Source organism: Photinus pyralis, unplaced genomic scaffold, assembly GCF_008802855.1.
Source record: "Photinus pyralis isolate 1611_PpyrPB1 unplaced genomic scaffold, Ppyr1.3 Ppyr1.4_unclustered_Scaffold4423, whole genome shotgun sequence".
Lineage (NCBI taxonomy): Eukaryota > Metazoa > Arthropoda > Insecta > Coleoptera > Lampyridae > Photinus > Photinus pyralis.
This window is the reverse complement of record NW_022171579.1, coordinates 17,662-89,750: the sequence shown is the minus strand read 5'-3', so window position 1 is coordinate 89,750 and position 72,089 is coordinate 17,662. Positions and strand designations below refer to the sequence as shown.

General features: G+C 36.8%; 4 protein-coding genes and 2 long non-coding RNA genes across 6 annotated transcripts in view; 3 read left to right on the top strand and 3 right to left on the bottom strand.

Annotated features, from left to right (window-relative positions):
- Nucleotides 1–7,773: 7,773 nt before the first annotated feature.
- Nucleotides 7,774–8,039, bottom strand: LOC116182244. Its single transcript, XR_004147464.1, has 2 exons — nt 7,899–8,039; nt 7,774–7,846 (listed from the first exon to the last, which is right to left on the bottom strand). It is a non-coding gene; the product is annotated as an uncharacterized LOC116182244 (long non-coding RNA).
- Nucleotides 8,040–15,021: 6,982 nt separating this feature from the next.
- LOC116182241 lies at nt 15,022–15,850 on the top strand. Its single transcript, XM_031502761.1, has 2 exons — nt 15,022–15,196; nt 15,250–15,850. Exons 1-2 carry the CDS (start codon nt 15,146–15,148, stop codon nt 15,661–15,663), a joined length of 465 nt encoding a protein of 154 aa, XP_031358621.1. The 5' UTR covers nt 15,022–15,145; the 3' UTR covers nt 15,664–15,850.
- Nucleotides 15,851–25,207: 9,357 nt separating this feature from the next.
- Nucleotides 25,208–26,033, bottom strand: LOC116182242. Its single transcript, XM_031502762.1, has 2 exons — nt 25,799–26,033; nt 25,208–25,748 (listed from the first exon to the last, which is right to left on the bottom strand). The coding sequence occupies exons 1-2, from the start codon at nt 25,844–25,846 to the stop codon at nt 25,350–25,352; spliced, it is 447 nt and encodes a 148-aa protein (XP_031358622.1). The 5' UTR covers nt 25,847–26,033; the 3' UTR covers nt 25,208–25,349.
- Nucleotides 26,034–30,797: 4,764 nt separating this feature from the next.
- LOC116182239 lies at nt 30,798–31,445 on the bottom strand. Its single transcript, XM_031502758.1, has 2 exons — nt 31,342–31,445; nt 30,798–31,296 (listed from the first exon to the last, which is right to left on the bottom strand). Exons 1-2 carry the CDS (start codon nt 31,387–31,389, stop codon nt 30,916–30,918), a joined length of 429 nt encoding a protein of 142 aa, XP_031358618.1. The 5' UTR covers nt 31,390–31,445; the 3' UTR covers nt 30,798–30,915.
- Nucleotides 31,446–43,438: 11,993 nt separating this feature from the next.
- On the top strand, nt 43,439–44,070 carry LOC116182243. Its single transcript, XR_004147463.1, has 2 exons — nt 43,439–43,544; nt 43,592–44,070. It is a non-coding gene; the product is annotated as an uncharacterized LOC116182243 (long non-coding RNA).
- A 26,582-nt stretch (nt 44,071–70,652) lies between these two features.
- Nucleotides 70,653–72,089, top strand: part of LOC116182240 — a 1,872-nt gene continuing 435 nt past the window's right edge. Inside the window, exons 1-2 of the mRNA XM_031502759.1 lie at nt 70,653–70,877; nt 70,927–72,089. The exon at nt 70,927–72,089 is cut by the window's right edge and continues 435 nt beyond it. Coding sequence (XP_031358619.1) covers nt 71,058–72,089 — 1,032 coding nt within the window. The 5' untranslated portion in view covers nt 70,653–70,877; nt 70,927–71,057. The remainder of the gene's footprint in view (nt 70,878–70,926) is intronic.

The window sequence follows — 72,089 nt, the reverse complement described above, 5'->3', positions numbered from 1 at the left end:
TGTGAAAAGTTTAATGTTGAAAAGAGTATAGCTCTTTCCAGGCAGGTACCTATTGAGCTTTGTTCATTGTTTTGTTATGATTGCAACTTATTTGTTGGCTGATGCCGCTTTCTCGGCCGGCTTTCGAAATCCTGCGGATGGTCTATGTTTTTGCGGTGGATAAAAACTTTGCAGTTCTCAGCAATTCTTCTCGAATGGACGGTTTGGGTTTCGTCGGAGTGTAGGACCAATATGTCCTTTAGAGTTGGGCCCTTGGGTAGTTGTATTCGAAGGTGGAGTGATTTTTGACTCTGTTTTTTTTAAACTGTAACATTTTGTTTGATTCTCGACTATCGATGTCTAGTACCACAATACTTCCTCGAGCGAATCTCTAGGGTAACAGTTGATGAATTTATTAGATATAGTATCACGCCAAGCGCAGCAAAAAAACAAAATGAATTTTTTTTTTTTTTGTTATTTAATAACCAACCAAGTATCGAGTAACCCGTTTACAATTTATAGATGTTTTTTTGTTTTTTATGAAAGGAAACACAAGAATATAAGATTAAACGGAAAAAAAAAGTAAATAAAGACGAATAGCGCTATCGCAGAACAAAATATAAAATAAAGTAATTACATTGGATTATTAAAAAAACAGGTGGTACTATCAACTAAATACGTATCATTTTATTAATTTGGTATGGAAGATTTTAAATGAAAATAAAGTAAATGATGATATAGAAAATGTGAAAATGTTTAAGCTAACGTCGCGTTTGATTCTGGTCTCTTGCCGTCGTCTGAGATGCCAAATTAAATTTTTGAGCAGCAGATAGTGACTTGATTATCGACGAACACTCCTGAAAGGAAGTTTCTAGAAGTTGGGTAAGTTGTTTTTATATTTAGTGCAAACTACGTACGAATTTGTTTTTTTTGTAAATAGGAGCTGCAGAAAACTAAGCTCCCTTCTTCTGTTCCAGGGCCAAATCCGGTATGTAGCAAAAAACAAAATGTGGTAAATGTTTACAAGATTTGAATAAATAAATTGAAACTTAGGTGTTCTAGACCCTTTTTTTTTTAAAAAATCCTCCAAGAGGAATATTCAATGCAAATTGATTGTAAATGAAATTTTCTTAACGCACACTCAATAAATTGCAAATTTTATCCCGCACCAAACGAGGTACGAAGACAAGTGCGTTTTTCCCAATTCCTGTAGCAAGACAATATTCAAGTATAGTTTAAACGCCAACGACATCTTACGACAACTTCATAAACGTTACACACCCCCAACCAACGTTTGAAACCACAGTTTTCAATAATACAGAATCTGAATTTACTAAAGTAATGAAACGAATATGAAATAAGTTATGTGTCTTATTACCGAAAATTTAAACTCATTACATACGAACAATATAACAAAAAACACACTCATCCATGCAAACTTCGTATCACACAATACCCATTGTTTTTTTCTTCCAATTTCCTCTACGTAAAAGTTTGAGGTCTTTTACTGATTAAACCCTAAGTTCCTTGCCCTTCTTGCTGATATTAATTCATTATGTAAGTTGGACCAGCAATGTTTTACTTTACACCTTCTGATATTTTAGTGCTAGTTTTTTGCTGTAATATTTGGACGCATCGAAAAGAGTATGTCTTTTTCCAAACAGGTGTCCCCGACTTAAATTTAATGCGTCGTTTCTTAAATTATAAAAATTTTGTATTTTTTCATGGCTCCGGTGCATAACGCTGATGTACGTCTTTGTAAATATTCTGACAAATTATGTATATCATTCACGCAAAATTTCGTCTATCGCCAATTTTTTAGAGATCGTCTTCCTCCCCGCCCCCTTCATTAATCCTAAGCTGTTGTAATAATCCCCTGAAATAGGAAACAATGCGCGCCAAAATTAAGAAAGAAGGACTATAACTGTAACTCGTGCCACGGGAATTCCGAATAGCATGAAGCCACCTTGAATGATTTCTAAATCCAATTACGATGGTTTGTCCGTAACATATATCGTAATGGCGGTGCAATAACCCGATTGACCCTCTCTAACAAAATTTACTTGCGTGGTATATTAGCATTATATCCACACTTGAGGAATGTTATATATTTTTTATTAAATGTTTAAATGTGCAACTATAAATTGTGGTCCATTATCTACCATGCAATTTGAGGTACTCCAAAAATTAGGAAAAACATATTTTTCCTAAAAAATCTACAACTGCTTTGGCATGGCGCTGCGAACTGGTTTAAGTAATACAAATTGTAAACCAATCTGGCCTACCACAAGATACTCGTGTTCCCCTTAATGAACGAGTAATGGCCCTATGATGTCAACTGATGGCATTGAAATGGATAGCAAACTTTTTTTTCCTGTCCATTAAACGCGCGGCCTACTGAGCTGAGAAGATTTATTCGCCAGCACATATCTTCACAACGCCTAACATACCCCGCGGAAAACGTCCCGCCTCATCTTAGGCCCAATAATTATGTTCGGATAAATTTTTGTACGCTTTTAGAGCTTCCTAAGTGCGAAGAGGTGGAATGGTCGTGCATTTTTATTTATAATTGGTTTCGTTTGGATTTGGGAACAATGTTTCCACTCAGTTAAATTTGAAACTACATTTGCTGATTTGGAGAAATATTTAAAGATAGTTCATTTTCAACCGCCCAATCTGGAAATTTTTCTGGGAATTTTTTAATTCGTTTAACCATCTTTGGTAAAATTCCAATCAAAATCGTTAGTGTAATTTTAAGTGCACAACTTCTACCGGCGACCTAGATAGGGCATCTGCGGACAAGTATTATTTTTTCCTTGCGATGTATAACCGTAAAAGAATATTGGGAAGTCTTCATACCCACCTAAGCTTAATCTAACCTTGAAGGATTGCGCATTTGCCATTAGCCAAAAAGGGAGTGTGATCGGTGATAACATGGAAATGGGTACCTTCTATGTATCCCCTGAACTTTCGATACCAAACAAACGCTAAAACACTCTCTTTCTGTTACCGAGTAATATCGCTTCTGTATTTGTTTAGCGTTCGCGACAGCATCAAGCAATAACACGATCGTCATCTGTGGTCCCCACAACACCAAACCAGAGGCATCACATTGCAGACTAAACATTTATTTAAAATCCAGGACTAGCAAGTATCTGGAAGCTGAACATTAAAATAGTTTTAAAGAGTTAAAATGATTTATTCAGCTTCGTGTCCAATTAATCTTTTGCCCTTTGAATTTCCCTTTATGAGATCCGAAATGGGTGCAAATAATGGTAGAAAAGTCCTTTAACTAAACCGCCGGTACATCCGCCATACCTAAGAATCTTTTAATTTCCCTTGGTAGTGTAGGTTTTGGAATTCGCGAATTGCCTTGAACCTTTACTAGGGTCAGTATTTAATAGTTATATTTACCTAACAAGTTCGGTAAGTTAATTTTCCGCTGCAATAGCACTTTGTTTGCAGCACGACCGTAGGGAGTGCTGCATTTAGTGCGAATGCGGGAAAATTTCTTTCCGAAAGACGTTAGGTAACAATATCTTTTTGTAACGAATTACGTAAAAAAAGGTCCAAAATTAATAAGTTTTAAATTAAAGGTTTTTTTTAATCATGAGTTGGTAACACAAATCATATGTTTGGTTGGTAACAAATTTTTGAACTACATTGCATGGTCACATTAAACTTCTCACATCTTTGGTTAATACATATTTTGCCTTTGCCAATGAGTGTACTACTGTCCACGGCGATTGCATCGTTTGCACTGAATTATCCTGGAAAGTCGTCAAATGTTAACAAATATGGCTTTGAAAAGAGTGCTCTTAATTGGTCGCGTAAGTGTACTGATCGTATTAATATTCCCAGAAGACATGTGTGAAGAAATGTGTTTCTCAAATTGATTATCTTGAGTTTGCGTAAATACACTCGTTACATTAAAATCTTGGAAGCTTTGTTGTGTGTTAATATGTGCTTTCTAAACTGCATATGCGAATAGTTGCAGAATATCACTTGGGTCACTTTAAGACGTTTTAACAATAAATTTTACTTTTCTTTGAGTTCCAATTCTGAAAAAATAATTTGATTGCTTATAAGTTCCTTGTTTATATATTTACGTAAAACTTAGTGTACGTCTGTTTCCGATTATCGCACTAAAACCCTCAAACCACGTTTACTTGATTTTACAGGCAGGATGACAGTTAACCATACATGAACGTCGTTGACTTCAATAAGTACACCAACCGAAGAGACGCGCATAACCCCTTCTCTCCAGCGGAAACTAAAAAACACCGCGTGCGGGACAGTCGTTTTCCCGTGCATCTGAGGATGCTTGGAAACATTATTTTCGATTCAATGAGTACAAAAACCATTTTTATCTACCAAGTACCCTAAATAATTAAGACTCGACCTGCAGAACTGACATTTCTCGATATTAATAGTGAGGTTGGCTTCTTGCAGTTTAAGAAAAACTTCCTTTAATAGAGTAATGTGTTCCCCGAAAGTGGATGAAATGATAATAATGTCATCTAAATAACAAAAAATTTTCTCCCCCAATAGAGGCCCAAACAAAGTGTCCATAAGACGCTGCTGTGTAGCAGGCGCGTTAGCGATGCCGAAAGGTAGCACTGTGTATTCGTACAGCCCTCGACGAGGAACCACAAAAGCTGTTTTCTCACATGAATCTGGGTGTAACGGTATTTGGTAAAACGCTTGTTTTAAATCAATAGAGGTTAGATACCGCGCGTCTCGCAAACCGTCCAAAATACTGTTTAGATAGGGCAAAGGGTAAGCATCCCTTTTTGTAACGCTGTTCAATTTGCGACCGTCGAAACATAAACGATATTGTTCAGGATTACTGCCTTTCTTGCGAACAAGTACCATAGGCGAGCTCCAAGGTGATTTGGATGGTCTCACAATACCTTCTTTTAACATTCGATCTAATTCAGCATCGGCATGTTTTTGCATGGCTGGTGAAAGAGGATAAAACCGCTGTTTGATCGGTTGCGCATCACCTACATCAATAAAATGTGACACTAAATTTGTCCTACTTAAGCATGGTCCCGAAATATTTTTAAAATTATCGATGACTGTGTCTAATTCCAACTTTTGTTGTTCATCCAAATCATCGATTCCGTGAAGAGCACGCAATGCCGAAACGTTTGTTACTTTAAAGCTATCGGTACTAAAATCAGTTTTGAATCCAAAAGCATAGCACGCGTCCATCCCCAAAATTAGTGGATTTAAAATACTTGAACATGCTATAGCATTAATAGATTTACAAACGCCATCAATAATAATAGGAAGTTCAACAGTTCCCAAAACTTTTTGATCTTTACCGTCAGCTGTCGAAAGGTAATATTCATGACCATTACTTTTCAGAATAAGATTGAATTTTTTAATTAAATACAAACCATTACTTCCAAGAATAGTCTGGTTTGCACCCGAGTCGAACAGAGCACGAATTCGTTCGCCGCAAATAGAAAGTGATATGTAAGGACGGCTGTCATGTTTGTTATGTACAAAATTGGAACAAACTTTTGGAAATGGTTTGTAAAATGTATTGACAGTATGCAGCCAATTTTTCCACGATTTAGTTTCAGCCATAAGATCATTACATGACAAGGAGTGGCTGCTAATATCCTTGTCCGTAATTAGTTTTTTGGATTACAACGAGGACAGCTACTATAATAAACATTTTTATGACCGCAGACGTAACAAAAAACTTTTCGTTCTTCCAAGCAAGTGTGAAATGTATGCCCTTTATTCCCGCAATTGTAACAAGAAGTCGTAGGTTTGGCTGTATTAGGTTTAGAATTAATAGTAATTTGCTTTTTTGAACTTTGAGCACCGAGGGTATTGACTTGTGTTTTTTTCAATGCAGGCTTATACATTAAATCGGGTTCCAATTTAAATGACGGTCCCGCTGAAGGATTACGATACCGTGAATTTTGTAATCTAGTCTCTTCAAGACGTTTACAACACTTATGAAGTTGTTCTAAGGAATTTATGTCAACTAGACTAAGTTGAGTTGCATAGTAGGGTTGTAAATTTCGCAAAATGTATTTTAACTGACAATTTTCAGAAGGTCTTTCTACTAATCGGTCAAACATGTTTAGCATTGACGCTATGTAAATACTTGGTTTTTCATCCTGCCCCTGCTTACGGCGCTTTATTTCTTCCCATAACTCATCGTCGAAATTTGTTGGTAGGAAATCATATCTTAATTTATTTACTAATTCTTCCCAAGTGGACACTCGGGTTCTGATAGCACGAAACCAAACTAAACCATCCCCCTTGAAAAGATCAACAGCACTATCAAACAACTGTTCGGTAGAAATGTGCCGAGCAATTCTCAATTCATTTACACGTTGCAAAAATGAGTTTACACCTAATTCATTTACGTCCCCTGTGAATGCCAATCCCCATTTATACACTGGCACAGATTTTGACCCGGTTACATATGACGCATTAGCATAATTTCGGTTGGAAGGGAGCTCTGTAAATTGAAGACGATCTAGCTCTCGTCTTAAATGATCCAATCTTTGCGAGATATTAACGTCATTATTATTATTAGCTAGCGCACCAACCTGGGTTATTGGTTCAATTTCTTCATTAGGGCGTTCTGCGCTAAAAGATACACGGGGAATGAATCGAGAAGAATGAGCAATAGGTTGATAATCGCGAGGCAAGCTATTTTGTTGTAATTCACCTTGATCGCTTTCATTATCAGCGTCCTGAATTTGAAGTGAATCATGTGCATTACCAATTCTATCAATACATTCCAGACAACGTGAAGTTATATTATCATACGCAACTTTAAGAGCTTCATCTGGTCTTAAACGATTAATTCTAGCAAGAATATGCGATAAACGTGTATGTATTCGAGTATAGAATTGTGGTGATGGGTTTGAAAGAAATTCTTGAACTAACATCTCTAACTCAGACACTTTCAATTCACAATCATTCAACTCAACACCCACATCATACTCAACAGGAGCATAAGAAATTAATACTGATGGATTTAAAGCTTCCATCGCTAACTTTGAACGTAACAGCTTCCGTTTTTGATCCACATTAAAATCAGTAGCATCAATATTTCTGAAGCGCAATTCTTCAGTCAATTCGTCAGATTTTAAAGCATTGACATTCATTGTAAAATTTGTTGATATGACAGGTAAATGTTGATATAAATTGACCTTAAGGTTAAAATGGCGAATGCGATTAGAAGTATGCAAACACAAGAGATAGCAACAATCACAGTTTCTATTATTTAACGTTGGGCGCCAAATTTTATCACGCCTAGCGCGATCAAAAAAAACAAAATGAATTTTTCTTTTTTTTTTGTTATTTAATACCAACCAAGTATCAAGTACCCTTTACAATTTATAGGTTTTTTTTTTTTATGAAAGGAACACAAGAATTATAAGATTAAACGGAAAAAAAAATTAAATAAAGACGGGATAGCGCTATCGCAGAACAAAATATAAAATTAAAGTAATTTACATTGGATTATTAAAAAACAGGTAGGTACTTTTCAACTAAATTACGTATCATTTGTATCAATTTGGTATGGAAGATTTTAAATGAAATGAGTAAATGATGACCGAATGGTGAAATGTTAGCTAACCTTGCGTTTGATTTCTGTCTCTTGCCGTCGTCTGAAGATGCAATTAAATTTTTTTTTGACCAGTAGATAGTGACTTAATAGTTATCGACGAACACTCCTGAAGAAGTTGCTGAAGTTGGTAAGTTGTTTTTTTTTTATTTAGAGCAAACTACTACTGAATTTGTTTTTTTTTGGTAATACGGAAGCTGCAGAAACTAATGCTCCTTCTTTCTGTTCCAGGGGCCCAAATCCGGTATGTACAAAAAACTAAAATGTGGTGAAATGTTACAAATTTGAAATAATAAAATTAAAAACTTACGGTTCTATGACCTTTTCTTTTTAAAATTTATCCTCAATAGGAATATTCAATGCAAATTGATTGGAATGAAATTTTCTTAAACGCAACTAAATAAATTGCAAATTTTTATCCGCACCAAACGTAGGTACGAAGACAAGTGCGTTTTCCGAATTCCTGATAGCAAGACCAATATTTCAAGTATAGTTTAAACGCCAACGACATCTTACGACACGTCATAACGTTACAATAGAAATTATTCCAGTTTCTGAATACGTGATATCACCGCTATATTTCACTACTGCTAACTTCATATTGATATTAAATATCAGCAATGCTTTTCTAAAATAGATTAATAGGAGATTCCTGTTGTACAGTGTGGTCCAATTTCGATGGGATTGATTGCATGGAAAATGCGCTGAAGTTACATTCCTTAGGGCGAAAACCTTTTTACTTGTTTCTATTTCAATAAGTAGTTGTATAGTACAGTGTTGTTCAAGTAATAGGTGTATTACTGCTAACTTTCCTATTGTGGCTACGATTCCGGTTAAATTTGCAAATCTTTCTGCGTATTACAATAGTCAAAAACAACGAGTACCGACTTAGAGAGGTAGATATACAACAAAGTACCTAACCTTCATTTAAATAAAACGCCCTGTAGGTATATTTTTACATATTTTGAAAGAAAGTTTTAAATTTAAAACATGTTAACATTAATGCGACATTACTCTCAATGAATTCAGACTATCTAATACTTTCATCAACTGCAATAATAATAAAATAAACAAAAAGGCGTTCAGGAGCAGAGACTTGTTATACCTAGACCGCGCATACAATGCCACTCGCGTATAAAAGAGTGATGCCAACATGTTTAGGCAACACATCATACTCGTAATGGCAAAGCGCGAACCAGTTTAGCAAGATCCTACATATAACCAGTCGAAATAACTAGAATTATTGCATAAAAATTTTATTCAATGGTAAAATGAAATGTGCTTAGCGATATAAAAATGTTTATTGGCTTTTAAACAATACTCATTTGTTGTATAAATGTCTAATTCTCACATCTGCTTCGTTTATTTTCTTATTTTCGTAATGAATACGTATTGTAAAGATTACCTTCAGTATTAAATTCATTCACTGCAGCCTGCAGGACATGATTATGATATATATGATGATGATGATCTTGAAGTGCCAAAAACAAATGACATCCGTAGAGATTTCTGCGCGACGTACAAGAAAGACGCTGACTAAACAAATTCATATCTCTGTTACACTATCGCAAAGATTGTTTCTCAAAATATTCTTGTGCTTTTCTGCTTTTTCCATTCCATTCTACATAACTATACCTAGATGTAACTATCCGGTAAAAAAATACCTTATACGAAAATTTACACTAGATTACATTTATTTCATTATTCCCGTTTATAAACTTATTTGAGAACATTATGTGTCTAGAAAGTGTGCGCTTTCGATTCAGCAAATAAATTTTAAAAAATACTGAAAAACTGGCCCAGTTCAGCGATATAATCCCAGCAAAAACAAATAGTGAAGATTGTAGCGCGAAAGTTCTTGCCTTTACGAGTTCGGTGGGTGGCCTACCATGTTGACAACATACAACTTGAGCTATGCCTGGTCTAGTTGTAACAAGTCTCTGGTCAGGAGTTGCGTTTGGACCGGAAAAGAGGGCGGATCTGCCTGGCGAGTTTGGTGAATACTTTGTTGACTTTATTTACTTCAGTAAAGAGTTCGGTAAATTTTGGGCTTACACTCGCTCGTAGCCCAAGCGGAATTTGTCTTTATCAAGACACGAATAATAGCGAGGTCTTAATTAAATTGTGGCAAAACAGTGTAGGATACCAAATCAACAGGACAACAAGGCGAAAAGCTAAGTGTACTAGGATTAAGGCTATAATTTAAATTACACTAGAGATAAAATAGAGAGACGCAGGCCACGGGAGGAAATTAACAAGGTCGTCTGGATAGACGAGAAGTACGGAAAGTAGTGTGGGCTAGTAAATACTCGGGCGGGAAAAATTAGAATTACTTATGAAAGGAAACCTAAACCTGTAAATCTGCGAAATACAAGCACCCTAACGACCCATAAAGCAAGCTATTTAAACTTTCAAGTTGACCGAGGCGCGTGGCCTAGTAGTTGTGCTCACCGATTCAGGAGGTTGTGGGTACGAATCCCGCTGCCGTTTGCTCTGTCTGGGGTTTTGTTTGTTTTGTTTTCCTCAGACATGCGTAGCTTCGCATAATGCTAGCATTATGTTGAAATCTACGAGGCGAATTCTGGAGCAGTACTCTCCCCCTCAGCATCCTAACTCTGTTCCTTCCGTTCCCTTCCCTAACCTTACCTTTCCTTACATTGCCGTTCTCTGGCTGAAAAGGCTCTAGCAAGCCTACGCAGCCTACCTCCGGGTCCCTGTAGTCCTTTCTTTTCTCAAGTTGACGACATCTCTTTGTATACTTGGAAACCCTTAGGTCAATAATAGTGCATTCCGAGGGCTGGCAAGTTTAATTACATACTTGGCAAGTTTAATTACATACTTGTCAAATAAATTCACTCGACATGTGCTTTGGTCAAACGGGATAAATACGAAGTGTTCATTGGGATAAAGATGAGGCAGCTGAGATACTAGGGCATATCAACAGGAGGAGATCATATAGTGTAGGTGGCCAAGAATCTACGTGCATCGGAATGGAAACTAGGCCGGCCCTGCTTCACATGGAACACCACTATAGACCAAACGGTGGCGGCCGCGAGAATTCTTAGAAATATGGGAATAGTGGAACAGAGACACACACCAAATGAAGAAAGAAAGCATACGAGTACTGGAGATGGAGGAAGAATGAGATATATGCATAAGCAGTCAAGAGGAGGAGACGGAAAGAGAGGCAGGGAGTGGACACTAGTAAGAAAGAGAGAAACAAGAAGGAACGAAACGAGACAATAGGATGGAGTCAGCGGAAACTAGTGGAACGGCCGGGGGTGAGGCCATCCCTAGGAAGCAGAGTTCCCTCTAATGCTGTGGCTGTACCCTTTCGGCTCAGATAACACCCAGTTAGCCCCTCCCCCCCCTGCTCCAAAACCTCCCCAATCCATAAAATTCACCACATTGTTTGGCATATATCTCTGCCCAGCGCAATGGCAACAAAGTGGTGGAGATGCACCACTGTTGGTACCTACCATGAGGGACACATTCTCATGAGTCATGACAATTGACAGTTGACTAAATCCTGGGAGAGGCGGCTATACCAGGCGTATGCCAAACTATCAGGTATCAACAAAAATACGGTCAAAAAGGTAGTAAAGTAATGTTTGTTTACTTTGGTCCAATAATTATGTGTTACATAACAGAATAGTATTTTGCGAGCTTATGATGGTAAGACTAAATATATTCGCGGTATAGAATCATAACAATATTTTATTATACCTGAATCACAATCTCCGTTTAACTGCCCTTTCACAATCATGTTAATGTTAATGGTAATGGTAACGTAATGTTAGAATGTTAAACTCCAGATAATGGCATTACAAGCAAAGCGTTCACAATGATGGTAATGGTAATGTTAACGTAAGATGGTAATGTTAAGGTCCAAAAATTTTCTGGATCTACTAACATCGGCGTTAACATCCTCCAATAGAATTGCAGCTACGGTAAAATGCAGCGCATGCGCATGTGTTGACTGCTGACCGCGTGAACTGTCACCCATCGCGTCATATTTATTTAAGCTCTGCAGTTCGTTTGAGTTTCTCGTTTGCCTTGTTGTTTTCGTGTGCAATTGCTGGTTTTTGTTATTTGCTGTTGCGTTCGGTGCAATGATGGTTGTTGACGTCTCGTTACTGTTGGAGTTAATACAACAATACCCATTCCTCTACGATAAACAACGCAGCGATTTTAAAGACATAAAGAAAAAGAACAACGCCTGGATTGAAATTGCTGAAACCCTTAACTGTAATGCTAAACTTGAATTAAAGGTTATATTTTTACGGCCCGTCAAACAACCACAGATCAAATCAAAGAATTTAAACAGACAATTTATTTTTCGTTGCGCCCTCCAGCGCCACCATAAAACACTGTCACTTTTGAGTGGGGGAACTTCCTCTACCATCAACATTAACAGTATTGTGAACAGCGTTACCATTACCATTACCATTACCTCTTAACATTACCATTAACATTAACATGATTGTGAAAGGGCAGTTAAACACTCAAATGCGTGCGAAAAAAGGCCTTTAAAACACACGTGCTTTAAAGTTGCTAAGTAATGATACTTTAAAGGTAGTATCACACTTGTACACTATTGTGGCGCAACTTTTCAATATTGCGCAACTAAATGGCGCATGGTGTTCACATTGAACGCAAAAATTGCAAATAATTTGCAACATTTAGTGTGGCGCAATATCAAAATGTGGATGCAATTTTTTTAAGTTGCGAGGATGTTCACATTTCTTCTCCACGTCTTCAATTTTATTGCACGACTAACCGGGAGCGGCAGAATTGGTATAGTGGGAGTAGTGCGAATGGTCGCAAACAAATTTGTAAATACTAATATGTATTCTGAAGACGAAGAGATGCATAACTTTACTTTTGCTGAAAAGAAAAAAAACAACAAAGGAAGTGTAGGAAAAGAATATGGGTACGTGAGTGGATAAAAAAGCGAGAACAAAGCGGTGTCGTCAACAACTGATTGCTGGAATATTGTTGCGGTGACAAATCCTTTTGTAAAAATTTCTACTGCATTTTTAAGAATTAAAAAAAGGGAGGGGGGAGGAGGGTAAACACATGTTCTACCCTTCATTGTATTCTAATGAAAGATCTCATCGAAATAAATTGGTTTGTACCAACTATAACTTTCCCTTGCGACTCTTTTTCGAGATCAGTGAACGACGGGGTCTGGGGGGGGGGGGGGTAAAAAATTAATTTTAACTCATTGTATTCTAATTAAAGGTCTCAACGAAAGGAACCGTTTTCTACCAACTACTGCCCTTCTTTCTGTCCTCTTATCAAAGTACGGCGTGGAGGTGGAGGGGGGAAGGAGTGGAACTAGTTTTACCAACCATAGCCCTCCTCCTCGACGTCTTATCGTGATCGGGTATATTCCCTTATACCACAGAAATCTGTGCTTATACCTCAAGAACGGATTGTCGGAAGAGGGTACTCACAAAGGGAGATTGAGATGTCTGCAAGCCATTGGTGATGTCAAAACAAAAGCTATTTCGGTTTAAAAAAATGCGCTTTATCTGCACAGGAGTTGTGCACAATGTATACTTGTTTGCGGATATCGGCATCGAATTTTGATTACTTATTAGAAAAAGTAACAGAAACGTATTTTGCGAAGTCCATTTTGCTTGATTTTGCTTTGATTTTATTACGCGAGAAGCCATATCATCTGGTATGCAGTAGTACACGTACCAGGCTAAACGTAAATTGCGCCACTTTATATAACCGACAAAACGGTCCACTTTGTTGTAACGACATTTTATTGCATCTGGGTAGTCACACGTATCAATTGCTGAAATATATGCAAGTTGGAAAATTGCACGCAGCTTAAAAGATGGCGCAAGTTTTCCACGTTGCAGCGCAGTGCACACGCTGAAATAACCAAGTTGCGCAATTTTAAATATTGCGCAATACAAAAGTGTACAAATGTGAAACTACCTTTAGTATGACTTTTAAAACTGTCATCTGGGTGAAATAAAAAATCCTCTTAGGTCGCTTTTTGTAAATGCAGAACATTTCTATGGCTTGTACCTATCCTTTGGTTGAAGCTTTCACAAACGTGCGTAATTTAGGGTATGCTTCCAAACCTGTTCCACTTTTTAATCGTAGCATTGTTTGAAGTTTTGAATGAATGCACCAAAAGATAGAAGATTTAAATACCTTTGACATCTCCTTCATACCTATATGCCAGCAGTATCGATTCATTTAAGGCTTTATTCGTAACTAACTTCCTATTCATCCATGGAAACAACTTCTCATATTCTTTTTTGCGCGATCGGTCATTTCTGACTATTTACCATGGGTGTTTCCATGACAGTACGTAGAATTTACCAGTTGCTATGATTACGACGACGCCAAAATTACTTACCGATCGAAAAACAGAACAGCAAAAATACTTACCGACGCCTTTTTAAAAATCAACAGTCTTACATTACATTTAATCTTTAATTATTGTTAGGTACATTAAACGTACAATTTGTGCTGTTGTTTCCTATAGCAAGACGCTCATAAAGTCATAAAGGAAGTGCAAAGCTAGTAAACTACATCAGACACATGCACCTTTTTATGAAATTATTAATTTCAATTTTGACAAATAAACTGGTTACCTAGAGATTGACACCATACCACTTCGATCATTTCGATTTATTCTGCTCGTTAATTTCTTAGTGCATATTTATATTGGTTGCATAATTTTAATTTCGATCGCGCAAAAAATGTTATAAGCACGTCGAACGGTAAGGGTTACCGTTCTCAGACAATAATTGGAGTCGTCGCTTCGCTCCTCCTCCAAACAATTGTCTTCGAACGGTAAAAATCCCTTACCGTTCTCCATACTTAATATACTATTTAAGACTTTACTAGATTTGGATGTTACACCTACCTAGTGACATTTCCATGGCAATCGTGAAATTACGAACACCCAGCCCACTTAATTAGACATGTATTCGAGTATAACGTCAATATGATTTCATTGTATTTCCTATTTTTAATTTATACTGCAGGTATAATAAAAAATACTAGATACACGTGTATAATTGGTCTTTAAAGCACTTGCAACGTTAAACTCATTGCGCGTGCTTTAAAGGCTTGATTATACACTTGTATCTTAGTACACTATTTTGGATGAATGCATTTTTTTAATGGTAAACGCGGTAGAAATAAAGAAACTTTCTGCAATATTTTATAATGACACACTCTGCATCCTGAAAAAGTAAATGTGGGAGCTAAATTGTACAAAATTCGGTCAAGTTTATTTTTCGGCATTTAGAATTAAGTTTTATTTGGCGATTTTGTACGTATAGTAATGAGTGTCCATCATTGAATTCAATCTTGATTGTTGATCATAACTACAATCACTTCCTGTGGCTTTATTTTCTAATTAATGGACGCCACTGAGAAGTAGTAAGCAGTGACATCACACCTAGCATGAATAATTAACGGTATCCTTGACTGTTATACAGAATATTAGTAAAGAAGCACCGTTTGTGAACAGTTCCGTAAGAAATTGTAAATTATCCAATAGTTGCCGACATTTTAACAATGAATCTACTTTGTATCTCTTCAGTGATAGTTCTATTCTGTTTACAGCAGGTAAGTAGGTACTGCGCACATCATTCCGTCTCTAATGTAGTAACATTTTTTAGGCTGATTTGTTTTGCATTAATATTTTAAGTGAGGACGAGAAGCCTTGTGCACGACCATTAAACTTGGACGCGGACTCCGTACTTGATTTTTATCAGACAAATTCACAAAGTCCAGTCTTCGCCGAATATTTAAACTGCATTTGGTTGGCTCGGAATTTTGTAAATAAAGATGGAACCATTTCATATGAAAACATTAAGGCTTCCAAATCGCTGCCGTGGGAAATTTCTCATTTCTGCGAAGACGTCATTACATTAACACGGAAAGCGCAACAGGAATACAAACAGGCCGCCATTTACTGTGAAAATAATCCACCTGCGGCTGCTACTCCTCTAACGGTTAGACAATGTATCGTGGATAATTACAAACCCATTCCAATCGAAGATTACTTAAAAACTAATCCGTATCTAGATTAAGGGTAGTATTATGTACGAGAACAATCTTGTGTACAAAAGAAACGGAATTTTATTTGCTTTAACAGTTGAGAGACATTTCGATCTAGTGAGGAAATTTTGTAATCAACCTGTTTAGGTGGTACAACTTGAATATTTTTTGTATAATCCATTTTGTAAAACAGTTTTTGAATAATCAATAACAGAAATACAGCTTTGTTTCATTTACAACAAACCAAATGCTGTCTTTTGTATTTTATCTGCGCCCAACGAATTCTTTACGCTGTCGTAATCTGAAATAATCACGTATGGGCTTTCACATTTGTCGATTGTTACCGGAAACAACACTTAATTTTACAAGTCGCGTTTCCGCGTCAAAAAAATTTACAAAGTCTTCCTGTGAGATCGAAGGGACTTCAGCGCATTTTTGTGTGGCAGATCAGTGTTTTAATAGCCATTGTTGACTCCGCCATCAATAAAAGATCTTGTCGAAGACTACCACATTCCCTTTGACGGTACCCACTTCCGACGTCCCGTTCATCCGCAATTCGCGTTTGAAGATTTGACTCCCTAAAGTCACTAAATATAGAAAGTACCGCAATCCATTGGGCTCGTGTGTTAGAGAGAGAACGCATGATTTTTGCCCAAAAATGGCGGAAGTTACCAGATTCTAGTAACTTTAATGTTAGGTATTGTTCCACCTGTTTGGAGATATCTGTATATATTTTTATAAAACATGGCAGTACTATGAAGTTAGGTTATAAAAAATGACAGCTATTCAGATTTTATTTGTCAATTTTTTTAAGTTGGCAGCAAATTTGCCCAAAAATGGCGGATGATTGCGGTACTTTCTATATCTAGTGACTTTAACATTCCCTTCGACGGTACCTCGACGGTACCCACTTCCGACGTCACGTTCACCCGCAATTCGCGTTTGAAGATTTGACTCCACCATCAGTTAGATCTTGTCGGAGGCTACCACATTTTCTTTTTCGGTGCATACTTATATTACACCCAGATTTTGGTGGATTTCCCTAAAAACCTTCCACAAGATAGTAATTAATTTTTGGGGCACTTGTCATTGCTCGAGGTTCTAGTGGCGACACGAGAAAGAGAGACAGCGATTCGCGATTTACGAAACGTTAAACCGCGTGACAATATTCGCAACGGAAGGTAAAAGGCACCCGAAGTTGCCTACCTCTCAAAGACGCGCCCCTATAGGAGAAAAAACAAAAATCCGCCACGCAGAAGTTGTGCGCGTTTACAACGTCTTTCCGACGACACCAATTTGAAAAGAATCGGACCAAAACTGTAGAAGATAGAAAAAGACTGAAAAACCTTCACGTTAGTAAACTACGCTCAAAGATGACGGCCAGATGTCGCCAACCCCACATCATGTAGCCCTGTCCCTAAGGTTGACAAATTACACAGCCCTGTAGATACACGCACACCCGTTGCCTTTCTACAAAAGTTCTTCTAGGCGCCCATATTTGCTGCCAGCCAGCCAATCAGCCAAAGTGAGATTAAACGCTACTTTTTACAAATAAATTTGCAAAAATGCGCTCAAAAGGGCCAGGAAAGTAAAGTCTGAGAGGATGATAAAAACTAAGATAACAATGTCAAAATGTCATAGGTCCTACAGGTACTTACAGAGATTTTTCTAGTATGGGATCTTTTTTGTGTGATCTACATAGATATGAAAAGAAGGAGTGAGAGGGCCCTTTTAAGTGCTCTCGTTTTAGTTTTGAAAAAAGGCAATACATCACAGGACCCAGATCGAAACTGTAAAGTAGGTACAATCTGTAATTCTTTAAGACCGCATCATCACTCATCGCACTCAAGTCAAACGCTCAACTTCAAATACAAAAGTGTCAAAGAAGACTGCTACAAAAAGTGAAATAAAGCGACTTCAGCTGATTACTACAACGCTAGAAACGAAACAAGAGAAAGTTTTGAAAGTAGACTGGAAGATCTACTACAAAATCTGAGCAAGTTATTCTTAGAAGAAGAATCCGTCAAGATTGTGTATAATCTTGTAAGGGAAAATATTAAGCAAATAGCAAATTTGAATAAAGAAGAAATAATGATCGAAGAAGGTCAAGAAGCATCATAGATGTCATCGAATGAAGATGAAACACAGAAAGCACAGAATATACCTGCTTGGTTACAGCAACAACCACCAGTATACCAGCAAGTGTCATGCAATTCACAGAGCAAGTGAGAAGTTAATCCGACGTTTCTAGAACTATAGTCGGCCCCAGTTGTTCAAATACCTGTTTAGTCATCACGTCAAAATGACTCGCAAAATGATTTATATACTAACCCAGATGCCAACAGCAATGATAGCTACCTACCGGTTGAATACCTAAAGCTATACTGTTATGTATATTATACCGTATGAATATTCAAAAACATAACATTGGTAATTAACATCATGGGATGTCTTAGAGGGTGTGTAATGACAACAAACGAAGAAACATTTTTTCTTATCTAAGGATATACGAATTACTTCATTTTCAGTTATATTTCTTCTTATTTTAACCAAAATTCGGCAATAAATCCAATTAGCAAAATCATGTTAAGCCCTCACTCAATTTCAAATTTTCTATTTATATAATTGAAAAAGCTTTCAACACAGACGGAATTAAATTACACGGAAAACCTATCATACTATGATACCTATTTCCGCTGTAAACGATTTTTATGGTGAATACTTTTTCCTCAGTGACATACATTTTAAGTACAAAAAATAGTATATTTCATTAGGAGTCCGGAAAGCAGGCTTTTTCCGTGCGCGCGTGACGCCGAACACGGGAAGTCATGCAAGCACGGAAAAAGCATTTCTGGACGTGTAATGAACGATATTTTTTATTATACTTCTTTTAAATCGATAACATAAAAAACAACAGACTCGCTAACATTTTTATTTTGTAACAGTTATAGAACATACGTTTTCATGGTTACTCTCAAATCATTTCAAAGGCGATTTGTTTAATTAGTTTATTTCAGATAAGGTTGACGAAACGTCAAAAAATGTCACAAACTCTCAATGAAGTTTATCTAAATATTCAAACATCTACGAATTAAAACGCAAAATACTTACATAAGAAACATTACAACGCATATAGATTTTCTGAAAATTAGTTTACTTCCCTGTAAATTTGTATTTTAGAGCAATATTTTGGGTATTTATATTCAGCGCACGGAAAGAATCAAAGGGATCGGGAAAAGTTTTTCCGTGCGCTAGCCTGGAAAAGGCCAGATACCATTATTTCTAATACAGGTGTAAATAAGCTGATTTCAATGAAGTGTAATAAAAAATAATTAACGTTTGAATCTGCTTTTTGTCTTATACCAGTCTTGCCTGAACATGATTTTGCCAATAAATTGGATTTATGGTCGAATTTTTTATTTTGGATAAAATAAGAAGAAATTGTGATGGAACCGAATTAGCCCGCTAAAATTCGATTTACATATTCCCGAATCCGAGCCTGGCGCAAAGAAAAAGGTCAAGATTGCGCTTTGTTTCGTTTTCGTGGAACACGTGTTTTTTTTTCTTCTCTGCTCTACATTGAAATGGGCCATAATTTACAATAAAAGTGTCAAATATTACGCTTTGCGAGGAAACTTAATGATCCGTATCGACCCGTCTCGGAGCACGTTCAATTTTCGTCTAGGATTTGTTTAAATAAAAAAAAGGGGGAGAATGCGGCAGAAGTATGTGTGCTTTTGTTGAGACCAGAAGTAAATCTTTACGTTGCGAATAGTGAGTGCAGCTTCGACAATTACAAAGGTGATGTACTCGTTTTATTTATCTCTACGTCTATTGCATCCCTCTAATAATGATATGATCGTGTTCGATTATTTGCCAATTTAACTTTATTCTCGTACAGCATTGATTATTGTCATTTATAACACATTCCAGATACAAATTGCAGTTTTAATTGTACTGGTCCTACTGGGAATTACTGACCGATTTACGTGGTTTTATTTATATTTAGATACTGTATGTTCCCTTAGGGGCGATACCCAATACAAGTATGCAGAACTACATTTTAATTTATAATTGAATTTATTGCAGCACATTTCGCTTTTGTTTACCTGATTATGTTACTGTGTATTTACAGGGTGCCTCATCTGGGGGCGAGTGACGTACGTTAGGTGGTTGATTGTTACATATTGCACTTGGCATTGTGAATTAATTACTTGATACCAATGTTTGCCACGACATGTTCCTTTGTATTGTTGTAATGTGATAGTACTAAAAGTTATGCTCCTACTATTTATTTGAACCGGGTAATTATGATTATTAATATTTTGCGAGGTGACTTGTTTCGAATATGTACTGTGCTATATTTGATACCGATAGTATATCTCGATTTGACGTAGCAGAGGCTGGCTAAAGTTCAGAACTGACATACGCAGAGATATATATTTTATGTACTGGTTTTTTTGTGTCTTCGAGGGGAGCCATCTTGCCAATATTGCTAATCAATTCGTTTAGTCGATCCCTGTCATGTAGTGACCGAATATTGGTTTTGTGTCAGTCTTTGTTATGCCAGTGCAAATATGTCAACGCCTACATAAATTGTGTACATTTTGTTTATAATTTGGTATGCGTGCGAGTTTGCCGTTGGCTACTCTGTTATTTAAGTTATGTCATGATTTGTCTTTTGGTCGGTTATTGGCAGTACTCATGGTAGAGAGCCTGGAGTTCGGTAATTTATAACCCGGCATTTTAAGACTAGTGGGTTGGGCTGGCCCTAGAGATGTATGAATGAAAGAGTTGGGGTCCCGCTAGTCGTACATGGGGCTGCCGACTAAGCCCGGCCTCACTTGCGCAGGGATTAGCTAAAAGCGTGTGGCGTGTTCTCGTTGTGACCTTATGGTTGTGTTAAAAAACTATATCCTTCCTATGTGAAAGGCTCTTCTGAAAGGCCAACTCTTAGCGATTTCATACAATGTTGACATGTCATGACCAGAGCAACTAATGACTACTCGGTGTGGGATTTGGACTGGCCATCCAATATCCAAACCTATTATATGAATTTATTGTAATGTTTTAATGATTGTTTTTATTATGTGTGTATAATATTTATTCTTTAGGAATTCCAGTGGAGCCTGGGATTCGACATTGTATTGCTGTACTTGACAACATGCATTCATGCCATTACAGATAACTAATTTTGCTATCAAGTTCAATATTAATTTGTTGACTAGGTTTTTTCTTGGTCCGTTCTTTTTTTCCCAGCCTATTTTTATATTTGTACTCGGTGAACTACCATTTTCTAAATTTAATCTTGCAATGCAAATTATTTGGATTAAATCTCCGTTTTTAAAGCATGTACTTGTTTTATAGTCCAGGAAATGTATAATTTTAGGATGCAAAATTCATGGTAGTTCTGGACATAGGCTTGTTTTATGTTTTCTGTGTCTACGAATCCGAATTTTCAACTTCCCACCAAAAATTCCCCCCGCAACCCCCTCCAAATTTTGAAAAAAAGAAAAAATATCGTTTAAAAAAACCGTTATTTTGTGTATTTCAGAGTATCTGGAAATTTGGAAAGTAGACAAAATTTGAGACAAAAAATCATATGATATTTTGACGTAGGGCAAATGGGTAGGGCGTTAACGCGTCTCAGAACATGAGCCTTGGTGCCGTACGCACGCTAGGACATTACACGATAACTGCATGGTTTTCGCCACTTTCGCGACCTCTCCTATTTATCGCTGACTGTCATTTTCAATTTCTTGGTTCATCCCCTCCCCTGAAGAGCGCAGAAAGATTGCGAAGGGAAAGAAAGCAGTCATCGGTTGACATAATTTTTGGTGAATCTATGACTCCTTGTAGTCCAGGCAAATTTTTTATCCAATAGCAGAAATAATCGCCTCATTGAAATGATTAAAAGGAAGTCGACAGTGCGACAAACTGACGAAGACGCAGACTGCCTCATCGTTAATAGAAAAAATTGAAATGGCATCAATTCATCCATCGGTGATTTGATTATTGTCGGCGAAGATATACATTTATTAGTTCTATTAACTGCACTTGCTCAATCCGCGAATGTTTACTTTATGAAGCACAGATCTGCTCACCCTTTTGTCTTGAAGAAAACACAGTGACTAAAAACATACATTTTTACACGGTTTCAGCGGCTGTGACTCTACGTCTTCGACTTTTGGCGACGGAAAACCAAATTTATTAAAGTCTTCGTCTAGAACCCAGATTTGTTTTTCCTAGATTAGCTGTTTCTGATTCCAAATGCAGACGCACAAGCTATCGCAAAAGCTGGGAATCAATTTCTACTTCGTTTGTATGATTGCAAGAATGACAACATGACTTTAAACGGTTTTAGACGTCAGTGTTTCACCGAGTCCAACTTTCGCTAGGAAATGTCATGGAACCACAAAAATGGAGCCGGAAAAGTTAATCTCCTGGGTGCAAAAAAAAAGGATGCCGTGGCGCGTGTATACAGGGTGGTGACTTGCGTAACGCATCATAGGGATTTCAATGTAAAATTCATAACATGCGATTATTGGCTCCCCAAATTATTTTAGAATAAAAATGTATTAAGGTTTTTTGTAGGAAAAATTTTTTTACGTCAATCAACCCTATTAGTTTTCAATTTTTTGCATAATAAAGGCGGAAAATTGGAAAATAAAACCCCCATATTTTTCGATAATCTGCGATGCCATGGAATTTTCTAAAACAAAAAAATATCCAGTTATCAATTAGCAGCAGTTCGAAATGGCTTTTATGATCGACTTGGTTACTGTATTGCAGTTAATGGTGACTTATTCGAACATTTATTGTAAATTGTTATATTAGGAAACCGTTTTTAGTAATTTGGTCTTTCTTTATGTGGAATTCGCTGTTCTAAATATAATACTTTTTGATAGAATTTGATTTGTTTAATAGCAGACATTCCATGGCATGACGGATATTGACGTAGTTTTTGTATGATAAAATTCCATGGCATCACCGATTATTGAAAAAGATGGGGGTTTTATTTTCCAATTTTCCGTCTTTATTATGCAAAAAATTGAAAACTAATAGGGTTGATTGACGTAAAAAATTTTTTCCTACAAAAAACCTTAATACATTTTTGCTCTAAAATAATTTGGGGAGCCAATAATCGCATGTTATGAATTTTACATTGAAATCCCTATGATGCGTTACGCAAGTCACCACCCTGTATGCAGGAAAAGTTGGTTGAAATGTTCAATAATGTGCCTCGAGTGCAACAATTCATGCACCAATAGCCCTAAAGATATCGTCTAAGATTTTGAAGAAGAGGATGGACAAGCAGAGGATTTCGAACTTCTATTTGAAAAGGTGGTCCATTAAGCTGATGAGATTATTTTGGGGAAATCACATAAATCTGATAGTTCAGCTTTTCTCGAGTCCGAAAACACGGAAGAATTGTCAGATTAGTCGTTTCTAAACTTCCTTTTTTTGTCTTCGTTCAAGAATGGATCAATCAATCTACTTTAAAAACGGGACTTTGAAACCAATTAAATCTTTTTGGTGCATGAACCTACTTTTCAGCTGTGGGCCCTCAGCTGCAGTTAAACGGAAAAGAGTAGGTAATTTAAAAAATTTTTAAATAATTTAATTTAATTTAGTAATAAAAGTCTATATTTTTTAAATATGTAGATGTGTTCTTAATTCTGAACTTGTCTGAAAATAGATGGGAAAAAGTAGGAGATTGAGGGTCGACTTCCAGATGTTGAAAAATAAGAGAGATTAAAGGATGGGGGTGGTTAAAGCGAAAGATAAAACGGGTAAAGGGAGAGCGAACACGAACGCCGTGGGTTGTTAAGCGAAGTGCGCCCGAGTCGCCAATAAGCATACTTCAACGCACGCCAGCGCCCCCTACGTGCGTAGTGTAGTACGTAAAAGCTTCTAGGACTTTTCTGGTTACATACTATTTATATCTACATTTCAAAATTGTAGGTGTTTTATTCGTGAAACCACAAAAAAAACGATTTCTTAAAAAAACATATTTTTTTTCTTACTTTTCAAGATTTGGGGGGGTTGCAGGGGGAATTTTTGGTGGGAAGTTAAAAATTTGAACTCAGCAACCCAAAAAACATAAAGTAAGCCTATTTCCAGAACTACCATTAATTTTGCAAGCTAAGGTCCTAATATGTTCTGTATTGCCTGGGCTATTATTTGTAATCCTTACTTGATCCTCACTCCGACAGGCAACACATATCTTGTAGCAACTCTTAAAAACACAACGTAGTAAGTGGTCCTATTATTCGGTTATTCAAGTAAGGTAGCTTTATCTAGACGATCACGTGCCATGGGGTTCAGTTAGTTTGGGAGGGAAAGTTTTGAATTTAAATCTTGAGTTGCGCAGTCTCTCGGGACTGGCCTGGGTACATCACAAAATAGAACTGAAACCGGGCATTAGGCCGTCAGGCATTAGGACGCAGACAATAGGACGCCGCCATTGGGCCGCAGGACAATAGACCGCAAAGGAAGTAGGCTGCAGACATTTTGTCACCGACTACCAAAAAATCCAAAGAATTTTGTGTAGCAAATTGTCCAAAATTATTAAATTTTTCGACATGTTTAAACAATCGTCACGCAATAACGGTCTCAATCCCAGGGAGTTAGCACCATTTCCGTTTTGAGGAGTACCTCGAGGAGTACTTATAATTAAACTTTTGAATGGTCGCCATACTTGTAGTAAATCACACGAATTCACACCAGAAAAAGTGTTACCATCTCCCGATCTATGTGGTTAATTGTTGGTGTCTTTGTTTTACTTTTTATATAGTTTTGTGTCTTTGTAACGGAGTTATTTTGTCGCATTGAAGGTATTATTATATCACAAGAGTTTAGTTTCCAATCTGCGCTGTGGGGGCGCCCTGTCATCAAAATAATCCTGCTCACGGTTCTCTGCCTTAAAAACTAGTTACCTGACTTATTTTTATCAATTAGTGAAAGTTATACTTATAACTAAAATTAACAGATTTCGCAATCCTTGCAACCATGGAAATAATAACCGTACAACGCCATATGAAAAACACAAATAACCCTTATTCATACGGTATCACTAGCTCCACTCGCTCGCAAGCTCGCGCGTGTCGCAAACGTAAACTTTCTAAATAATACGCGTCGTAACGTGCGTGTAATACCTTTACGGGCGATGTGCGATAAATTTAGATTCGAATTAACAAAACCCTTGCGCACTGTTAAGTAAGTGCCGTATCGACAGTATCCGCGACTTTTCCTGAATCTACTGATTCCATTCGAGTACGGAACAATCATCACTTGATGCGACACCAATTGTCTTCTTTTCTGCTCGACTAACCAGTAACTTCATACCCATACACAAAACATAAGCATTTCCAATGCTAAAACATGAATGACCGACCATTACGTACCTCTCTGAACAACATTTGATTATGCTTCTTATTTGTGTGGTGACACCCTACGCTCTCCTTGTCCGCCGTGGAGAAATCTTGAAGGGTGCCATCTCGAGAGTAAGTTGAGGTACAAGAGATGGTATTGCTGAGGAAGTTGTACACTTTCTTTGAGTAGGATACTTTCAAGAAATGATCAGCGGCTTTAATTAATCGATAAAAAAGGAATGCCTTTGACACTGATAAGCTAAACCGCAAACAAATACTTGTACAAACAATCGCACCTTTCTTAATTGCTAAATATTTTGACCCCATAGGAACGTATGTAACGATTAATTCTTCAGAGAATCTTCAACTGGTGTGGGTTTGTAGTTTTTATCGATGCATCGCATTACACTAATAGCGGTAGCAGGAACGGGTGGATTTTTTGCACAGTACTTTACCGAATTCTTAAACTCCTTCTCCGCCTTCTCTATTAATTGACCAACATCTTCACAAATTCGAGAAATTTTCCACGGCAAACCGTTGGCCGTCATTATGTTTTTGAATAAAATTTCTCCATTTTCATTTATAAAATTCCATTTTACCCAAACACAGTTTATATACTCTGAAAATATGGTACTGTCAGAGCGCGATTGGTAAAATTCCAGAACGGAAGTAGCATCTAACTTTAACGGCTTCGCACAAGCTTGCTCTTCGTCGCTTAAAATATTCGCGCATCTTCCATCGATCTGCAAAGTGATTTACAGCGGTTGTTTATGTTGAAACACGCAATACATACCTTAACTACTCCCAACATAAATGCACAAGTTGACAGAAACAGCTTCATTTTGATCACTAGGTGCCTAGTTCTTACAGAAACATATACGATACAAAGCAACCTAGCTGATAAACAGTATAGGTATGCATGATCGTTTACAATATATAAAGGGAAGCTTTTGAATAATGCGAAGGCTATAGTTAATTAGTTCGATATAATGGGTGACGCCACTCATAAAGGCTGTTCAAACTTTCCATCTATATGAAATGTTTTCATTTGACGTAATTTATAAATATTCCGGTACGTAGGTATTGCGTAATTTGTAACCGCAGCCGTGAGTTTTATTACGACATAATGATTTTTAGCGCAATTAAGAATACTAGGTGCACTTCTCTTCCTTACAGAACTATTACATAAGACTTTATTCGAATCAAAACAATGGGCGCGGAAACAGACGCCGCAATGCCGACGATATAGTCATTTCTTTGTACCTAAGGAGCTCTCTAAGAAACTTTGCCACCGGTACAATGGTCAATAATCCACGAAAATTGTGGGGGATAATATCCAACGAGGAATCGTTTCACCGCTAATGGACATCACATCACACTGTTTGTAAAGAAAACTTACATGTCTGAAAAATGTAGCCAAGAAAGACAGGTGAAGAAAGGTACCTATGATGAATGGAACGATTAAGATGAATATAGCTGCTCAAAGTGATTTATTCATAGGTGTATGCCTTATTTCTTTGTTTATATAAAGAGATGGGTTCGGAAAATAAGATTTTTTTTACAAATTGGCGTTTCGACTTGGTTTTTCACTGAAATTTTCTTATGGAATGAGTGACATGTGACATTTGACCTAAAAAAAATTATGTGACTATGGAAGAGGCATTAACATGTGCCTCAGTCCAAAAATTAGCCACGTACTCGATTTAGTTTCTCTTAAAAATATTTCGAAAACAAAATTTTGACAAAAAAAGGTTATAACGCCGAAATCGTAAAGTTAGGGGGATAACATGTTACATAAAAAATAAGTACTTTTTAAGTACTCTCCAAATCAGTAATAAAATATCGAGTGTTAGATTTTAAAAAATGCACGTTTGATACGCCACTGGAATACAGCACGCCCCTGGTGACCAATAATATTTTAGAAATATGGCGACGGTAATTGTGTATAATGGTAAAGGAATTATGATCCGAGGGGTCTTGGGTGCTACACCCTGTACAATCTATTAAATCAAAAATTCCCCTAATCCAATAGTTAGGGAATGCAATTCCGCAGCAAAATCTCAATCCCGGTATTTGCGCGATCGTTAGATGTTAATCCCGCGGAATCCCGGTATTTGCGGGATCCCGCAAAATTTGAAATAAGTTGGCAAATAAGCAATTTTATGCGTATTAAAATAAATCACTAAGTATCACAATATTCAACAAAAAAGTACCTTCAGCCTAATTTAAAACTCAAAAAAATCACCTGTAAAGCACAAAAAGGTGAACTTCTAAAGTGCCTCAAAAATCATAGTCCATTTTTAACGACAATTCAACTCATGTATAAAAAATCCCATAAGCCGCAGTGCAATTGTCACTTTGGTAGCGGCAAAAGTTACCTGCATCTTTTCCAGCGAAAAATGCACTATAAATAGTGGTTTTTTCAGTTATTCATTTTTGAACCTATTATCGCATTATCCTTTCCCATATGACTAGTTTGACGTCTGTCAATAATTGTTTAGTTTGGTGAATTTCTTGTTCGTTAAATTGTCCTGCCGAATTACACTCGAGGTTTGTATTTAAACCGAGTAAATTTGGGTTGTTGCAATTCAAATATGTTTTCTTTTAGCAATTGAACTCGACAAACTGTCAACCTAAAAATGCTCCACCTTCGGTGTCGCATTTTTATTAGTTGACAGTTTTTCTCGTCTAATTGCTAGGCAACAGATTTTCATTACCTAAACAACCCAAATTTACTCGGTAAAATACAAACCTCTTGTGCAATTATAAGTGAAAAAAGTTTAACAATTATTTTAAAAATAATTTCTCCGTTATGCGTTTCATTAACAAAGCAAACAGAGTCGTCCCCTTGGTCGACAAATTTCTCAGTCCCGCAAATCCCGCGGGATCCCGCTCCATTTATGTGCGGGATTAATCCCGTAAAAATGCTGCGGGATCCCGCGATCCCGGTATTGCATTCCCTAAATAGTGATCGGATACATGAACTGCATGAAGAAATAACTCCGTAATTTAAATATAATGCCGAATATTCGAAAGTTCTGTGATGTTCCATGACGGAGAATTTGACTAATTTACAAAAAGCCTAAAAAGCCCCCGTACAGCGGAGAGTTAGTGAAACTATAAGCTCCTTTAAGAATCAAAAATGCCCTAAAAACTACATCAATTTCCAAAAATAATTAAAGTGACGACGCACCAAAAATTGCATCGATATTGGAGTAACAGTATGAAACTAATAAAGCCTTAACTTTAATGTGGTCAACGCAATCGCAAGAAAAGGGCTCTCTTCAAACAATAGCACGCTGAAACAGGGAACCTACAAACGAGGGCAATGAACTACAAAATCGTCTACGTTAATTTATGATCACTGCTTCTGAAGGAAAGCAGCGTACATCAACAAAATAATAAAGTGGTTTGAGTGACATTAATGAATTACAAACGCTACAGGCATTGCAACAGTTGTTATAATTTCCTTTAAGAGGAATTATCTCAAATTATCACTCGTTAATTGACTTGAAAATGCTCTCCCCATTGATCTCATTCCATATCTAGACTGCAAGCGGGGTAACTACAGGTGGTTTATAGATCTTTATTCTCGAAACTGTGCATCACAGCCATTGAAACGTCATACAGAGTGAAAAAATAACAAACTTTACGTGCAGGTACGAACAACATTGAGTGAACACATAATAAATAAATTAGCAAGTGGATTGCTTAAGTGAATCTAGCCGTCATGAACTCTGTGAATTTCTTGACAGAATAAAACGTGTTATCCTGTAGGAAATTTTTAATTTTATTTTTAAATGATTGTTGGTTGCAGGTGGTGAACTCTAACGGTAACAAGTTAAACAATTGTGAACCCATCATATAGGGGGATTTATTATAGAAAGAGTGGTGGTACTTCCTTGTGGAAATTTTGGCCTTACCCCTCGTATTGTAGGTATGGGTATCCCACTTTCCCAAAACTGTTTATATTTTTGTGTATGTAACAGAGCAATTTGCATATGTAAATACTGGGGAGGGGTAAGATTTTAAAAGTTTTAAAAGACCCTCTGCATGATTGGAGAGAACTTAGATTAAATATTAAGCGAATTCGTTTCTGCGCAACAAATAGTCTGTGCAAGTACGTACTGCTCCCCCCGTGTGTTTAGAGGTTGACCTTGTTTTTGCATAACTTTTTAACAAAATGGCCGCCATCTGGGGGAGGAAGACGTCTAGATACGAACCTCATGTTACGCGTAATTAGCGTTGATATAACAGTAAATGGAAACTAGAACGTAACTTAGGTAACTTAGGTAATAGTTTATCAGTTTAAAGAAAAAGCGTAATGTACACATTCGGTTGCAGTAACGATTCGCCTCGCAAATGTAACACTTGCTTATAAAATGCCAACAAGCGGAGTGGAGTATTCTTATAAAGATTGTGAATTTTAAATGATTTTATTTACTTATTCATTACCTTGACGTTATGGTCCAGCAGTGTTTTTAATGGGAATGGTATGTTACCAAATCTACAAAATGCACTTTGATAACTAGGTATATTGATATATTATACCAATATTTATGCATATGAATAAGTATAGGCATTGAATAAAAAATAATGGTATAGGGATGTAGGTACATATTTAGTTGGGATAGTGTCATTTTTTGTACAAGCTCGGTTGTAGTTACGATTCGCGTCGGAAGTGTAACAGTTGCTTGTAAAATGCCATTGAGCGTTTTACCCTTATTACAGAGTGGACTACTCTTAAAGGTAGTGAGTTTTAAATTTTATTATTTACTTATTCATTGCAAGGATCCTATGATCCACTACTACTTTCGAATAAATGGGAAAGGCGTGTTGCCAAATGTATCGGATGTCGAAATTACAAAGCAAATATGAGTCTGTGTTTTCCTTGCTCTGACAAAATTACTTATCTGCAACTGCGCACCTTCATTTTTGTAAATTGTAATAAATCTCAAACCTATTTCGTTGAATTATTTACCTATCTGTGATGGTTGACCCTTCGTTGAAAATTGTTACATAAAAAACCTCTATAAAATAACACTACATAAACGATGACTTTTTCGCATGGAAGTCTAAAAGTTGATTCTCACATTACATAACGTTTCCATACCATATCCTTTCCATACCCATTCCGTAAATTATTATACCTACGAAATTGACCTTTAAGTGATATGTGCGTAAGACATTTAGCCGCGCGCTAATACACATTCTCCTTTCCGTTCACATATGGAATGGAAGGCGAATGTGTATTAGCGCGCGACTGAATGTCTTACGCACATATCACTTAAAGGTCAATTTCGTAGCCTATAATAATTTACGGAATGGTTATGGAATGGATATGGTATGGAAACGTTATGTATAGTGAGAATCAGCCTTTAACGGGTCGAGATTTAATGCTGTTGCGACCAAAAAAAGTCATAAAGAGCTTGTCTTGGTAACTCTTCAACATACAGGTTGATGTAATTACAAAACAAGACAACACACACACTATTTTCTTTTACTGTTTTCCACTGAGCAGTAGCTTCTTGTATATATTTTTAATCAACTGGCGCTTTGATCTGGAGATGTTACGTATACGTCTTTAGGATCAGTTTTTCACGTATCAGTTAAACCATCGTATGAACCTAGCTACATTTACTTGGATAACTTTCTATATACATACCTGTGTTGCCATGGAAATTAATGGTCAGACAAGTTTAACAAAAACATGAAATTCCAGCCTTTAGTATAACAAAGTGGACGCAGCAACAGCCTTTCCACATTTTTTGGAAAGATATTTAATATAGGTACTATCAATGAGTAGTGACAATATAACATTTGATGTAACATGTAACCCAGATATGCGTAACACTATTCAATGGCATGACTTATTTTTATTACAGTTAATTCATTTTGGTTAGGGGTCTTCTATTGGGCAGGTTTATAATTGTCTGCAATGCACTTTCTCACAGTAGCGGCAGTTACGATGACAGGTGGATGTTTCTTACAGTAAATTGCCGACTTTCTATATTCTTCACGTTCTTTAATAATCAAATTTACGACGTCCTGGCACATGCGTGCTATAAACCAAGGTAGATCATCCGACGCGATGATATTATCAAACAAAATCGTTCCATCACTAGCGGCGAAATTCCATTTTGGAAAGATGCAATTTATATAGTCGGCAAAAATCGGACTGTCTGAATTAGTTTGATAAAAATTTAAGATCGCGTCTCCATCTAAATTTAAGGGGTCAGCACAGGCTTTCTCATCTGCGTCTAGAGTATTTAAGATGCACATACATTCTATCTAAAAATATGAGTTAATGTTGGTGAAATTAGGAGACAGACTTACCCCAGAAAATCCCAACATACATACAACTAATATCAATAATGTTTTCATGTTAAAGTATTCCTGTAATGTGCTGTATCCGCTAAGGTGATGCGCAACTGAACGTTGTAAATTAGAGTCTGAGGTAAACCGACCAAACAAATTTAAAAATCTGAAGGTACGTCGTTGATAAGCAACTTTGTTTGAGCAAGGAAAACAAACTATTTGCTTAGTAATTTCGACACCCGGGTCGTTTATTTTTTGAGAAGATGATACCTCATTACCAAACTACAATTGTAGATTTGGTAGCACACCATTCCCATTTATTAGAAAAAAGTGGTGGATAATAGGATCAATGTTATGTATAATCACACGGTTTACTATATATCTGTCTATTTGGGAAATACCCATCAATATAAGGAACCTTTTACAAACATCTCAGGTCAACACCCCTGTCTAGATACAAGTAACCGAAGACGTAAGTAGATGGGAGGAACAATCGAACGTACAATAACCATTACTTGTAATTGTAACTTCTAAACGCCTTACACAACGATACTATGCCTTTAAGTAGACCCGTTGAATAAGAAATAGATTTTCATTCACTAGAACATTATATTTTAAGGAATATAGTAAAAGGTATTGCTCTTGCCAGAAGGTACTAAAAAAGTAGACTGATAGTTATCAAACGATTTTAGATAGTTGAGAAAATGGCCAAGATACTACCGTGACTATAAGTATTTTTGATTCATTCAATTATTTTATTTTATCTTGGACCAATGCACAAAATGAGTGAACCAGTATAGCAAAGAGCTAGTGACACATTTTTTTAAACAGTTTTATTATTGCTGGTATTTGCATATAAGATAGTTATGTACCTTGTAATGTTCCTAGGGGTCTATCAAGCCGACACTGAAAACGTTGACTTACCCTATACTTACCGTTGGCAACTCTGGTAAAAGAAAACTACAAGCAGAGCGACCTACCTTTCAAGTCGAAACGATGGACGTTTTGCGGCACTTTTGAATGTGGATGACAGTCGGCTCGATATGGATGGCACTAATGAACTCCTACGTTGTGTAGTCGGTTGATTATGTGTTGGGACGTGAGACATAATCGGGGAGGGAATTAAATAAAAGACAGAACTTTTGTGCGTAAGAAATGACAAGAACAATGAAATAAATTAACGCACACAACAAGACCATGCGAGGGAAACCTTCTACGGGACAAAAACCCCGGCATACGCCACACAAATACATGAAATAAATCACCTACAGCAATAAAATCTCGAATAAAATGCAAGAGAATAAAACATCTCAAATTGTTTGATAAAAATCAGATAATAAAATCAAATGCAATTAAACGAGTTCATAAAAACAAAATTAAAAGACATCATAAATGCAGTGGAAAACATGATAAATCAATTCAGTACAAAAACACATCAAAATACCTGTACGATCAATTGAGATAACACAACTCGTAAAATAATAAATGGCGTGTACATACGAAACATGTAAATGGTGTGGCTCTACTCCAGCCTTCAGTTAACATAATTTTATTTAACACGAAAGGTACATGTGAGAATGCCAATAGCAAGTACTCATGTGAAAATCGATTATCGCTCAAGCAGAACATATTTTAAATAGAGGAAATGTTAATGAGAGGGCACCTAAATATCTCGCATTGCTAAGATGCTAAGAACTGCAATCCGCACGCGGCCAGTAGGCAACAGATACAGCCAAAGATCGAACTGTATTAGGTACCTACTCCACGGAGACAGAATGACCCACTCGCACACACAAACATCGAAACATTAAATAAGAGAGCCCCGCTTCGTATAGCTAACGCACAAGAACTGCAGCGCGCCACGAATCCGAAAGTAATAGATACGGCGAACTGTATTAGGTACTTCCCTCACGGAATAGTTCAATTTCAATCGAACAAAGCAACATCGCACCGATAAATCAACTCCTCGTGAATACAGAGATAAATACTTACCTGTACAGTATAACAAACAAACATGATTCAGATAACGGTAGTCAAAACAAAGGCATGCAGTGTGCCATGATTCAGATATCGTAGTTGAGGCAAAATCAGCAAAATGTAAATAATATCAAATGGTGGCAAGAAATTCAATGATTAACTAGCTAGTACAAGAAAGAATAAAATGGTTACTACCTGTAAATACACCTTCAAAACACCACCACCAAAATAATCAAGAATAAAAACAAACCGGGAAAGCGTGATGCCTTCCGTCGACCTCGTCGCCATATTCTTCATTTTCCCCTAGCTTCGTTACCAAAATCGCCTAGTATTTCGCATCTGCGCAAAACGGTCGATTGGTTATATACAGAGCATATCATATTTTTGTTTCAGTTGTAAAGGTGTGTTGGCTAACCATAAGGGTGGATTATCAGAACTTATAATATGCTCATAAGTAAGTCATAACATATCCGAGCGTCTGACAGCAATTTCTCGGATGGCGCGCATTTGGTGGATCGGGGGTTCGAACCCCGGACGCGCGAGCATTTTTTTTATACATACAATAATAATTTAAAAAAAAAGCTTTCACCGGCAAGACGTACGAAGAGGATTGTCCTCCGACAAATCAACGAAGGTAATTTCAAAACTACCGCATAGAAAAAGGTTCATCAATAATAAAACTGTTTGAATTTTTTAATACTTTAACCCTTTTCGACCTCCCACCACTGCCGCGCCATCAACGAATTTGTTTCCAGACGTTCGGTTATGTTATTAACTTATTACCATATACATCACTATTTTATACTTATCCAAATATCAACAAGGATAAAACTGTTTAAAACAATGTGCCACTAGCTCTTAGACTAGGTAGTAAGTAAACTTTACATATTATGGTATTGCAACGCCAACTTGGCTAATAACCGAAGAAGAATGAAACACTTAAATAAATTTTATGTCTTATTAACCTATCATAGCACATTTTATATCTATGATACGCGGGTATAAAGTACCACTTTATGCCCTAGGGCATTAAGTATCGCCATAGTAACTCATTTATACTTAATGATAAAACAAACAAATATTTGCAGGTCATTGAAAATTAGAAACGTCAATTATTAATTGTCAATACCTACTAAATCACAAGATTGGCCTTATTCCGTATAGTTTCTGGAACGTCTTCCTTATTTATGATGAATTGAATTATTTAAAATTACAATTGATGTTTGAATGGTTTCAATCACATTAACAAATTCGAACCACGCGTACTTGATCAAACATAGTGAATTATTTTGTAAACGGTTTACTTTAACGAAGAAAACTACTTGTAAAACATAAAATGTTGTATATACCACGGGCATAAACTGACGTTTATACTCTCGGGCGACTAAAAAGCTCTCGGGCCATAGGGCCTCGAGTTTTTAGCGCATTTCCACAAAAATAAAAAAAAAAATGCGCTATTGTGGCCACTTTGTCCGTCCGTCCGTCCGTCCGTCCGTCCGTCCGCTAACTTTGCGACGCTACTAGTTTTTTATCTTAAGAGCTATTGTTCTACTTTTTCGCTATTTGGTTCGTTATGGTGTCGAGTCTTGTACCAAGGAAGGAATTTTTTCTGTACCGCTTACAAAAAAAAGTTATTGTAAAAAAAACAAAAAACCGTTTTTTTACATGTTCTATAATTTTACACTTTTGCCGTTTATTAACGATCCTAGAGATCGTTTATAATTTTGCATTGCTACCTGTCGTCTGCATGCTGGTCTGTCCGTCTGTTCCTTTGTCTGTCTGTCCATCTATCTGTCCGTGTGAACGATAACTTTGTTTAGAAATGTTCGATCACTTTTACATCTCCGTTAGTTATGACTTGAATTGCATGAATAAATTCAATATGGGCATAGCTTTAGCCATATAATACGCAATGCCAAAAGTTGAATCGAATCGATTCAAAATTCACAGTGCCCTTTTCGCATCTCGACCATTTGTAAACCGAATTGCAAAATTTTTTACTTATAAAAGCATTTGAATGAAATTTGATACATAGGCACTTGGAATAAAGGAAAATCTAACATTAGTTTCAAAATTTAGGTTTGCGCAAGCGCAGTTCCAACTTTCTTATTTAGAAAAGCATTGAAATGAAATTCTTCTCATAAACTGACATTGAAGTAGCACGACAAAAATGGATTGCTGTAGGTCAATTAGTTACCGAATTACGGCACTTTGAAGATAGTCATTTTTTTCCAAAAAGTGATCATTTGAGTTTTACACCTTCTGTAGATAGAAATTGCGGCTAAACTATTGATCCTACGAGTAGAACTTATAAAATAGAAGTTGTAGATAATTTAATTAGCTTTAAGTTAAGCGTAAAGTGGGGCCTGCAGGTCTCGTAGTTCTCTCTAAATCTCAAAAAAACCGATAAAAGGTAAAATCGCATTTATCCAGAAATGTTCCAAAAGCTTTTTATTTTTTTGTTTTTTGGTGTGGTAAAGAAAAATTTGGCATGTAATCATTAAAAAAACGGTGAGGTGTATTTTAATATAAACATAAGTCATAAAAATTGTTGTAGGTATATAACTAATAAATCAAAGATAGATCAAAATCGTGTCCTTTTTTGAATGGCTCTGGGCCGTCACTTTCGCTGCACTCTTTAACAGGGAGGTCCTCTACTATTGGTGGATTGTCGTCGCGGTCCTTTATAGCTAGGGAGTCCAGTATTGCTGGATCGTCAGGGCTGTCTTGAGGCTCGTCATCGTCGCCCTCTTCGATGATGATAAGAGCAGCGTTCTGGCACGTTTCCCCAGCGCAGGTAGCACACATCACAAAGCATTTGAGACCTGCTTTCAGGCAAATACAGCCACCTCTGCATCCCTTTTTGCATTTGCAAGAAAGGAGCTCTGGGGGGGCCAAGAAAACAGAAACCGAAAAAAGAAATTACCTGCTCAGAAGTGAAGACTGCAATTTTTCGAAAACTTTTAATGAAGATCAATTAAAATATTTAGAATTGGGTACACACAAAGGTTTTATGTGGAGTAAAAAAAAGTGAAAAAAGCGATGCAACTATATTTTTCTTATAATGTTAAAGGCTTAAACCGAGGCTTAAACGATACGCTCACAAAACTTTCCCTATCCAAAAGTATCCGCACAATCCAAGACCGACTGCAAAATACATATACTTTCCAACTGTTGTTCAATTTCAAATTTCGCGGTTCCCAAACTGAGCCAAAATGGCTGTTATTCGCGATACTTTAGTAATCTAGGGACTTTATGTACAATGATATCATTGCGGCACCTATCTACGACTTACTCAACTTTGATTTGTGCCTTAATTTAAATCTATGAAATTGTTGGATATTTAAAATTGACTCTATGCAGCAAAAAAGTGAGTTGACACATTGCTTTTTTATTCCCACACCAAAAAACAAAAGATAAAAAGTTTGTGGAACATTTCTGGAGAAATACAATTTTACCTTATATCGGTTTTTTTGAGATTTAGAGAGAACTACGAGACCTGCAGACCCACTTTACGCTTAACTTAAAGCTAATTAAATTATCTACAACTTCTATTTTATAAGTTCTACTCGTAGGATCAATAGTTTAGCCGCAATTTCTATCTAAAGAAGGTGTAAAACTCAAATGTTCACTTTTTGGAAAAAAAATGACTATCTTCAAAGTGCCGTAATTCGGTAACTAATTGACCTACAGAGCTCGGGTTAGGCGAAAATTATTTTACATTTAATACTCTTCAAAAACGTATATAGTGACTTTCGTCGAAAAATGTATAGTTAAGGAAATATAACGCAAACACTGCAAAAAGTCCGAAAATGTCGCGGTTTTTCGTATACTACACTTTTTCCACAACTTTTAGAGAGTTGCAAACTTGAGTATACACTACTCTAATGGGTCCAAACAACATACTAAAAAATCAGAGATACATCATGTTTTGCGAATTTAGCGATTTTTTGTGTCGATTTTGACTGGCCTAAAAACATTTCTACACACATTCTATACTGCGTAGGGTAGAAGGAAGATCAACATCAGGATCCAGTTGAGAGGCTGCTTATTTCTCATTTCTGATTCCTAGTAATCTAACACTGTGTTAAAAATGTAAAAAAAGTATAAATATGAATAGAAGTACAGTGATAGTGACAGCGTCATATATTATAATATATTTTGAACATAATTAATATCCATTTAGTGTATCATTTTGAATTTATCCTTATTGTAAGCCATCATAAGTAACAGTGAGTAACTTTGAAACGTGGTAGTCTTGCAAAATGTGCAGCTGGGTGTATGGAAATCGAATAACCTATAAATTGAATATCTAATTGTAAATTTATAATTCTTTATCGGCAAACTCACTTATGAATGCAAGACCCGACCATTGTAATAATTCTGACGTAGCGTAATTACTAAATGTTTACATTTTTGGAAAAATTTCATTGTAATGAGGCAGCTTACAAAAATGGGTTTTTTGCGCGATCGGTCATTTCTGACTATTTACCATGGGTGTTTCCATGACAGTACGTAGAATTTACCAGTTACTATGATTACGACGACGCCAAAATTACTTACCGATCTAAAAACAGAACAGCAAAAATACTTACCGACGCCTTTTTAAAAATCAACAGTCTTACATTACATTTAATCTTTAATTATTGTTAGGTAAATTAAACGTACAATTTGTGCTGTTTTCCCTATAGCAAGACGCTCATAAAGTCATAAAGGAAGTGCAAAGCTAGTAAACTACATCAGACACATGCACATTTTTATGAAATTATTAATTTCAATTTTGACAAATAAACTGGTTACCTAGTGATATACACCATACCACTTCGATCATTTCGATTTATTCTGCTCGTTAATTTCTTAGTGCATATTTATATTGGTTGCATAAATTTAATTTCGATCGCGCAAAAAATGTTATAACTAAGCACGTCGAACGTTAAGGGTTACCGTTCTCAGACAATAATTGGAGTCGTCGCTTCGCTCCTCCTCCAAACAATTGTCTTCGAACGGTAAAAATCCCTTACCGTTCTCCATACTTAATATACTATATCTTCCATATGGCCTGTAAAAATAACGCATTAATGACATGTTAGATTACAAGGATTTTGTTTTCTCGCCGTCTTTATTACGTTAATAACGAAACTACGATATTTTATACCAATTAAAAACCAAAATCGACTAACGATACTTTCTGCGATTTGACAGTTTTGCACCTTCAAATAAACATCCAATAAATGACAGCTGTCGCCATCTCGGAGTATATTTTCTAATCAAGTTGGCATTATTATTTATTATTATTATTTTTCATATTAAACCATACGATTGTGAACTATGACGTACCGGCAATCTCTAATGGCGAGGATAATAAATTATGCTGCATTATGCCATATTATTGTTTGGCGCTGTTATTTTAATCTCGGGCACAGAAAGTATACTAATAAAGAACAAAACACAGAATACGGCCTTCTCAGAATAGAAACAGCAATGTTAAAAAATTTGTATGGTATTTTGGCGGACCCTGGTGGGTGTACTGTGAACTAAAACATCAAAATCGGAGTAGCGCCATCTGGTGACCAGCTTCATGAAGTAATTTCCCCAATTCGATCTAAATCATAAATATCGATAAAGAATACACCTACACAGTTGTTAAATTAAAGTGTATTTAGATACAATCACATTACATTATTTAACACATCAGAGAACTTAAATTACATGTTTACAAATTACATATAAAACTCAGAAGTGAATGGAACTTACGCTTTGTATATGTTAACACTTTGCAGAAAGATACTTACATAAGGATTTGTCGTACGAAATATTTGGTTTTAATTGCTGCTTGGACTAAATACATATTTTTGTTAAAAAATATCTTTAGAACTAAATTTTTTGTTCCAAGAGGTAATAAAACCGTTTCAGCAAATTGTCACACAAGTTTTTGACAGCAAATGTTAACTTGATCCTGATGCTTACTTGTTACTTGAGAAGCGAGGGTGGAAGTTGTTGAATTATCTAAAACGTATTTTTATTCATTGTCTAAAAGGAATTACAATATAAGTATCTACGTCTATATAAATATAAAACTCAAGTCTACACCCTTTTGCGCCTATACCGTTGGTAATTTATAAATTCCATACCTTGCATAAATAGGAGAGAAATAACAGCACATTTCAACCCTCTTCGCGTTTCAAACACAAAACAATCTGTTTCAAAATATGGGAAACGATGCCTTTTTGATATTTTATAGTTAAAATCCGTCACACAACACTTTACGGTCACATAACTTGTTCATATTTTAAATCTTTTAAAAGTCAAAATTGACATGTGTAAAACCATGTGTACGTATAAAATCGACGGTAAAAATATTTCCTGTAACGACCAAAATTACAGGTTTTGCAAAAAAATATTTGAGTCTGCGATAAATAGTTCTCCGTACAACCACGGGAAACGCTGTAATCAGTGACAATTTAGCGCCATTTATGTTTCTGTTCTGTGAAGGTCTTATTCTGTGGAACAAAATAAACGGCGGTGAGTCAATGGTTAGTTACATAACGTGCTCTACAACTGTAGTTAAACGGATGTGTGTCTTCGAATACACCACAGAGTCAAACCTCCCGATGGGTGGCTGGTACCGTGTGTAAAATAATCCCAGTTTACCTGCCCGTCGCGCGTCGGCGAAACAAACGGTCGGTCGATTAACCGTTCGTGTGCAATAGGCCAATAAGGCCTATTGAGATGAGTAAACGTTATTTAGGTTTAGTATTAGGACACCTGCATTGATACGCGCAACCCATATGGGCATTAATTTGGCGACGTAGTTGGGTGTTCGTTCTTCGTCGGTTAATAACTAGGCGGAAAAAGAGAGTAGTGAAGATGAGATTTCTTAAATAAGTGGAGCAAATTAACAACGCGGTTGTTTGGGTGATTTATGAATGCGTGGGTAGTTCATCTTACTAAAAATTTCTATACACATACTTATTGTTTCAATTAAGTTGACACACGTAGTCAGCCTGTTTACGTCAAAGTTAAGTTTTGGCAAGTAGTCATTGCAGGGTGGAATGCTTTTTAATAATCGAAAAGTTCATCGTCCAGTTTATGAAAGTGTTACGTTGATTTAAAATTGTGGCAAGTGTCCGTTCAGCCAATTTCAGTGACAATTTGGTAGGAAGTTTTTCATGAAAGTGATATTTCGTTTGTAATTGCGTTCCCTTGGACCATTTTAATTCTGGATATTTCTTGCTGTTAGTACACACTTTTTATTCCTTGAGATCTTGTAAATCTTGTTGTTGAAATCATATATTTCTGTACTATGTCCATTCTGTGAGCGGGTTGTGTACAGAAAAATTTTATGTTGGCCCTATAATTTTTATAGCAAGGTTTTGTAATGGTGTTTTTTTTTGTTTAATAATAAAATATTTAAATTATGTTTTAGAACTTTAGGTTTTCCCAAGTCGAAGTCAAAGTTCACGGCCACGACCTTGAAAACCCTAAGTCGACGATTTTGGGGAAATTCCGATGTCACCGTCCAAGGTCACGTCCTTGGGTGAACCCCGAGGCGAAAGCCCAAGGTCACGACCTTTGGAAACCCAAGGTCAACATGGGAAAGCCCGAGGCCAAAGTCCAAGGCTATGACCGTGAGGATCATCGGGGAAATCTCATGGCCATAACTGCGGTAATACCTAATGCCATGAGTTAGTATTCGGTTACCTTCCTGCGCGTTAACATGGAAAGCTATGGAAAGGTTTACTGTATCTTTGTACGGTGTGTGGGATGGCTCATGTACTAGTGTTGATCAGGCGCTGAAACACCTTTTTGCTACACAGCATAAGCACGTAGGCGCTATCCCTTCAACTCGTGGGGCCCTGGTGCAATACGTCAAACGGTCTGCGTACCAGACCGGTCACATCTGGGGCAGGCTGCAGTCCCACAACACCAGCAATGTGGGGCTGGACTAAGGAGAAGGACCAGTGGAAACCGCTCTGGACACTTCACCCCGAGATCTGGCGTTCTTGCAGAGCTTTGAATAAATGCGGCTGCACAACGGGCTTCGAGACGCAGCAATGCTGTTGCCGCCGCCGTCGGTACCAACTGCCGTGTATCTTGGCGTGCAGAAAGTGCAAAGGGCAATGTTCTAACCGGACAGAAATTGACCCCGACCAAGATATTGAGGATATGTCGATATGATTAGCACCGACATGCACATGTCCACAAATAGAAGTTAATTTACATTAAAATCAATACATACCTTAATATGTTATCATTAATTCGAAAACGAAATTTGCCTAGCCACATCTTATTTTCATAAAACTTCCCATCAATTGCCTATTCGATATTTCGAGCGATATTTCTCTATATCGCGGCCGAAAGGCCATATGGTGTGTTTATTCGTATTTTTGTTGTAACAGACGTATTCAGAGACCTAAAAAACATTTGAAATGATACCCAACAGTCCAACATTTGGGCTCAGCACGAAGTTTCACTTTCTGGCGGCCAATTTTAAAAATGGAGGTCTATCATGACTTCCGGTGGTTGTTCGGAAATTCTAACCATTGCATTGCGTTGCGTTCAACAGGTTAGAATCTTGCGGCGGTGACTACAAACAGACCTTGGTGGCTAAATTTACTTTTTTCAACATTTTTCACATGAAACTTGAACCCCCGCCCTGAAATTCCAATCCTAAGGGATCAAATTTCAGGAACTACGGATCAAATCATTTTTTAAGGTCCATACAACAATTATGCAAAGCGATATGCTTGCATCATTAAAAGCACTATTTTTTTGTGTACCGCGGGCACTAATTGTGATTGATTGAACGTTTGAAGCGCACCTTCAGAATCTTGGAGATGGTTGCGCAGTGCCAAACTACAAAGATGTGCAGCGCGCTGAACAGGAAGCAACAGTCCACTTTCGCAGAATTTATTGCGCATTACCTCGGAACTCAGAAGGCACGCTGTGGTGTGGTGCGTCCGTCTTCTTATGATATAAATTGTTGTTAATAAATTGTAATTACTGTTATAAATTAATCCATTTTAAGACTATTGTAAATTTATTGTTATAAATAAAGAAGGAAATTAAATTTCCGTTACAATATTGTAGTGAATTGATGTTTCTAAACGGAGTATGTAAAGTTGCCTACCATCTTGCAAAATGTAGCAAATTGAAGTAGAAAGAGACAAATTGATTTGTTTCATTCTACTATACTTTACTTTGTTATCTCTTTATTTACTTTTCCATTAAATTAAATTATAAATGAGAGGAGTCTGATGACATTTGTCTAATGAGGTTTTTCTATTGATATTAATAAATCCATAATTATCTTGTTTATTCATGATTATTATGATTACTGAGAATTAAAAGTCCACTAGTTTATGTATTGGCCTGTTTGATGTTTATTCAAAGGAATCTAGAATTTAAACTGCAATGCAAAAATTCGGAATTTTGAGGAACAGAACATTGGGGACACTGTGTTCGCTTTTGGCTCATATGTACAATTAAGTATCTGGGGTAGTTTATTATATATAATTTGAAATTTCTTTATAATGATACCTAACTATATATAATGAAATGCGGAAACAATGATTTCAAAAATATTTTGATGCATATTAAAACTACGATGCTAAAATCTCAAAAACAGCAACATAAATACCCAAAACCACAGAAAAATGAGCGCGCCACATTCTTTTCGGTTGGTTTATTTACTTAATAAACCAACCGACCCTATTGTAACCGATCTGAGCCGGAAGGAAAATTTTTGTTTTTTTGGAATTTGTACTGCTACAAACTCTCAATGATAAAATTTAAAAAAAACTCGCTTTAAATGTTCACCAAACATAGATAATTGAGGACCATCAAACACCAATTTATAGATGTTACCGCATGTTTCTTACAATGAGTAGTTTCCAAGGTGCATCATCTTCGACGCTTATTTGACCACCCTACACATGATTGATTAAATGTTTCATAAAGTTCTATTTGGAAACCTTTTGTATATCATGATAGCTCCTTCGCTTGATTTGTTTTATTTTTAGAAATTGCTTTACAAAATAAAACGTAAAAGTATAAATACAATCTGTCTATACAGTCGACAATAACAGTAAATGGGTGATATGTTATCACACCATTAATGAAGAAAAGTATATAAGATGCTTCTGCTACACAGACACATAACAAGAAATCGCACGATGTTTAGTTCATGTAGAAAAATAGCGGCATCTTTTACCATATTGGTTCTTCTGATAAGATTATCTGAAGTACGTAAGTAGTTTACTTCGTTAGTAAGTTTAACAAAACCTTTCAGGTGAACTGTATGTGTTATATGCAATATGTAAGCGATGAAGAACGTGCTTGCGCAGAATCAGCGAATTTAGGTAAAACTCCGGTTTTGGAATACTACTATTCAAATTCAGAGAGTCCTAATTTTGTCAATTATCTGAACTGCATCTTTTTGAAGTGGAACTTCACAACCGCCACTGGATCAATCTTGTTTGACAATATCATCGCTTCTGACGATCTGGCGTGGCAAATGTCACGTATTTGCCAGGATGTCGTCAGTTTAATAGATGAACTAACAGAAGACTTTAAAAAATCTGCAGTTTTCTGCAAGGAAAATCCTCCAAGCGTTCTTAGCCCTTCCACTGTAAGAAAATGCATTTCCCAGAATTATAAAGCTGCCTCCGCCCACGGTTAGAAAATAGAACTTGACTACATTAGTATGAATAAATCTACTGTGCGTACATTGCCAAAAAAATTAGGAAATCGATTAAATAAAGCCAATTAGGGTCGCATTTTATTTATATTAAAAAAAAACTCAAAAAGTTTCATTACATGTACTCTGAATTATAAATGGTAGATATGGGAAAGAGTATGGGAACTCCTGTAAATCAAATTCCGTTTAAAGTTTTGATCCTTCCGAAGTAAACGTCGCATCGATATCTATTATTTTCCCTTTGTGAATACCCACTTCCGGCGCTCCGTTATCGAGTTGAAAGGCGGAGAGGGATCTCAGTCGCGGATAGTGCGATTGAACTGGGAGAAGCGTTGAATACGTCTCGAAGAGCTACATTATATCCACGTTTAAAGTTTTTACCGGTGGTGGCACTATCCCTTTGTCGGTACCCATTTTCGCCGCTTCATTACGGACACTTATTGTAGGTTTCAATGTCACGAAAGATTTCACAGTCCCTATTCAAATCGAGAAAACATACGAGTTACCTCTTGGGCATCCAGGAAATGAGTTCGATGGTTTTCCCATTAGAATTATTGCATAAATGTGAATTTTGGCATTCTATTGGCCTAAATAGTGGTGAATCTTGGTTTAAAATCCGTGCGCGGATGGACTGACGGATTTTTCTTTAACATGGTCGTGGAAAAATTCGCATACCTGTTTGTTTATTATCAGTCAACGCATTATCAGCAATCGCAATTACACAGAACACGATTGCATTGGCAAAGATGTTCACGATTTTAGTGCGTGCGAATATACTAAAATGAAAAAAAATTACCAAAGTTCTCGTGTGAGATCGAAGGGACTTCGGCGCATTTTTGTGTGGCAGATCAGTTTTTTATTAGCTAGTATTAATTCCACCATCAATAAGATCTTGTCGAACGCTACTACATTCACTTTGTCGCTAACCCAATTCCCGTGCACCCGCAGTTCGGGTTTGAAGTTTTGACTCCACCATCAGTAAAATCTTATCGGGAGCTGCCATGTTCCCTTTGTCGGTACCCACTTCCGATGTTCCATTCACCCGCAATTCGAGTTTGAAGTTTTGAATCCACCATCAGTAAGATCTCTTCGGAGGTTCCCATATTTCTTTTGTCGGTACCCACATCCGACGTCCCGCTCACTCGCAATTCGCATTTTGGTGGATTCTACTGAAAACCCGGAACAAAATAGTACCTGCTCAATTTTTGGGTACTTCTCATAGCTCCAGCTTCTATTGGCGACACGAGAAAAAGAGAGACCGCGACACGAGAAAAAGAGAGACCGCGATTCGAGATCTAAGAAACTTTTGGGCGTCCAAAGTCGACTACCCCTCGAAGCGCGCCGTGCAAAAGGTGGTTCATTTCGCCCCTAAGAAAAAAAACAAAATTCCGCCACGCAGGAGTTCTGCGCGTTGACAAGATCTTTCCGATAACACCTATTTGACAACAATCTGAAAAAAACTGTAGAATAAGATAGGAAAAAATCAAAGTCCTCGTGTGAGAAAGGGACTTCAGCGCTTTTTTGTGTGGCAGATCAGTGTTTTATAGTATTGACTCCACCATCAATAAGATCTTGCCGAAAGCTACCGACGTCACTTTGTCGGTACGTGCACTCGCAATTCGCGTTTGAAGTTTACTCACCCATCATTAAAATCCTTTGACCATATTCCTTTGTCGACACCCACTTCTGATCACCCGCAACAATTCGGATTTGAAAGTTTGACTCCACCATCAGTAAGATCTCGTCGGGGGTACCACATTCCCTTTGTCGATACACAGTTCCGACGTTTCATTCGTATTCACATTTTGGCGCTAAAATCCGGCATAAATCGTATTCAACTTTTGGTACTTCACATAGTCGACCTTCTATTAGTGACACGAGAAGAGGACCGCGATTCGCGCTGTAAGAAACTTTTGTCGACTACCCCTCGAAGCGCGCCCGCAAAAGTGGTTTATTTCGCCCCTAGGAAAAAAAAACAAAATTCCGCCACGCAGGAGTTGTGCGCGTTGACAAGATCTTCCCGACGACACCAATTTGAAAACAATCGGAGAAAAAACTGTAGAAAAAGATAGATAAAAACTGAAAAATCTCCATTAGTATAATACGCTCGGGGATGGCGTCAGATGTCGTCGAGCTCCAATCTTGTAGCCCCATCCCTAACGTTCTTATTACACGGGATTTACAACACTCCTTGTCTTTTACAAGCGTTTACGGGCGCGCATTACGCCAAAGCCAAGCCAGCCGAGCCCAGCCAAGCCAGCCAGCCAGCCAGCCAGCCAAAGTGAATTAAAAGCTACTTTTTACAAAAAAATTTTTTGCAAAAATGCGCCTGAAAAATCTCCAGGTTAGTATAACACGCTTAGGAATGGCGCCCAAATGTCACCGAACCCATATCTTGTAGCACCGTCCCTAAAGTTGTTCATTACACGGCCCCGATAGTTACATGTACACTCCTCGTCTAATTACAAGCGTTCTTCTACGGGCTCGCATTTACTGCCAGCCAGCCGGCCAAAGTGGGATTAAAAGCTACCTTTTTACAAATAAATTTGCAAAAATGCGCCAAAAATCTGTACATTTCAAAAAGCAACGAAAAGGTGACATGCAAATAAACAGTGAATGAAAAGGAAGTTGTGTATTAAGAAACATTTCGATACATATTTCTCATCTTACTCGCCGAAGTTTCACGCACCCCCCCCCCCCCGTTCACAGTGGGAGGGGTGTGAGTGTGGTAGACGTGCGCTAGTGACGTTTGTCATGTGTGCGATATAATGACTCTATCACTACACTTCACTTCAATAGTCACTAAAGAATAGCTTAGGAGACGAAAGAATGGAGGTTGAGATAGTACCTGAATATAATACATTTTTGAATTACCATGTATATAAAAATTCGCAATACCAAACATTGCAGTGAATATAAGTATATTCTTCATTTGTCATTTAAATTTAAACGAAATTAGGCGCGTGATTCGGTTTCGCGGTGAAATTGAAGCGATTCATTCGCATTCATTAGAGAAAGACACGTGAAGCACGCAAGACGAGCTTGAGGTATTTCTTATCTGGCGTCTAATTACTCATACCTTGTGGAAAAAGTGCTAAATATTGTTCTAAGGGTGCTTTTCCATACACATCAACAATTGAACGATGAATAGAAACAATTTTAAATGCCAAGCGACCAGTTTATAAGAAGAGTTAATGAAATTGACCTACTTACTTCCCACTTTACGTGTTTACGAAGAAAGCAGCCAATTTGAATGAAAAGCTTTCGTTGTCTACACGTATTTTATGAAGAACTTGCCGATCAAATCGAAGATTGCTGTAAAAATGATGTAAGATTGAAGGGAGTCTTGCGTCGTAAAAATCTTGCCTTTGTTGATGTTCTACCTTCCCGTCATAATTGTGGAAGCCGGAGTCGTTTACCTGCATCCTATAAAGTTTGTATCATAGATAAAGCAGACGATGTATTACCAGCATTGGACAATATTCATTGATATAAAGATGTAATTCAATTTTGCTCTTTCCCAAAAGATGTTCTTATCATAAATTTATTCAAATATACTATTATTTATTTACCACATAGTACATAACATATTTGTATATAGGCAAAGCAAATAAAGGAAAGTTTCATACAACGAGTTATAACCTAAGGAGCAACTACAAGTCAACAAAATCAACATCATTGGCGCAGATATCATTTTCAATCCCATACATCTTGACATATCACAGGATGTCAATCAACTTATAGTTATTTACGAGGGTTTTCCAGAAAGTAGCGGACGTTTTGAAATAAAATCTTTTATTATATACATGTGGGAGCTACACTCTTGCGCTATTTATCAATACAAGCGCCATTCAAATTGGGGTACTTATCATAGAGTGGCAGTTGAAATCAAAACACTTGTACCATGCTATGATAAGTGCCTCAATATGAATGGCGACTATGTTGAAAAATAGGCTAAGAGTGTAATTATAATTAATTAATTAATTATAATTAATTAATAATAACTCACTATCATCTACGAATGAAATATGTTTGCGTTCGCCCTTAGAACAAAGTTAATTAACCACTACAAATATATTTTCGGGAGTTATTTGTAATCATGCGGGGTATTACTATAATGCTCGACAATGCATTTCCTGACACTAGATGGAGTAAGAACGTGTGGGGGATGTTTCTTACAGTAAATGGCAGAAATTTTAAATTCCAATTCGACCTTAATTATCATGCTTACGACATCTTGACACACACGTCCTATGTACCATGGTAAGCGATCTGATGCGATGATAATGTCAAACAGGATTATTCATTCGGGTGTAGAAAAATTCAACTTTTCAAAGAGGCAATTTAGGTAATTGGCAAAACTGAGATTCTCTGGAATATTTCCAAAATAAAAATCTAGAATGGCTTCTGCATTTAAATTTTCAGATTCCGCGCAAAACTGTTCAACTTCGTCCAAATGGTACATGTTACATCTACAGCTGATCTAAAAAGTTTCATTCAATTTTAAATTGATCTTTACGAAGAATGAACGTACCCCGGAAGATCCCAGCAGAACGAGGAATATAGTAACAAAAACGTCCATACTTGTTATCTCTATAATGATTCTCCATTGCGTATACATCTTATATGGTTGTTAACAAAACTTTTATCACTTAGGTTAGGTCTGATAAAAAGTGCCTCATAAATACAGTTAGTTGGCGTAATCTGGTTAAATATCTTTTTACAATATTAGTTTTATTTTTCCCGCAACATCAGTCCGCATTTCATAATCTAATCAGTAAGTAATTAGTAATATAGTACTTTGTTCAACCCCATTGGTTCTATGAGCAGCACCATCGCTGGGATCACATCACACCTACAATTATTTCATTTAATGCAATATATTTAGCATAATGACGCTTTTATGGTGTAAGACGTCGCCTCCAAAGTCATGCGTTGGCATCTAAAATTAACACCTTATGATTTTGAGATCGAGTAGCGTACTGGAGTGGAAAATGTCAGCGTCGGCTTGTTGTAGAGAGCATGTGGACGTGGAGCTGCCCAGACTACAGACCAATTACAGACTCCACCAGTCACTATGCCATCACGAATGGCCCAATAAACCAGGACCAAAAATGTAGGGTACACAATGGAGGAAGTAAAGAAGAGTACGTAGTCATGCCCTGTATGGGCAGAGGTCAAGCCCCAATCTGTCAAAATTCACGGTCAACTTTTCCAAATGCTTAACTTAGGTTTCGCTATCGCTAAATTCTGCTTATAGTAAATTCTCACGTTTCTGTTTTGCCTTCCCCTACCCTGAAATTAGCACGGCGACTCTCATTAAATGTTTTACTCAACTGTTTGCAATGTTTGGACGTTTGGTATGCCTCAATTCGTGCATTCCTCCTGCAAGAATTATCGACCTTTCTTCGGACTCTCGGGATTGCATCCAGCATGACCACTCCTTACAATCCTAAAGGCAATGGTCAAGTAGAACGCTACAATCGTAGCATTTAGAATCTTCAACAAGGAAGTTTCCAAAATCGGCACTGAAGAAATATATTTATATAATAATAATTCGACCATATTATTTGAATTTGAAATTAATGTTGATTTGTTTTCGAATTATTAGATGCTTAACCTTTTTAATAACTCCGCGGTAGAACGTAAATACTAATAAGATTAATGATTTAACAACTTTCGAACTGTTATATTACACAGCGACTGACAGACAATCCAAAAATCAATTCGTTGGTAGAGCAACCACTATTAAGGAGATCCCACAGTTACTCTTTCCTCAATGACCATTGCAGGTTACGAAGGGAATGAAAGGGTCTCGCTTAAGTAAGGTTGTTATGTCAGGTTTGCTTTAAATCGATGGGGCTATCAAGAACGTAGGCTGTGAAGAAGACGGTTGAAGAGACTGCACCTGAGGGGCACTAGCGTCCTCCGTTAAGATCTACAACGAAAGTGCGGCCAGCAATCCTTTTGACGAATCGATGTGGATCCACGTGGATGTGATCAAAGCGGGCGTCCGGTGTCTTGGGTGAACGTTGCCAAAATGATAAAGTGGTAGGGTCGGAAGCAAGATTTTTTATAAGCGTAGCAGATGTTAAACGGGACTGTATGGTTAGTTTCTTTCATAGAAGGCCGTCTTGGTGGTTGTAAAGTTCCGGTGGGTTTAGATAGTGTTTTAAGAGATCTTAATCCCTCGTTATAAAAATGAATGTTCTAGTTCGATTTAAGTTCAAGCGTTGTGTCACCTATACAGAGAAGTACTTTGAGTGTTGTGTTTTTCGAGCAGTAATCGCATAAATAGAGCATTTTCTGTAAGGATTTTCCAAGTACCCGATAAAGTAAAGTTATCCTCCACAAAAAAGCCACTATTACACAAACTTGTTTTGTTTAAATCAAGACTCAAGTAAAAGTAAAGAAATGAACATTTCGAAGCAATATCGTTTGGTGTGTGTATTTGCGCGTCTTTTAAAGAAAATCGCATTTATGACCGGGTTAGAATTTTTCTTTTAAATTTAATTTGTTTCAATCGATCGCATGTGCGCGGTACTTTGTAGACCCAATGTGCCTTTCTTTTTTACAGCATTGTGGATTGAACGTTGGCGAGTAAGTTTATATCACGTGTGTAAATGATCAGCTGTGTGTTTAATCGATCCGTAATTGGATGTAATAATTTTCACGATAAATTTTTCTGTTAGTACCCAGTGTTATGCCAGGTATGGAGATATCGCTATGGCTACTAAGGGTCCCAAAAGATTGAATTAGTCTTATCGAGATTTTCGATTGCGCCAGATGAAGGACATGCCCTGGAAAAATTATAATTAACATGTGTAAAGTTAAAGGCAACCTTTGGAGTTGTTCGTGATATGTACGAGGGTCGCTTTTTATTTAATCTTCGATCGCCCGTATTATTATCAGACAAGTAATAATCAGATGGTAGATGGGGCAACGTCATCCGCAAATGCCGCAACGGTTATGTTATGCAAGACGGGTAAGTCGGCAGTATATAATAGGTAAAGGAGCGGGCCGAGCACACTTCCCTGAGGGACCCCAGAATGTATAGGATAGTGGGGAGAGACAGAGCCATTGAGTTTAATATAGAAGTTCCTATCAGTGAGGTAAGATTTCAGGAGAAGGTAATAGTTGCTACTAACCATATTGACTTGCGGAAATTATACTTATTCACGACAACGCCCGTCCGCATACCTGCCACCCCACAACTCCATGAGCAATTTCAATGGGATAGTTTCGATCATCCATTATATAGTCCAGATTTCGCGCCGAGTGACTTTGCACTGTTCCTCAAACTCAAGGAATGGCTAAGAGAAAAACGATTCCAAACAAAAGAGGAGCTTCAAAACGGCCTACAAACTTATTTAATCGGGTTTTCTGGCACCTTCTATAAGGAAAGAATTGGAAAGTTGGTTTATATAGGTACGACCACGATCGTGTATCGTGGGTGCGACTACAGTGACTTTATAGAGACAGTGGCGACAACAGGGTATCTCGTTTTTGATTGGTCGTTGGTTCCGGTCGCCATATTGGAGCTAAATTCCAAACTGGCCAATAGAAAACCTTCAAAACGACGCGGTGCACTCCGTGCTATAATTATTAATTATACTGTTTTGACAGTGTCACCTGTAATTGTCACGGCTTCATGTTACTAGTTTACACTTTGCTTCTTGTATTTGCTTTATTTTACGTTTTCCGTCTCCAGTTTTATATAAACTCGATTTTTAAAGACGCATATAGTTTGGATTTATTACGATATTATAAGGTATGTAATTCGCTTAGTGTTTTTAGATGTAAAACTGTGCCTAACCTTACGACTGGTAATTGATGTAAAATTTTTTTCAGAAGCCCTAAATACCTAATGAGTTTAGATAGAAAACTGGTTAGAGAAGCAGCTTATCCGAAATTTAGCAGCAAATTCATTTGTGATCGTAAATACGTTTGAATTGGTTTCATGTTTGCTGGAGCACATGGAATATTGATCTCTTGTACTCCGTGGACTAGATCAACGTGTTTTGTCTTCCATTTAAGAGACTAAAGAAATACTTTTAAGTCCGGAAGGAGCAACACGCGACAGGGGACAAGAAGTGACAGAAGACACTGAAATGTCAAACACAATTTAATGATTATTTATATGTACATTTTGGATATTGCACCATATTTCATACTTATTATACCGTTTTCCATATACCCATACCTTTTTGAATTTGGGAGGCATTTGTTTTCCCATAGGTTGTTCTGCAAAGCTTTAAACGATCATTTCTGCGCCGTTCGTTTTGAACAAGAATCTTTACTTAAATGAAACTGACATTTATTATTCTACGCTCACAATTTGACATGACAAGGTATATTGATCTTACAATCAATTTTTTAGCTCCAATATGGCGGATTATGATAAGTTGTCGCCACTGTCCTTATAAAGTCACTGTAGGTGCGACTAATGCCTCAATCGCCAAGGCGACTATGCTGTGAAATAAGCATATTATATGCATTCAAATTTTGGTAATCAAATAATTTTCTGTTGACAATTTTCGCGCACGTTGTCAAGAGCAACCTTACTTATTAATTAACCGTTTAAAAATCTAGTACTTCGTGTTTCGAAATTCGTCAGAAAATGACAGGTTTCCTTGGCATTTGTAGAAAAATAACTATTTTCTACAACTGTCAAAAAAACCTGTCATTTTCTGACGGATTTCGAAACGAGAAGTACTAGATTTTTAATCGGTTAATTAATAAGTAAGGTTGCTCTTGACAACGTGCGCGAAATCGTCAACAGTGAAAAAAAGTATTTCGCGCACGGGACAAAGTTGAACTTAAACAGCAATTTAATTAACAATCGGTTCAGTTGTAGAAAAAATATTGTATATAACGCTAGCGCGAAGTTATTTCGCGCATTTGACTGATATTTTAACTCGGTTTCGCCTCGTCAAAATACCTTCAGTCTCAATGCGCGAAATTGAACTTCGCGCTCTTGTTATATAAATAACTATTTTCTAAAACTGTCAAAAAAACCTGTCATTTTCTGACGGATTTCGAAACGCGAAGTACTAGATTTTTAAACGGTTAATTAATAAGTAAGGTTGCTATTGACAACGTGCGCGAAATCGTCAACAGTGAAAAAAAGTGTTTCGCGCAAGTGACAAAGTTGAACTTAAACAGCAATTTTAATTAACAATCGGTTCAGTTGTAGAAACAATATTGTATATAACGCTAGCGCGAAGTTATTTCGCGCATTGGACTGATATTTTGACTCGGCTTCGCCTCGTCAAAATACCTTCAGTCTCAATGCGTGAAATTGAACTTCGCGCTCTTGTTTATAAATAACAACTGTCAAAAAAAGCTGTCATTTACTGACGAATTTTGAAACACGAAGTACTAGATTTTTAAACGGTTAATTAATAGTTAACGTTACTCTTAGCAACGTGAGCGAAAACATTAACAGTGACTAAGTGCGGGAACAGTCATTTTGCAGATGAGCGTCGAGCACGAGCGATGCATGTTGCGCGAATCCAGCAGACAGATGTTGCTATAGTAATAATAACTCAGTATCACCTACGAATGAAATATGTTTGAGTTTGTACAATACACACTTTACAGCACGTATAATCTTTATAAAAACATTATCGAAGTATTTGGTAATAGTTTACTAACTACCACAGAGATTTCGGGAACTATTTGTGACCGTGAGGGGTACTTCTATAATTCTCAGTAATGCATTTCCTGACAGTAGATGGACTTGGGACACTTGGGGGATTTTCCTTACAGTGAATTGCAGAACTTTTAAATTCCATTTGGACCTTAATTATCTGGGTTGGAACGTCTTCACACACACGTGCTAGGTACCATGGTAAGCGCCCTGATGCGATGATATTGTCGAACAGGATTATTCCTTCGGGTGTAATAAAATTCAACTTTTCAAATACGCAATTTAGGTAATTGGCAAAACTGAGATTCTCTGATGTGGTTCCGAAAAAAAAGTCCAGAAGCCCATCTGCATCTAAATTTTCAGATTTCGCGCAAAACTGTTCGTCTTCGTTCAAATGGTACATGTTACATCTACAGCTGATCTAAAAAGTTTCATTCAATTTTAAATTGATTAACATTAACTTACCCCGGAAGATCCCAGTAGAACGAGAAATATAGTAAAAACAACGTTCATATTTGTACCTCTACTTACAATTCCCCATTGTTAGCACATCTTATATGGTTGTTACAGAAACGGTTATCATTTAGGTCTGATAAAAAATTACTCATAAGTTAGTTAGCGTAATTGGGTTCAATGTGTTTTTACAATTACTGATATTTTTCCTGTAAGATAGGTCCACATTTCATAATCTAATCGTGGCTAAGATATGCAACATACTTTGTTCAACCCCAATGGTTCTTTTTATAAGCACAACCATCGGGAGCAGCCTATTTTTACACCACAAATGGCTCGACAAAATAATGTGTTAGTTATTTATGTAACGAAAGCATAATGACGCTTTCATTGTGTAAGAGAGTTTTTGATCACAAAGAATTGCTGCATATGTTTCAATTTCAATCATTTGACACTAGGAGAACTATCAATTATGTAACATTTCTATTTAATCTACTGCACAATCATATTGACTGTCCTGATCTATTGAAAGCTATCTGTTTTAAAATACCTCATACCAGTGTATGGAATACTAGTTCTAGAACATTTCACTACAACACTCCCCGCACAGAAATTCTATTTCAATCCCCTATTGTCACTATATGCCGTATATTTAATTCGATAAGCCAACGCTGTGATATCAACAATTCTAGCTTGCCATCAATATTGCAACAAGCACTGATTTTTTGTCTTTTATTGCTTCTTATTTTTCATGTTATATACACAATACGGAAATGCATTGTTTTGTCAGCATTTTTGTTTCGATTTTCTGTGGGTACCTAACCTGCATTTGTAAAGTAATTACTTTTCTAATGTTAATTTTGTTTATTAGAGTTCTTTTATGTTAATTATAAGTTTACTAATTTAGTTATTATTTTAGCTATATGAAACACTACGTGCTTAATGAAGTTAAGTTAAGTTTGTCCTGTAATTGGAAAGATTTTCTGTTGGACATTTATTAAATATTATTATTATTATTAAGACGTCGCCCGCTATTTCATAGGTGAACATGGGGTGGAACGGGGTTCTTAAGCCTTAAGACAATTAAAGTGACATGTAGGTCAACATATGTTTTTTAACTTGACAGAATATACTATTACTATAGCGCGTTCGCACCTCCAGATTCAGTATGGGGTCTTATGGACTAATTGCCTTTCTTACTCGTTTGCGTCATTCTTCAATAATACTATCCTTGTTTCAACCCCGCATTTATGTCAAATTGACATATGATTAAATGGAAGTATTAAAACAAAACATAATCACCTTGTGCTGTCATTGTCACGTTTCGCAAGCATGTATTGTATTCCAGCACCATACTGAATTTGGAGGTGCGAATGCGCTATAGTAACAGGCGATCAAAAAAGGATTGACATCGAGTCGCCTTTGGAAATTATATATGCTTTATCATGTAAACAAAAATTCCAAAGGTGATTCGACAGCAATTCATTTTTGATAACATTACCTTATTTATAAAACATGTAGGTACGTCATGATTAATAAACAAAAAACATACAATTTTATTATTATTCTAGCACGAGACATTTACCTCGTCCCACCTCATGCACGGGGCAGAACGGGGTACACATATTTATAACTAAATGGTTTGTAAGGTGAAAACAACAATAAATAAGCAAAATCTAATGGTTTTAAAAACTGCAAACGATCGGCATTCTAAGAGAATGAGGTACAAAAAATAATAAGTCACAAAAATGAAATGCAAAATGTAAAAATACATACAAACAAAACAAAAAAATTAAAATAAGCTAAAACGACTACACGAACTACACTCATACTCAGGTTTTAAAAAATTAAAAAAAAATATTTAGGTTTGGCTCAGTGGTTTAGGACTGGCCTTGGGTTTGGCAGAATGGGCTACCTGTAGTCCATACAGCTTCACGTTCCCATTCCACCCTAAACGCATGCATTTTTATTAAATAAACGGTTACATAAACAATACAATAGAAAATTACGGAATTTCACCAGTGCAACCTATATTTGCTACAATCTTAAATTATTTTAAAAACCTTAAAAAAGAGTAATGGTACCGGCACGTAAGAGGACTACAGCCGGGCTATGGGCAGATGGCCAATCTACGGAAAGAGCCAACTGGCTCCATGGCACACTAATAGGTGCAAATAATAGAAGATGAATTGTGGGGATGCGTGATCTTTCGCCTTCTTACGTGCCGGCATCAGTACTTACTGTGCGCCGAAACATCCACGTGCACCAACCAGTTGACGGTCTTGCTTAGACTTACTTTTTATAGCAGATACCTTTCTATAATCTCAACCAAAAGATAACGAATACTTTCTCTACGCCTGTACAGGGCTCAGATGCACACATGTTTGCTAAGAAGTTATTCAATAGTATGATATTATTAACTCCTAGCGAGTTTATAATTTTGCGGTGTCTGTCCGTCCGTTAGCACGATATCTCAAAAACGAATGGACCGATATCACCGATTACGATGAAATTTTGTAGATGGATTCTTTATCATCAAATTTGTAGATCGGAGTTCGTGAATTGGCAATGTAGGCCACAAAATAAGGACATTTGACATCTCAGTTAGTTATAAACCGAATTGCATGAAATTCAAAATGAGCATAGCTTTAGCCATACAATACGTAAACGTAATGCCAAGTCAAGCCACGAGCTCATTAGCTATATTTGTTTAATTTATTTCATTCTAGTTATTATAGTATCGATTCATTAAATAAATTTCATTACTTTACGCGTCGATTCTTGTCTCCCGGTGCAATTTTAGAGAACCGCGTGCGTATTTCCGTCAAAAAAGTAGGGGGTCATTTTTCACCCCAATGCAACACCTTCTTTACTAACGTGCAGGTGGAAATAATCTCCTGCGAGATAACAAATCACTATAGCATTATATTCATTAGACCGAAAAGCTCATTTATTAATGAACACATTGTATCATTAAGAACATAATATGCCAAAGAAATGGTTAAAGTTCCGTAGATGTTTCTTATAAGAAGATCTCGCCCCATGGAAAATAAGATTGGGCATAAGTAACTTTGCTTTCGGAATCTACATTTCAGTTGCGATTTTCCAATATGCCGGGATATACCAATGGGATTTCCGAGGAGCAGCTAATAAGTAAATTTCAACCCATTCATCGGCACTTACATGTTACACATTCCTTTCCCGAACCAATATTCCATTGTCAAACTCTTTCCCTGTTGACAGACAGTTCTATGTCTTGCTCACTTCTATCCTAATGTCCGTTAGAGTCGACATTAGCACTGGATCTTTGTTGGTACATTGTGGCTGTAGTTATAATGTAGAGAGAGGAACAAAGACAAACCAAATTAATTTGATGGAAATGCCAACTTATAGTAGTCACTGCAAGATAATTTATTACAATTCAGTGTTCAACGCCTTACAATCATTACAAATTTGTCTTTCGTGCTTAAAATTACAAGTGTGGTGGAGCTTGAAGTAGGTACTCTATTGCAATTTAATACGAGATCCTGAATTTGGGTGTATTTAAAGGCGAACTAGGGAGATTCTAGCTTATAATTTAGGCATATAATTTATATATTCACAACTCGATCGATGTTCCCAAATGCGCACCCACCGCATTTAACATAATTTATTAACCGAACAACTGTCCATAACCCAAAATTTAAAGGAAAGGTTATCGAACACATCAGGCACAATGTTCCTCACGTACTAGACATTAGCACAAGCAACACAGGATAAGCTATTTCTTCCTCATGGGAGGTTTGAAACTCTAAACGCAAAACTGGGTAACCGATTAGGTACTATTGATTTCTAGTTTTATATGCTGACGTTGGCAATCTAGCTGTGTCGGTATATATTTACTATTATTTTTACACATCTGGCAAATAAATAATAAAGAAATCTAGCACGAAGTCCGTTTATTTCGTATGATAAAAAATTCACACATCTTACTTAGGGGTTTTTTTGTTTCTCGATGAGAAATGCACAAACAGTTTTGGAACAGTGTCCGTTGCGGTGTCGATATCACCGCTACTTCAGACAGTATTTGTAGTACAATTTTAATGCCCTCAGTTTGATCTTAGTTGCTCAATGGAAGGAGGAAGGGAACAAGATTGTTTGTGGTAGTACATGAAAAGTCCTGAGCGTAAACGTTTGGGACCGTTGCTTATAGCAATGGTTCCTTACGATCAAGTATCTCCACTGAACCGTGTTTTCTTAGTAATGCGAGTTTGAATATTTTTAATTTTTTCGATTGTATGTGGACGAGAATTCAATTAGATTTTAGTTCAAGTAGGATTTCTGGATTCTGAATTGTGATAGGAGATTGGATAGGTCCACGTGTACCTAGGCCTCAAATTCGGACTCTTTGTGCTACTTCCCTCCCTGACTAGAGTCGTCCGACCCATCAACGTCACTCTAGCCATCCCACATGTGAAATGAACCTAAGGATGCTGGAAGGCGAGGCGACTCTAATCGTAGCCAGGATACCCGCAACATAGATCGTCTCAGTTGGACTAGAGCAGGATATTCACAAAGTATATGGTGTGCTGTCTCATCGTCTGTGTAACATCTACTACAAGATGGCGATTCTACCAAACCCATTCTCAAAGGTGTTGCTGCTTGCTGCGGGCTCTAGTGCTCTAGTGACAAAATGCCTACAGAATAGTCGTGTTGTCACAGGAGATTCTGATAATTTTTCATGTTATGCATAAGAACTTTACTTGCACTGACTGTAGTCCTACCAACTCTGATTGGAATACAGTAGGACGTTTTCCTACTGGTTGGGTAATATGGAAGTTTAGTTCTTTGAAATAAATACCAGTGCCTGTTCCTTCCATTGTTTTAGATCCATCCGTGAAGATGAATGTGTCTGGTGTATGATAGGATAGTTCTTCCCTAATACGAACTGAGGGGTGAGCGAGTCCGATCACCCTTCTAGGATAGACAATCGCCTCGCCCAGAATTCCATAATGACCCACTTCAGTACTTTTGCTATTTAACATCCCCTTATTTTTCAAACGCAAGGGTGCCAGAGTGGCCTGCTCTCTCACGTGGAGATTCCTAGATTTCACTGACTCTGAACATTGGAGGTGTTCCTGGAATAGCAGGGGAGTTAAATTAATTGTATCTGTCATGGTATTCTGATGAAAGGTCTCAACGAGATCTGTCGAGAGATGTCGGAAGAAGGTACTGCTCACAAAGGGGGAAAAAATACATCCATTTGTGATATCAAAACTTTAAGAGCGAATATCTCGAAAACGGTTTGTCGGAGCTCGGAAGTAACTACTCTCAAAGGCAAAATGAAACGACCGGACAAGACATATGTATTAGTGAAGTCGAAGCAAATACCTTGACAACGAAGTGTCGGAAGAGAGAACTCATAAAAGGGAAATGGAACGTCAGCCTGAGACATATCTATTGGTGATGTCAAAGCTTTCAGTGCAAATATCTTCAGAATGAAGTGTCGGAGGATTTCGAATGTACCTATTCCAGGCGGCCTTTAAGTGCTTATGTGTATAAAGCCTCCTCCCAATTAATCATCAACCAAGGAAGTCAGCATCGATAGCATGCTACCTTACAACCAAAATATTTACTAAGCTATTACGGTTTAAAAAATGCGCTTTATCTGCACAAGAGTTGTGCACAATTTATACTATTGTTTTAATACCTATACGTCATATTTTTACTCGAAAACGCTCATCAGTCGTTGTTCGCGAAATGCAGGTGAAAGGGGAGTGTCATAGAATCGATTCAACGTGTTTCGCTAGTAATCGAACTTTCAATTGCTGGGCCGACTTTCTCTGCGAAATATGGCAAAATAAAATGGAATTTAGATTGTGTATATGTATATATCGCAACTTTCCCTTTAAGTTAGTTCATTTGTTGACAAAACATAATTGATAAAGTTAAAGCGTTAGTATATAAGTTAGGTGATCCATTCTTATCGAACGTAAGCACTCTTGTGTTCACTACGTAAACAGTAATAGAACTATTTGTGTTAGAGAGAAATTAAACGCCTTTCTTTTGTGCTTAGATTTCCGCACTCACGCTTCATATCGCTCACCAGACTTTCATTGTGCATAATTTCGATCATATCACAGATATACCTACGTTATATTCGTAAAGAACGTATAAGTATATGTGATCATATTAACTAAAATGCTAGGTATCCCGCAGGCTGGTCAAGCCACCGCGCAATTGGGAGACTTTGGGTACCATCTCCGAAGGGTGTTTGGGGCTGCCTTGATAAGACCTATGCTCTGCTATGGAGCAATTGTCTGGTGGCCTATAACCAGACTCTCCACAATCATGTGCAAAGACTTCCATGCCTTGCTTGCATGGGCGCGATGCGAACAACTCCCACACCAACGTGTTTGGTTTGGGAGCCACTCCCAAAGAAGTGGTGAAATTTGGATTTCTTCTTTCATTTTTTTCTCAACAACCATAAGAGTTACAAACATATATACTCATTTGAAAATTGGGCCTTCGGCTTACAAAGTGTCCCCCGCCTAATTTCGCATGTAGTTAATTGAAAATGTCGCAAATAACAAAAAACATTGATTTAAGTCGATATTATGATTAAATGATCACAAAAAATTCGATATGCCGATGATTCCAGATTCGTCATTTTCATGTTCAAAAACCCCCAGATACCAAATTTCGTCGAAATCAAAATTTTTTTCGCACCCTCAAGTAGGGGTGCGCCCAGGGGTGCGCCCTTTCGTGGTAATAATTTTTGAAAAAATTTTTAAAAATGGGATAGGGCATATCCAAAAACCTATTCAAAGACGTGTCACCCATCTTTGTAACTCTTATGGTTTCTGAGAAAAAAATGAATGAAGAAATCCAAATTTTACCACTTCTTTGGGGGTGGCTCCCAAACGAAATACGTTTGCGCCCTTTCGTGGTAATAATTTTGGAAAAAATTTTTGAAAATGGGATAGGGCATATCCAAAAACCTATTCAAAGACGTGTCACCCATCTTTGTAACTCTTATGGTTTCTGAGAAAAAAATGAATGAAGAAATCCAAATTTTACCACTTCTTTGGGGGTGGCTCCCAAACGAAATACGTTTGCGCCCTTTCGTGGTAATAATTTTGGAAAAAATTTTTGAAAATGGGATAGGGCATATCCAAAAACCTATTCAAAGACGTGTCACCCATCTTTGTAACTCTTATGGTTTCTGAGAAAAAAATGAAGAAGAAATCCAAATTTCACCACTTCTTTGGGGGTGGCTCCCAAACGAAATACGTTGTACCCTCGGTTTATTTGGAAAAAGTGCTTGTCTTGATCCCCTCTAGCACCCAATTTTTTTTTTACATGCGGTCATATAACACTGTATTTATTTATAATATATTCAGGTTAATTTCCTAAAAAGTGGAACATTGATTTTATTATTATTTATGCATTGAACTGTCAGCTTTTGAACATATATCTACTAGTGATCAGTTCGCAGTGTAGGTATCTACAACAATTGCGATGAATTAATAAAATAGTAAGCAATAAAAAATTCATGCCGACAATTACCAATCGATATATCGAAACCACCGTGGGAAAGTTTAGAAATAATTACAGAGTAAATACTGCTAGCGAATAAGATTTCGGAGAATTTTTTTGTTTGGTGGTTTCAAAGATTAAAAATCAGTCATGTACGAAATAGGTTGCAAGCCGTTGAACTATTACTTTAAAAAAACGTTCTCGTATACATATATCGCTCCGAAATGAAAAGCCGTATGGAACATTATTACAGCACTGCGAGTGTAATAACCGGGGTTACTGTAGCAAATTCTAGTCCACCTGTGTTAGACTTTTATGAATATTTCTCAAATATAGACGACGTGCAGATTAGATTGTCAAGGTGTTAGGATTATATTTTACTATGTCTTGGAGAAAGACTTATCGGCATACATATGGTTCGCTATTATTTAATGCTGATAAGATATACGAAATTATTGATTTTATTTAATTTGGTAAAACCTTTAAATTGATAAAATTTGCAGGGATTTCTTTGTTTAAAATTTCCTTAATCCTTATCTTTAAAAATTATTTGTTAGGCATTGTTTTTGTATAGAATGGTCAGGTTTGTCAAAGGTTAGTGGGTTTGAATAAGAAATAATTTTTTGTTTACGTGATAAGACAACTGTTTGTATGTACGACTGCTTGATATAGCGGAGATTACAGTCGCAATTAGTGGCCATAATTTGCAATATTATGGCCTAGTCCATAATGATAAAGTACAACGGCCGCCTGTCAATGTGGCAGTCGTACTTAGGTGTCAATCCAAGGCAAATTCAAGTATTTTAAATATACTTGACAAATGCTTGACATCTGTTTTCAATTATATATATAGATTTTATCGTTTATTGAATTCCATAAAGATCCAGTTTATGTACTTGATATATAAATAGCTACTAAAGTACGGCGGTAGTACGGTCTTAAGAAAACGTGGAAGTGGTTCGCAATAAGGCGTTGGTTATAAAAAATCACCGAAAGAAAGAAAAGCTTACCATGTTTGATTGGACATATTACACCACACGTAGGCGGGCGACAAATAAAATAAAAAATATTAAAATTACCTTATTTTCTTCTTAATAATTAAAATAATCTGGTCGTACAAAATTTGCGATATAAGGCGCACTAAACTCACACAAACGCTGACAGCTTCTAAACTCCACTTTGCTTTATAACACAAAATTAGATGACAAGCAAAACGGCATGAGTTCACAAGCTGAAGCTCTGATATGATGATAAATAAACCGATACAACGATCAAATTCATGTCTTGATTATTGAGATAATGCTTTTGGTCTTTTTCCCAACGATCTTGGTGCATAAATAACGATTTTGACATGTTTTGATCAAAATCCAAGTAGTCGCCAAAAATAGATCAAATTCATGTTTTGGTCATTGAGATAATGCTCTTGGTCTTTTTTTCCAACGATCTTGGTGCATAAATAACGATTTTGACATGTTTTGATCAAAATCCACGTGGTCGCCAAAAATAGATCAATTCATGTATTGGTCATTGAGATAATGCTCTTGGTCCTTTTCCCAACGATCTTGGGGGCATAAATAACGATTTTGACATATTTTGATCAAAATCCATGTGGCCTCAGAAAAATAATTTAACATCTTTGAATCACACACATGCGGTTATCAAATGTGCCCGTGATGTAGGTACTCTTTCAGCATCAAGATAATGCGTTTGAAAACTTAAACCCAAATTCATGTGTAAAAAATAATTTTGGGTACATTTTGCTCTAAAACTTTTGACCTATGCCACAGAGAAGAGTTATATTGAATTGTTACACATCTAAGAGTCATAGGGAATAATCTAGCGAAAGTCCGAACTCGATACATGACCTAGGGAATGAAATATGTTGATTTGTATTATATTGAGCCCGCAGTTTTTCCTGTTTCCGATTTATTCGAAGTTCTATGTATAACTTTTGTTCCTGTTGAAATAGCTTCCTGAAAATCAATACCTAGCGTCCGTCCTTAATGTCCAAAGTACCCGTACACCAAATTTCAACACAATCGGCCACTTTTAAAAAGAGTTACGGAGACGGACGGACGACAATACAAAACTATAAAGGATCTGAGGATCCTTAATAACCAATAGGTAGGTACAATTCTTTAAAAAAAATTAAAGAGCCTTCCCCAGTTAACTTAAGTTCCGTAAAAATATAAAGTTCTTTATACATCGCCAAATGATTTACGGTTTAACCCGCAAGTACAAAACAATATACCTCTGAGTTCGTATATTATTTGAAAACGGCATGTCATAGAGATCCAGAGATTCCCGAGTTTTGGATAATTACCCTAGGGTAAAGTCAGCGCCCTTTGATAATTGTAGCTCCTTTATAAGACATGGAAACGCTCAAACAATGTTGATCTAAGAAGACATGTTCATACTGCAAGTTTATTTACATGGTTATCTTTATGCTAAAAATTTCACATTTTACAGTTATCGATTAGTCGCTACAAAGCACACTTCAACTTACCTTCTATTATATCGTTTTTTATGATCATGACTGAATTTTTCCCGTCTTCAAAAATCGGTATAGTGCGTAAATGCGATATATATGTTGTAACAAGCGGTCGCTGTAGGCTCTAAAAATTTTTTTGCTACATTTACAAATTTTGCTGATGTAGGAAATTTTATACGTAAACCGCTTCATAATGAAAGAGAACAGATATGACAGAGATAAGAATCGAAACGTCAGGGGTGTCGCAAGACGCAGAAAATTTCGTTCCGTTCTGCGTAAAAGCCCAGCAAGTGACGAAAATGCGGGATTTGTGTTGGTTAAGAAAGCATGCTTTCCATAAGGTTGCGTTCAGAAAAAAGGGGGTCGGCGAAGTATTTAAGTAAAAATGTGGTGGGAGAACTGAATTATTACCAAAATTCACGAAAAAAATCTACATTTACATATTGTGAACACAAGAGGTTCAATAGATCGTGTAAAACTACATTATTAATTGAAAGTTCGAACCGAATTCGTATAACCGCAGTATGTGAGAGAATCGCTGTCCTCACAACCGGAGACAGCGCCGCCATTTAAATTTGACGAGCGTGGGTGCCCTTTAAGTTCGCTAAGAGCTAAGCGCGGCCAGCAGACGTAAATTAATAATACGTGACTGGTTTATGCAAAAAGAGAACTTCATTGCGTGAAAGAGACAATCGGACGGCTGCTTTAATTTTCAAACGTGAATATATTTCATTTTCATTTCATTTATTTTTTTACAAATACAATTTAATACGCGGTCCTACTAAGTCATAGACTTATCAGCAGGTGCCGATTCTATTTATATTACATTCTGAAATAACATGGTTTTATCTTAAGCAAATGTTAAGGCGCTAATGAGGTATTAGTGCAGTTATTGTATTCATATATAATTAAAGTATTTGATGTTAATATCATTTATCTTAGATGTAGGTTATCCTAGTTAACTATCATTTCTAGTGAATATTTTTAGTTGCTCACTAAACTCTGTTTTGTTTAAGTGTGAATATTCAAAAGCAAGCTGATTATACAATTTTGGTATCACACATTTCAGTGTACGTTCACCGTGTTTATTATAGAAGTGAGGTACTATGTACTTGGTATTCCTAGTTTGATAATTATGCCCTACTACTACTTTAAGATGGTCGTTATTATAATGGTTCATAATGTTACAATATTTATAGTATCCAAAAGGGGTTAAGGTATTGATTTCGTTTAAAAGTTCGTTTTTGTCCATACTACTATTTATCATTTTTAGCACTTTGTGTTGTAGTTTATTTATTTTATCAATATAACTATTCTCTACACATCCCCAGTTTTGCACACCATATCTTATTAAAGATTCAAACAAAGCTCTGTATACAATAGTCAATATTCTGTGGTTAGTAGTCCTTTTCAACATGTAAAAGCAACCCGTTATTCTCTTTAGCTTTGCAAATAAATAGTCTATGTGCTTATTATATTTTAAATTACTGTCAATGTTAAGTCCTAGATACATAGTTTGATGTACTTGTTGAACTATCGTACATTGGCAATTATTGACAGAACCTTTGACTAGACAATAACAAGTATGTAGCTTAATTTTAGTTTGCCTAGCTAAAGACATGTGCGCAGTTTTGAAAGTCATAGAAACAGTCTTATTCGTATTAACAAATATACTTCTACCGTGTGTCCATTTAAGAATGTTATTCACATCACTCTGTATTACCGCTTCACAGACTTCTATGTTATTATGGCCGTACAGAAGGATGGCGTCATCAGCATACATGTACATCTCACATTTTTTAACGGCACTAAAAAGTTCGTTTACGTAAACTAAAAAAAGTATCGGTCCCAAATTACTACCCTGTGGTACACCAAAAGGACACGACTTGAGTTCACTGTACTCGCGACAAATTTTCACTAAGAAATGTCTATGTTGTAACTCTGGAACCATTTTAGTTCTTTCCCTATTACACCACAAGTTTGTAAATTTTTTAATAATACTGTATGGTCAACTGTGTCGAAAGCCTTAGTGAAATCGACATACACTGCTATCGTGTATCTACCTTTATCTAAATTATTATTGATATAGTCATTAACTTTACTTAGAAGCTGCTCAGTACTTTTGCCTCGCTGGAATCCGTACTGGTTGTTGTTTATTATTTCATTTCCTTCTAAGTACCTTCTAAACTGACGCACGACGTAAACTTCAAAAATTTTTTCAAAAACCGGCAAGATGCTAATAGGTCTATAATTGTTTAGATCCAGTGGGTCGCCTTTTTTAAATATTGGCCGTGTAATCGATATCTTCATCTCGTCTGGAAAGGTTCCGTTCTTTAGTGATAGTTTTAGCATTTCTGATAATATTAGACCAAAAATCGGTGCGTTATATTTAATTTCGGTAGCCCGTATATTGTCATGGCCAGGGGATTTATTAATTTTTAGATTGTTAATTATTTCTTCTATGTCCTTTTGTTTAGGATAAGGTATAAAAAAAACGGCAATTTAATTCATTTTCTTTGACTGTAACGTTAACCATGTGAGTACATTGTCGCTTCAGATCATTGATTTGATTTGAGTAAAGGTCGGCGAATTGATTTACTATGTATGCTATATCTGTATCCTTTCCAATTGTGTTTAATATTTTGTCATCTACACTCTTGCTTTTTGTTCGATATAACACGTTGTTTACTTCCTTCCAAATTGCGCTAGGATCTGTTTCGATGTTCTCAAACCTCTTGTTGTAATATTTTCTCTTTTGGTGTCGTATGTCATTATTTACCCGGTTTCGGAATTTTTTGTAGGCTTCTTTGTGTTGAATGTTATTGGGAGATGATTTCCACTTTTTGAAAAGTCTGTCCCTTTCTCTAATTTTGTTATAAAGTTCTACGGTTATCCAAGCAGTATCTTTTCTTACTGGCCTATCATATTTTTCCTGTCTTGTTATAACCGAACTACTATAAATTTCATGCATGCTTGTTATAATATTTCGCATATATTGATTCACATCATTATCTGCTTCGAGAATCCAATTTTTCTCATTAATTAATTGTTTGAGCTTTCTTCCGTTAAAGTTTCGTCTTGTTTTTGCATTAGGTTGTTCAATGATTTGATCTAGTGCGATGGAGGCACAAACTGGATAATGATCCGACAGTCTGTTGTGTATTACCGTTGAATACACGTCTTTGCTGTGAGTACGAATATATACAGTGAGTTTTTTTTAATGCGAACATAGGAGTTTGCATGCAATGTAATTTCCCTATGTTCGATTTTAAAAAAAACACATCAATATATGAGATGTGCGCGGTTCACATTCCCAAACCGGGCAATTTGTGTGACTATGAACAGCAACTCATAGTCTTTATGATGAAGAGCACTCGGTAAGATTCTTTTAATTAAGCCATGTGAGGCCATAGCAACTTTAGGATAAATTTTTCTTAAACTTACGATAACTTGACTTCACATGGCACGCGCTGACATCACAATTCATTGTGAACCAACCTTCAATTATTTGTAGGTCATGTGCACCTGGTATTCTACTAATTTGATTTATTCAATACATAAATGAAGAAAATAAGAAAATAAATAACGCAAACAATTACAATAAATGTTCGAAGTGCCCTCCTTGACATTCTAAGCAATAACCTAACCGATTTCGTAATTAAATTGAACGGCGGTATTTTTAAAAATGTGACAGCTGTCAATTGTATCTACTACTCATTTGAACTACTCAATAGATTGATGTGTTTTTTTTTAAATCGAACATAGGGAAATTACATTGCATACAAACTCCTATGTTCGCATTTAAAAAAAATTCACTGTATGTGGTCTATTAACGATTGAGTAAGTTTCCCATCTCGGATTTATATATAATTATAATAATAATAATAATTGTACTTTATTGACTGAATATATGTAGAATACAAAAAAAAGACGTAGGTATATATAATGTGTAAGTAAACAATCTCAGCCAAAAAGATCAATTCGCCTAAATGCAGAAAGGTCTGCATCAAGCGTTCTACCATTGACCTTGACAAACGAAAAAAAAACAAAAAAACAAAAAAAAACTCGATACACTCGAAAGTAAAGGAAAGATAAAGAAACAAGAACAAAAAAAAAAGAAACTGTTGACAGTAATTCATACTCGTCGTGTAGCCAATATATGCGCTTTTATCGTTCTTTTCAGTGATGCCACGGAGCCTTGAAGTATGCCTGGTTCTGTTAAGATAAAGTTGACAGTTTTCACCATATTGTAACTAAATGATGTTTTGAAGATTTCTTTGCGATGCTTGGGTATCACTATAGCAACTGACGATATCTACCACTTCTTAGTTGGTTTTTAGAACGGGAGGTAACTTTTATGGCGAGAGAGAGTGGCGTTTTCATTTCAAAAATTCGCCAGTAGAATACAGCTGAATGAACAGATCGTCTCTCTTCCATGCATAAAATATTATTGTTGCGTAGAGTTTCTGTAATGCCACGTCTACCCCTCAGGCCATAGGTGAATCTTATGCAGGAATTTTGGACGCGTTGAATTTTCGCCGAATCTGCTTTGGTGATACAGGATGAGTAGATAACATCGCCAAAATTAAAACACGACAAGACAAGTGCATTGCATAGAATGTTCCTTGCCGCAGTGTCGAAAAAATGGCGTTGAATGTATAATTGCTTCAGCGAAATGAACGCACGCTTGACTAGTGATGAAATATTTGCGTGGAATCTGAGACTAGAGTCAAGGTGCATGCCTAAGTCTTTGACGCATTCAGTAGCCGGAATTCGTTCGCCATTTATACGTACATCAAGTTCCCTGCGCACTGAATCAAGTACTGTCTTGGGTCCAAACAAAACCATCTGCGTTTTTTTCGGGTTCATTATTAAATGGTGCAATTTAGAATAGGTGCAATTCTCTCCAGGTCATCATTGATGTTGAGCTGAGCAGTGCGTAATTCAGCATATTTAAAGGATAGATACAGCTGCGTATCATCTGCATAAAGATGGTATTTACAGTTTTTTATCACTAATGGTAATCTAGTTGTATAAATGTTGAACAAGAGAGGGCTGAGAATGGCACCCTGGGGAACGCCTTATACAACTCGTAGTGGGTTTGAAGTTTCCCCTTCGAACGTCACCGTATCAATAAGGACCTTTTTTCGTTTCGGTGTATACTTGGATTGAGGTGTTCGCATTTAAATAAATTGTTACTACGAAAGCGTTTGGAGTCCAAGATGCAAAACATTCCGTTGCGTCAAATGTGTAATGGCAAGTTATGTAAATAACCAATTTATTAATCAAAGTTGTGCATCCAACCTGTTTATATTGCTGTGTGCATTGATACCAGGCCAAAAAGATCATACACAAAACACTTCAAACCTAGCTATCTCCTCAATTATAAAATAAGTCTTCCGTAAAGTGTTTGTCAATTCTGAGAGAAATCTGTAACGAGGATATCATAACGTTTGTAAAAGACCAGTCAAAAATATTAAGTTTGAATAAGAAGCTACCACTAAAATCGGGAAATCTGGGTGAAAGCGTAGGAAAAATATCAAAGTCTTTTTTGGTCAATGAGGCTCCTAAGGAGGAGAATGCGGCTACCACTTCTCATACTGGAAACAGTTATATTTATTGTCATAAGGGGTGGCATTATTTAACTAGATGCGACAAATTTAAGCGGTTGACTCCGGCTATGAGGTATGAAGCGGTGAGAAAAAATAATTGGTGTTATAATTGTTTATCTCCACATCATGGTGTACGGTTCTGCACATCTGATCGGTCGTGTATCGAATGTCAAAAAAGGCATCACATTCTGCTACACATGGGTAGGCCAAATAGGGAAAGGCTAAACGAGGCGACAGGGTCTTCGAGGGGAAGTGCAGATTTGGATGTGCAGAGGCCATCGGTTTTAGCGGAGAGTTCAGGATTGGTGACTAACCTGTGCTCGACGGAGGAGGCAACAGCCAATCCGATGCCTACTAAGCATACGGTTTTGTTATCAACCGCGGTGGTCGATATTCTAAATTGTCAGGTTGGAGGTCAAACAGCTAGATTTATTTTGGATAGCGGAAGTCAAGCGAACCTGTTAACGACTAGGTGTTGCAAAAATTTGGGTATTAAAATTTCGAAATGTTATTCCTCGGTGCAGGGATTAGGTAAGGTGTCGGAACCGGTAAGGGGTATGGCAGATGTTGATCGCGTCTCGTCATAATCGGAATTGTAAATATGCACTTAAGGTGTTAATAGTCGAAAAAATTACGGATAAACTTCCTAGGCTTCAAGTTGATACCGACGGCTGTTCTCATTTGAGAGATATTCCGTTGGCTGATGATTTATTTTACCAATCTCGAGAAGTGGATGGGATTCTAGGGGCGGAAACATTTTCTTGTTTAATTGGTTCTGGTAGAGTATTGGGTACAGCCGGAAAACCAATTGCTCTTCAAACTACTTTGGGGTATGTTGTAATGGGAAAGGTGCCGGTAGCTCCAGTACAAACGGATATTCAGGCTTGTTTTACTGTATCCAATGAGTCCTCACTGGAACAGTTGTAGCACAATTACCGTAACCAGTCTTAACTAACAATTTCAATGTTTTAAATTCAAATTTGGCGCCTTATTCAAGTGCTTTTCATATTTTAAAGTTGTATATCAACTTACGTATTGCGCAGGCAACGTAATGCGATTAGGCGGTATTTCCTATTTAGACTCGTAACAGCCATAAGGCCATATTTACCAGATTTTTATAATTATTAATTGAAGTGAAAAGGCTGGTGTTAGGTAAGTGTAGCGCTTGAAATTGTCTTTTGCATTTATTTGTGTATGTTAGGTTTTTGTTGGAAATTACAACTAATTGTTGTGGAGTGGAAATAAAGCATTTTGTAATCTTTGATCGTCGATACAAACCCATTCCCGAACATCTGGCGCCCAACGTGAGGCGATTAAAGGAATAACTGCAAAATGCCGACGGATCGCACACCACATGAACAAACTGCAGGCGAATACAACCTGAGAAGTAAGGTGCGACAAGGGGCCATCCCAAAGCAGCAATATGTTACGGCAGCGGGTGGCGTATCGCAGAACGAAGCGGAACAGATAACACCACTGACGAGGCGAGAATTGTTTAAATCATCATCGGGTCCGTTTTATCAGCGAGTATCGAGTGTTCCGATAAACGACAGGCAGGACGCAGCTACCGATATGTCGGTTCCTGAATTTTTTCAAAGCTACATGGCAGGGCAAAAACATCCGAAGCAGCTGGGGACTATCAATCCAGCAGAAATGGAGAGTGCATCAGGTTTGCAACCCCATATGGTAGAAGCGGGTTATCAAGGTCTACCACAAGAAGACAAATTGATTAGAGAGAAAGGTGGAAGAGAAGAAGGCGGTAATCAGAAGACCTTATGTGAACAGGAGAAGGCGATGGGAAAACCTAAAGCTTTTCCGTGGGAAGAAGATGGATTCTGTAGTACTCGTAATATTGTAAATAGTAATCGTACATCAAATCATTGTTCTAACAACCATAATGTAAACCAGTTAGTAACAGACATTGTTTCACAGGTGATTGAAAAATTGCAGCAAAGCGGGCAAGTACCAAACACCAGGTTATCACGAAACGATAACGTGCAGGGATTTATGCCAAACCCAGATATGTTTGAAATAGATGATCGCAGTGCGTGTGAGGACGCTATACGTAAGTTTAATAAATTTGATATAAACAAAAGGCTTCCAATCTTTGACAATAAGGGCATGGTTCACCCATTGGAATTTTTGGAGCAGGTAGATTGCTATTATAATTTGAATAAGGTACCGTATTCATACTTCAGAATGGTAGTTGCGAATCAATTTCGAGGCGAAGCCTTATCGTGGAGTCAAACGCATATGCATACTTTTTCAAATTTTGACGAATTTAAAGCAGGCTTTCGAGATTTTTTCTGGTCAGATGTGATTCAATCTGAATGTTTATATAATTTAGAAAAAAATAAATACTAC

Bases quoted from the DNA above. Each gene is read 5' to 3' on its own strand.
- LOC116182241 (XM_031502761.1), top strand. From the start codon at position 15,146: ATGAATCTACTTTGTATCTCTTCAGTGATAGTTCTATTCTGTTTACAG. The intron at 15,197-15,249 runs GTAAGTAGGTAC...AACATTTTTTAG, and splicing joins TTCTATTCTGTTTACAGCAG to GCTGATTTGTTTTGCATTAA.
- LOC116182242 (XM_031502762.1), bottom strand. From the start codon at position 25,846: ATGAAGCTGTTTCTGTCAACTTGTGCATTTATGTTGGGAGTAGTTAAG. The intron at 25,749-25,798 runs GTATGTATTGCG...ATCACTTTGCAG, and splicing joins TTATGTTGGGAGTAGTTAAG to ATCGATGGAAGATGCGCGAA.
- LOC116182239 (XM_031502758.1), bottom strand. From the start codon at position 31,389: ATGAAAACATTATTGATATTAGTTGTATGTATGTTGGGATTTTCTGGG. The intron at 31,297-31,341 runs GTAAGTCTGTCT...TCATATTTTTAG, and splicing joins GTATGTTGGGATTTTCTGGG to ATAGAATGTATGTGCATCTT.